Source organism: Nelusetta ayraudi, unplaced genomic scaffold (assembly GCF_046127955.1).
Source record: "Nelusetta ayraudi isolate G7.1 ecotype Tasmania unplaced genomic scaffold, CSIRO-AGI_Nayr_v1 ptg000004l, whole genome shotgun sequence".
NCBI classification, from domain to species: domain Eukaryota; kingdom Metazoa; phylum Chordata; class Actinopteri; order Tetraodontiformes; family Monacanthidae; genus Nelusetta; species Nelusetta ayraudi.
Window position 1 is genome coordinate 784,437 of NW_027466054.1, and position 69,751 is coordinate 854,187.

Genomic DNA, 69,751 nt, shown 5'->3' on the forward strand with positions numbered 1-69,751 from the left:
GTACAGCCCTAATGGAAGAACCAGGAAAGTCCTTGACCACATCCTCATTTCTAGCCAGTGGAAATCCAGTATCACCAACTGCCGTGTGTACCGTGGAGACCAATTGGGCAACACAGATCACCACTTACTTATCGCCCAGTTGAGATTGAAACTCAAGGCCACCACTCCCAAATGGGTTCAACCCCAGCTGAGAGCATCCCATCTCCTTTCACAATTAAATATCGTTGCCAGGCTCCGGAGTACAGCAATCTATGTGACAATCTATGAACAAACTGAGAAAAAATATAGAATATAAAAAATATGAGATATCTGGAGGTAGAATAAAAATAAATTGAGTAAAATATAAATAGTATAGACTCTATAAACAGCGACGAGGTGGTTGAATATAAACAGTATTAACAGAATAAACAGTGTCCAGGTGGTGGGGTATGTAGGCAGTATCGTATAGACAGTATAGAGAGTATAAATAGTATAAAAGCGATGAAGTGGTGTGGACTGTATGGTCAGAGAAAAATGTTAAATAAATGTATAGAATAGAGCACTTGCAGGTGTCATCAGTGTAATTAGTGGCAGCAGGGAGGTGGGGGGTTAATTGGTGTTTAGCAGTCTGATGGCCAGGGGGAAGTAACTATGAATCTGGCTGTTCTGCAGTGGATGCTGCAGAACCTTGTGCCAGATGGCAGACGGGAGAAGAGTCCATGGTTGGGGTGGGTGGGGTCAGACCGATTCCGGTGGGCTCTGGAAAGTCATCGGCTATCTGCAGTGTCTTTGATGGCAGGAAGCGGGGTCCTGATGTTCTTCTCCGCTGTCCTCACCACCCTCTGCAGAGGCTTCCAGTCCGCAGTTCTGCAGCTATCACAACAGTGATGTGCACCCCCAAGAACTTGGTGCTACTCACAACTTCCACAGCTGTGTCATTGATGAGGAGGGGTGTGTGGCTACCCCTACCATCACCTCTGTGTTTGCATGTTCCATCTCCAACAGATATGGTACCCCAACAGAAGAACAACTCACTGACTGGAACCTCCTCGTTGCTTCAGTAAACGAGGCAGCTCGGTCGTCCTCGGCCCACACCTGGGAGCCCCTGGATATCCCCTAGCACACTGGAAATCATCAACCGAAGAGCTGCACATCTTAAGGGCGATTTAACTGAATATCGCCGTCTTAATCACATCTGCAACACCGTGATCCAAGAAGACCGAGAGAGATTCTGGCAAAGCAGAACATCTGGAAGCAGCTGTTAAAAACAACGATATCCACGTTTACCATACCCTGCGACAAGTGAAAACTGGCTGTTACCAGAGGACACACCTGGTCAAAGACACACATGGCAGTACACTCAACACAGAGGAAGACTGTCTCAACAGATGGAAGGAGCACTTCAGCGATCTTCTGCATAACCTCCTACCTCAAACAGACCCCACTCTCACCCTGGCAGCCGAAAACACGAGTGCGAACCCCAACTGCAATATCAACCTCGTCACCAAAGAAGAGGTCATACAGGCTCCGTCAAAACTTCATAATGGCAAGGCCCCCGTTATCTGCAAAATCACAGCAGAAATGCTGAAAACAGGCAGTGATCACACCATTGACTGGCTTACTCACATTAGTAACAAGGTCTGGATAACTGAGCACCCCCCCTGAGGACTAGATCTGAGGGGTGATCCTTCCCTTCTGGAAGCACAAGAGTGACGAACTGGTGTGCAGCAACTACAGAGGAATTATGCACCTCTCCATCCCACGAAAGATGTTCACCCACATCCTCCTCTCCCGGGCCCTACCAGCCATCAGAAGTAAAAGGCGCCCCCAACAGACGGGCTTCATGCCAAACCGCTCCACTAAAGACCAGATTTCGGCCCTTCATCTCATCATTGAGAAGTCCCAAGAATTCCGCCAAGACAGAGTCTATTGTTGGATCGCCTTATTTTCTAGTGTCGTGCTGACGATCCGTGTGTTTAATGAAGAGTTTTAGGAGAAGAATGCTGATTTTATCTTTACGACGCAAATTCAGAATACAAGTATACAGAGCTCTGGGTCGAGTTCAAGCCTAATATCAACAAGTGGTATCAGGTCCTGAAGTCTGACTGACTCTTTGTCCCCTGGTCAGTCTTTTTAGATAGAGAAGATCCAGTTGTTCTTGCTGGCGCGCTCAGATAACATCCTCCTCTGATTGGCTCTCTGGTCTCCTCATCCCAGTCTCATTGGATGTTGCTGCTGCCTTTGTTCGCAGATGTAGGCTGAGGTCCAAGGTATAGATGCTTGGTAGAGAGATGCTGGATCCTCTCTCGGCCAGGTACTGTGGGTCACCTAAGGTCACTGTTTTACGATGGGTGCATTCCTATCTCTTCTCTTAGGTATCATGTTACTCTGCACAGAAGTAACATGATATACAGTATGTTAAGCATAGATTGCCCATCTTTAAGAATACATTGACTATAATTATGCATATTTATATCAGTGTCTATATAATTAGGCACAAGCATCAATTTTAAAGGTAATATTATCTTCATGACCTGGAGGCTGTGGCTGTGTCTCAATTCAGGGTCTGCATCCTTCGGAGCCTGCATTTGAAAGGAAGTTGCGTCATAGCACTGCGAGAAGGCCTGTCCCAATTACCGAAAATCCAAAGGACACTCCAAATGCGTACTCGGAATGCGCAATACTTCTAGCCGATTCCAAGAATACACCGCTACTATCCTTCGCGTCCTTCGGTATCCCAGGATGCTTTACGTGCTGCTGCAAAGCATCGTTGGGATCCTGGGAAGTCAGCCTCTGGGTCAAGAGTACCTTGCTGCAGAGAAGATGGCCGACATGGGCGCCGCCATACATCCAATCCATGCCAGAGGTCGATGCTTGAAGTTAGTTGTTGTTGTTTTTGTTTTTTTTACCAAACTTATAATAAGAATTGTGCAATACAATTCAACATAGCAACAAAAACTATTGCCAGGGGGTTACATACATAAAGGTATTTTTTACAGTTTGCATTATTTAAAAAAATCATTGAAGAGAGCACAAGATTCAGGATCTTGATACCTTCAGACTTTTGGGAATTGGGAAAAGCCTTCGCGCAGTGCTATGACGCAACTTCCTTTCAAATGCATGCTTCCAAGGATGCAGACCCTGAAATGAGACACAGCTTAAGTGGGCCGCACTCATTCGATGAAGGTGAAGTCAGCGAGTTGAGGAGTCGACACACAAACACACAACTTTATTAATTCAGCGTGTAAAAGACTAAATGCATTTTAAATACTATAATTATCTATGTTTTAATCAGAATATTAAAACTTCTGGTCGTCATGCTCCTACAAAACCAGGATGTTGACGTCTTTCAGCGAGACCTGATACCAGTCTGATGTGTGTGCGTGCGAGCGTGTGTGTGAAGCTGATATTAAAGTGGTGGTGGTGGTGCTGCTGCTGCTGGTGATGTCTGAGTGTCTCCTCCACTTAGCAGCATCACAGCTCAGCCAGCAGGAGGTCCATCCATTTGTCCGTCAATCCGTCCTATCAGAGAACAGGACAGCGCAGTGGGAGTGTCCGGCGTGACGGGGATGAAAAGAAGCACACATGGAGGCACAAGTGTTCATGAAATATCAGAGTAGTAACAACTGCGTCATTTTTCTGATCAAGTTTATGTGTTTGTAGAGCTCTGGACCTCCCGATTGTCCATAGTCAAAAAGTCAATAAATCAATGAGTCCATGAGTCAATAAGTTAATGAGTCAATGAGTCAATGAGTCAATAAATCAATGAGTCAGTGAGGCAGTGTTCTTCTGCACCTTCACTTCCTTCACTTCCCAAAGTTACCCTCAGCTACTCCTGAGTCTCTCTCTGTCCATGACTCCTTCAGGCCAACACACACACACACACACACACACACACACACACACACACACACACACACACACACACACACACACATCCTTCTTCACAGTGTGTGCATGTGGTCCTCTGGCTGCAGCTCCAGCAGAGAGCGCCGGTCCGCTGCCCCCTGCTGGTTGCTGTGGGCGGCACCTGTTCCCTGAACGGGCGCCAGGTCTGCCAGGTCCTGCTCCCGGCCCCGCCCCCAGCCCTGCCCCCACTCTGCACCCAGGTGGGTGCTGATCTGGGAGGAGCTGAGGCTGTTCATGTAACCTCGGACCTGGGCCTGGTAGTTCTCCAGGGACGTCTTCCTGAAGCTGCAGGAAGTGGAGACATCACACACCTGATGCTGAGGGGGAGCGGGTAGCAGAAAGGAGGAGGGGAGATGGTGGGGAAAGGGAAGGGAGGGTGAGAGGGGAATCAGGGGTAGTTGAGACTCACGTCCTGAGTAGCAGGGAGGACAGCAGCACGGACAGCGAGGAGGCGGCCATTGCAGCAGAGCCCATCCAGGGCTGCAGCACCAGGCCCAGTGGCAGGAACACACCTGCAACCAGGGGGCGACACAGAGTCAAAGAGACCACCATGACTGCTAGACTGTATATTATATTGGAGCTCATCAGATTATATGGCTTATTAAAATATACTGTGCCATTGCATTATTACTATTATTTTTATTTTACTGATATTATTATTAGCATTGCTGTTGTTATTATTACCATATATTATTATGGGATTGTTTCATGTTCTGCATTCCGTTCTTTGGAACTAAATATATTATATCTTAACACGATTAAGACTTCCTGACAACCCTGCAACCTGCGCTGTTACCCTGTGACCCTGTGACTCCTCTCACCTGCAGCCAGGGGGATCCCCAGCAGGTTGTAGACAAGAGCGAAAAGGAAGTTGATCCGGATCCTGCGGACAGTCTGGTGAGAGAGCTCAATGCTGGCCACCACGTCCAGGAGGTCGTTCTGCGCCAGACACACACACACACACACACAAATACACACAGGTGAGATCATTATTCCCATTTCTTTATATCATTTTAATTCATATATTTTTTTCTCTAGCCCACCCACATGCGCCCACACACCGCTCCTACCGAAACCCCACTCACCCGTATGAGCACGATGTCGGCGGCCTCGATGGCCACGTCGGTGCCGGTGCCGATGGCGATGCCCAGGTCGGCGCAGGCAAGAGCGGGCGAGTCGTTGACCCCATCGCCCACCATGGCCACCCGGAGACCACCAGCTTGCAGCTGCTGCACCCAGGACACCTTGTGGGAGGGGAGCACCTCAGCAAACACCTTCCTGATGCCCACCTAGAGTAGAGAGACACACACACACTCACACACACACACACACGCAGGGACATGGACACATACACACACACACACACACACACACACTCTTCAGTCAACCAGAAATGACACACGATAGTATTCTAGGGTGTGTGTATATGTGTGTGTGTGTGTGTGTGTGTGTGTGTGTGGGTGGGTGGGTGGATCAGGTGACCCCCACCCTGCTCCCCACCTGGGCAGCGACGGCCTTGGCAGTGCGATGGTTGTCCCCGGTGATGAGCGCCACTTGCAGGCCCATCCTGCTCAGGGTCTGAACTGCCAGCGCCGCCTCTGGCTTCACCACATCAGCCACCGCCAGCATGGCGCTCAGCTCGCCTGGGGAGTTGGGGTGTGAAGGAGTTTTCACATTATGTACTTTAAGTCAAAGTATGGATACTTGTGTTGAAGTAGTGATGCAACATTTGTGGATAAAATAATCACCTTCTAAAATATGATCCACTTTTATAATAAACTACATAGCAGCAGAGCTCAAATAGCTCCGCTTCAAGCTATAATAGTAATAATGAAAACTAAGTGAGTGACTTTGAATGAATTTGTATCTTTGAAACATTTTTAACAGTTATTTAGACATATAAAGTTTTGTTTTGGCGACACGGTGGCGCAGTGGTTAGCGCTGCCGCCTCACAGCAAGAAGGTCGTGGGTTCGATTCCGGGGCCCGGACCTGGGACCTTTCTGTGTGGAGTTTGCATGTTCTCCCTGTGCCAGGTGGGTTCTCTCCGGGTTCTCCGGCTTCCTCCCACACTCCAAAATAAAACATGCATGTGAGGTCAATTGAACATTCTAAATTGTCCGTAGGTGTGCATGTGCTTGTGAATGGTTATTTGTCTCTATGTGGCCCTGCGATGAACTGGCCACTTGTCCAGGGTGTCACCCTGCCTTCGCCCTAAGACAGCTGGGATAGGCTCCAGCAGACCCCCATGACCCTGACCTCGGGACTAAGCGGGTATGGAAAATGGATGGATGGAAGTTTTGTTTTGTATATTTTTTCTTTTTCAGTGGGGCAAAAGAGTATTTGGCAGCCACCGATTCTACAAGCTGTCCCACTTAAAAAGATGAGAGAGGTCTGTAATGTTCATCATAGGTAAACTTCTATCTGTCTGTGAGAGACATAATGTAAAAAAAAAAGTCCATTAAATCACATTGTATGATTTTCAAATAATTGTTTTGTATAATCGTGCAGAATATAAGTATTTAGCTCTTACAAACAAGCAAGAATTCTGGTCCTCACAGACCTGTTACTTCTTCATTAAGAAGCTCTTCTATCCTACACCCGATACCTGTATCAATGGCATCTGTATGAACTCAACTGCAACCTCTCCACCATGGCCAAGACCAAAGAGCTGTCTAAGGGCACCAGGGACAAGATTGTACATCTGCACAAGACTGGGATGAGCCAATCTACAATAGGCAAGCAGTTTAGTGAGAAGAGATCAACTGTTGGAGCAATTATTAGAAAATGGAATAAATACAAGATCACTGACAATCTCCCTAGACCTGGGGCTCCATGCAAGATCTCACCTCGTGGGGTACAAATGATCTTGAGAACGGTGAGGAAACAGCCCAGCCCAAGAACTAGTCAATGACCTGAGGTAGCTGGGTCCACACTAGCAAAGGTTACTATTAGAAACGCACTACATTGTCATGGATTAAAATCCTGCAATGCTTGAAAGGTCCCCCTGCTTAAGCCAGTACATGTCCAGGCCCATCTAAAGTTGCCCAGCAACAGCCCCAAAACATCACAACTCTGGCACTTATAAAGAATGAAAAAAAGAATAAATGAAATGAAAGATCTGAATGGAAGAATGGGCCAAAAGACCAGCAACAACGTGTGCAAACCTGGTAAAGACCTACTGGAAACAACTGACCTCTGTCATTGCCAACCAGGGTTACATTACAAAGTATTGAGGTGAACTGTTGTTGTTGATCAAATACTTATTTTCTGCACCATAATACAAATAAATTCTTTACAAATCATACAACGTGATTTTCTGGCTTTTTTCACGTTCTGTCTCTCACAGTTAAAGTGTACCTATAATGAACATGACAGACCTCTCTGAATTGTTTAAGTGGGACAACTTGCAGAATCGGTGGCTGCCAAATACTTTTTAGTCCCACTGTATATATATATATATATTTTTTATTTCTTTTTTAATTCTTCTCTTTGCATTGTACAATGTATAAGGATAAATGTAGGATATGTAATGTAGGATCAATAAAGGCATTCTTTTTCATCAACACAAAAGTAAATTGCATGTTTTTCCAATGTAAGGAGTAGAAAGTAAACATATTTGTGAACAAATTTAGGGAGACAAAGTAAAAGTTGTCAGAAAAATAATACCCCTAAGCAAAGTACAGATACCTGAAAAACCTGCTCAAGTACAGTAACAAAGTATTTGTTCTGTGTTGTGTGTGACGGTCGAGGCTCTCTCACCGTCTATGGCCACCAAGATGGCCGTCTGACCTTTGACCTCGTGGCTGCTCATGGCAGCGTCCAGGTCAGCCGGGACCTCGAGGCCGTTCCTCCTCATCCACTCCCGGTTCCCAATCAACACAGAGGAGGTGGGTGGGGCCTCTGTGGGGGAAAGGAAGTGACATCATCCCTTATGCTACTGTCCCGACCTACTACCTGACCAGGTGAGTGGACCTGCCTGGGGGTGGGGCCTCCAAGACTCCTCCCACCTCCAACAGGCTGCTCTCCTCTGTGGTCGCCCCCGGCAGCAGGAAGGGGTCACCACCAGGGGGCAGCAGCAGGTGGTCCACGCTGGAGACCCTGCAGCTAATCCCACAGCCCGGGACTGCCTGGAAGTCCTGACACAGGCCCAGCACGTCCACACCCAGCTCCTGGTGGTCACAGGGGGAAGTACTGGTATCTGTGCTTTACTTGGGTATTTATTTTCCTGACCACTTTGGATTTTCTACTTTCTGTTTCTTACGTTGCAAATACATTCTGGTTACTTTTGTGTTGAAACACTTTTACAAGATACAAATTCTGTTCAAACTAATTCACTTGTGATCATCCCTGATGTTGTAGCTCTAAGCTAGCTATGTGGAGTTCAGTAGTTTAATATAAAACTGGGTCATATTGTACGGGGAGGTTATTTCAGAGGTCAGTACGTTTTCAGTTCAAAGAAAAATAAACATGTAGAAAATAACAACAAATTGGCTGGTGTTATTAACTGTGTCAACAGCCCATCAGTGGCTGGCCGTGTATTTCACGCCTAGGCCATTAGTGACGGCGTCATATTTAGTCCACCCTACGGCTTGAGAATCCTGAGAGAATCACACTTAGACATTACATCACCTTCATATAGGTCATATAGTTGAGCAAAACGTCGTTTCCGGAGCACTTAAATCATGATGAAGACTAAGTAACGAAGGCCACTGATACTGCCAAAACTTACAAAAAAGGCAGATTTTAAGACATTCCACCAAAAGAGAAGTCCACCAAAACTACACTAGTCCAAACGTGTCCAATAAACTGCGCACTGTTTCGTATGACAGACCAACGAGAAGATAACAAAACAAACTATTGAACTATTAAATTATTAAACAATTGAACATGTTGGGGAAGCTGTGCGCTCAACCAATCACAGAATGCGTACGTATGGCAACGCAATTCGAGATCTGATTGGCTATCGCAACTAACTGAAGTCCATTCACTTACAGTGGACAGTAGCCTGCTATGCCAGTTCTGTTTACCAAAGGCAGATTTCATGGCACCTGGCAACACAAACTAGCTGAAAATATGATTGGATAAAAACTGTACCGTTATATACAAAAATGGCAGCAACGCAACCAAGTGGATGTTATATGATGTGAAAAGAACAGACTATGAAGAATAACTTGATGATCATATTTAAGGAAAAATTCACTTTTCCAAGTAGGCCAGCAGAGAAGGCCTAGCTGGCCCTGACGGCCCGTCACTCCATCCCATAATATATCACTGGTCAGAACTGTACAGATTACAGTTTGGTTGAGCTGCAGTAGTATTGAGAGTAGCAAAATGACCAAGCTCATCAAGATCTCCGACCTCTGACCTCTGGTCACTTCAGTCCAGATTATTCTGTCACAACCTTTTCATTTTTGCAAATATCATGCAAGTATCTGTACTTTTACCTGAGTACGGGATGTAAATACTTTTGCACCCCCAGCTGGCAGACTCATAGGTCACAACAGGGTCAAAGGTCACCACAGGGTAAAAGGTCAAAGTGGTCAGTACCTGCCTGCAGTGGCGGGCCACGGCCAGCCCCAGCGGGTGCTCGCTACAGGCCTCAGCCGAGCCCACCAGAGCCAGTATCCTCCTCAGAGGGGCCCGGATCCCCCACAACACCAGGACTCGGGTCACCCGGGGGACACCCTGAGTCAGGGTGCCTGTCTTGTCAAACAGCACCGCCTTGATCTGACCGACACACAACCGCCAGCCATTAGTGTCTATTGCATTGATTAACTGATTGATTTTATTGATCTATTTATTTCACTGATATATATATATATATATACATATATATATATATATATATATATTTTTTTTTTTTTTTTCCTTGAAACGGTCAATTATTTAGATAAAATAAATTTGACAGTTCATTTACATCATAGGAAGTATTTTCTCCTGGCCAGTCATAAACTTCATCATCATTTTGTACATTTTTTTTTTCATGGAAAAACGAATGAAAAGATTTTACAGAAACATAATGGAGGTATTACCATTCATGTCCACCAGGCACACTTGTGTGTGTGTGTGTGTGTGTGTGTGTGTGTGTGTGTGTGTGTGTGTGTGTTTGTGTGACCTTGTGGGCCATCTCCAGCGGCTCCCCCCCCTTGATGAGGAGGCCGTTCTGGGCGCCGACCCCAGTGGCCACCATGACGGCCGTGGGCGTGGCCAAGCCCAGCGCGCAGGGGCAGGCGATGGACAGAACGGTGAGGCAGGACTGGAAGGAGAACCGGACTACCACCTCGGCCTTGGAGAGGGAGGGGCTGTAGCCCTGTAGGAGGCCCAGGGGGTGAGGAGTGGGGAGGAGGGGGTGGAGTGGGGAAGGAGGTGAAGGCGGGGGGGGCGGGGGGGGGAGCGGGGAGTGGGGGGGAGTAAGAAGAAGAAGATGGTAGTGGAAGAGGAGGAGCCACAGTGAGAGATGGCGGCCCCTGATTGGTCCCTGATGGACGCCCTGGCTTGGCCGAGGGCGGTCCTACCCACCAGGAAGTGCTCCTCCACCAGCTGGTAGTGCAGGAAGCCGACGAGCAGCCAGCCAAGCAGCGTGAGCAACGACGTCAAGACGATAAAGGGCACGAAGTAGCTGCTGAGTCGGTCAGCCAGCTGTTGAATGGGAGCCTGGACATCAGGGGGCGACACCATCACTCACACACACATCATCACCTTTCTCATTGTCAGCACTGCTCACTGGTCTCTTTTTTTATCTTTTTTATCTTTTCTATTTAGCTAACATATTTGTTATTTTCCAAATGTTACTGTTTTTTCTTCAATAAAACTTTCGTGATCACACTTTTTTTTCCATTTAGTTACACTTATTTAAATTAGACTCATTTTTATATATCTACACTAGAAGCTGTTATTACCATTCACATTCACATTTACATTTACTAGCTCCTGAGCGGCCGGTGGCCACCAGGCAGCACCACTGCTCACCTTGGAGGTCTGAGCCCCCTCCACAAGCCGGACAATGTGAGCCAGCGTGGTGTCGGCGCCCACCAGCGTGGCCTCCACCAGCAGGGCCCCGGGGCCATTGATGGAGCCACACATCACCTGGCTGCCCACCTGCTTCCTGACAGGCATCGGCTCACCTGGGGGAGAGAGAGGGCCTGAGGAACTGGGTCTGGGTCAGTACCAGGTTAGGACCGGAGGGATTGGACCAGGACCAGGACTAAGACCAAGACCAAGACTTGAGGGACTGGGTAAGGACCATGACCAGGACCAATACTAAAACCAAGATAGGACGTGAGGGACTGGGTCAGGTCCAGAACCATGACCAGGCCAGGACCTGAGGGTCAGTACTAGGACCAGGCCAGGACCTGAGGGACTGCATCAGGACCAGTAACAGACCAGGACCAGACTCAGGACCAGACTGAGGACCAGGCTGAGGGGGTCAGCAGATGAAGCCCCTCCCTCACCTGTGATAAGTGACTCGTCGGCCGTCGAGCTTCCCGCCAGTACTTTCCCATCCACCGGGAACTTCCCCCCTGGAGCCACTCGGACCACGTCCCCCCGCTGGACCAGCTGGACCACCACCTGCTCCTCACTCACACACACACACACACACACACGTGGTGAGTCCCAGCAGCACCGCCCTGCTGGAAGAGTGTGGACGGAGCCTGGTCCACCTGGTAATGCTGAGGTCCGGTCCCAGGGTGACCAAGGTGGCCTCGGTGGCCTGCAGGGACATGAGACTGGCCAGAGCCTCCGAGGTCTTCCTCTGGACCATCATGAGGAGAGCAGGTGAATGCGGAGACCAGGTGAATGTGGTGAGCAGAGCCTCCACTCATAACAACAACAACAACAACAACAACAACAACAACAACTTTGGACCTGAGATTGTTTTATGAGGTCAATGTTCAAAGCGATGTTCAAGGCAACTGTGTGTGTCTGAGTCATATGAAACTGAATCATCTGAAACTGTCATAACTGAATAATTTGCACCCCCCTCCCTCCCTTCCTTTCTCCACCTCACCCCCACATCCCCCACTCCACCCCCTCCTCTCCCCAACACACACATACACACACACACTCCCCTCACTTTGGCCAGGTTCTCCAGCCAGCGGCCCAGGGCAAGGAAGACGAAGAGCATGGGCGGCGTGTCGAAGAAGGTGATGGGGCTGTGAGTAGCGCTCTCTGCCACGGCCACCAGCAACACCACGCAGGAGTACAGGTAGGAGATGGACGTGGCTAGCACGATTAGCACGTCCATGTTAGCCGTGCGGTGTCGCAGCGAGCGGTACGCTTGCACGTAGAAGTATCGGCCCCCAAACACCTGCAACCAGAGCCAGACAAGTCTTTGAGTCACTGAGTCTGTCTAACAATGAACACAACTTGTTTGGTGATAAAGGTTTTTTTTTGTTTTTTTGTTTTTTTTTACAGTTAAATGCATTTAAATTGTTGGATAGGGTCAATTTCAAAACTGCTCAAATCATCTTTAAAGCAAGAAATAATTTACTTCCGGGGAATATTCAGAAGGTGTTTTTTTTTACAGAGAGGGGGTTACAATTTAAGATTGGAAACTTCGTATTCACATTACAACAAAAAGTCTGTGCATCACAATCTGTGGGGTCAATTTATGGAATGATCTGGATCTGAAACTCAAGCAAATCAATAGCATTGTACAGTTCAAAAGGATGTATAAAAGGGACATTCTTAGCTGTAATCAAGTGGAGGAAGAGGGTTGTTAATTGCATTCATGTTATTATTAATATTTTGTTATTATTATTATTATTATAATTATTATTAATAAGTTATTTTAGTGATTAGATCAGAAATAGTAATTCATATATTAGTGGTTTATATGGGTTACATATAGTTATGTGGGTAATATACATGTATATATTTAAATACATACATATGGGCTGAAATATGTGCCACCAGAAACTGAATTTGAATCATTTATATTTGAATTTGAATAGCTAAATGCAAATAATTGAATTAAAAATTTGAATTTGAATCACATAATTTGAAATTATATTGTTAAATTTGAATCATTGCATTGAAAAACTGTGTTTAAATAGCAAAATTTGAAATTGAAATTCAATAAAAAATTGATTGTCACTGAAAATCCAACTGTCTAGACATCTTCACATTCAGTTCTCACAATTCAAGTTCAGTTCTCAAAATTCAAATTCGCTCCTCAAAATTCATTTTCAATTTACTGTGACAGACATCCGGGTGCTTGGAGGATGAAGGGGAAGAGCAATCGAGCTCAGATACACAGGACTCCTCTTCGGCCAATCAGCACTTACTTTTGTACACTTACGTTGATGGACAGGTGTCGTGCCAAGGCAGTTATCCCCGATAGAATTTGTATCCCCTGGCCGCGGGAGCGCGCACACACTTCTATGTTTCGGTTTCAACGAAGTACATGCGCAATATGTAATTCATTGTTTCAGTGTTGGTTTTATCAACAACGTTATGCTACGGACACATGAGACATCTATCAAGAATGTTTCATTCTGCTCTTTCTGACGTGTTGTTGAAGTGTATATATTAGTTTAGTCAATGACGTTACGCTACGGACACAGACAGTTTTCCAGAATGTTTTTATTCCGCTGTCCTCTACGTGGTGTTGAAACTTATATGTGTTCAATCAACGACGCTTTACTACGTACAAATTAGACATTAATCAAGAAAGTTTTTATTACTCTGTCCCCTACGTGGTGTTGAAGCTTATATTAGGCTATTCAGTGTACTGCATTGGCAATGTCGTGTCTATTTCCTCCAATGTTATAATGTACCACGTAGGCTAGACGATTACTTACACTGTGAAATCACCATCAAAATATTGTTGGAAATGATTCTGAATTTCCTCTCCAAAAATAATCATAAAACATTTCATCATATACCCGCTTGTATTTATTGTGTTTTTCACTGCACAAAACCATAAAGGCACTTAGACCAGGTGTGACTATGTCTAGTCACACTGGACAATATGGAGAAGATTCTTCTCTCCTAGCTGAAGTTACAGGGGAGATACTTATTATATCAGACTGTACAGACGGGTTGCCATAATAAGTATCCCCCCCTCCTAAACAAACAGATGTTGCACTATCAACTTGTGCTTTATTTTGTAAGTATTTCAGGTCATGACTAGTCACACTGGTCAATATGGAGAAGATTCCTCTCTCTTAGCTGAAGTTACAGCTAAGCTAAGTTGTGGTACATTATAGCATTGGAGGAAATAGACACGACATTGCCAATGCAGTACACTGAATAGCCTAATATAAGCTTCAACACCACGTAGGGGACAGAGTAATAAAAACTTTCTTGATTAATGTCTAATTTGTACGTAGTAAAGCGTCGTTGATTGAACACATATAAGTTTCAACACTTCGTAGAGTGGACTTGCAGCTGAACAGGATCATCAGGCTCCAATCTGCAGGAGCAGTTCTGAGTGGAGCTGAGTGCAGCGCCACCTGCAGGCGGGTTCCTTACCTGCACAGGTGTGCAGAGCAAGAAGAAGGCCAGGTTGAGGATGGAGAGGCCTGGCACCAGGTTCTGCTCCTCCGGCATGGAGCCCCCGTGCTGAGAGTCCATCACCATCATGTAGATCATGAGGCCCATGACGGGGAGGCCAAAGACCAGGCTAAGCAGGAAGGAGTTCCTCCACCTGGAGGAGCAGAAGATCCAGCCTCTCATTCTAGTCACCTTCATCCCTCAACAACATCAGTCAGCGAGGATTCTGAACTGAAAACCAAATACTTGCTGTTGAATCTCCTCAGAGTGGTCCAGGTTGTTCTTCAGGCCCGTCTGCTCCAGGGTGGCCTGGAAGCCCAGAGCCTGGAGGAGCAGCAGACACACGATAAGGGCCAAGATGTAGAGGAGGAGGAGGAGGATGAAGCAGAAGCTGGCTGCTACTTGGATGATCCTGATGATGTCTCGAGGTCCGACGTCTCCAGGGTCAAACTGGACCTGGGCCTTTTTGGTAGCCAGGGCGACCGAGGCCTTCAGGACCCCTCTGGTGGCCAGCAGCCTCGTCTCAATGTTGTGGACGCAGGAGGAGCAGGTCATCCCGGAGATCTGATGGTGCAGAGGGGGAGTGGGTAGAGTCTCTACCGCTGACCACCGACCATTTAAAGCAGAGCACGGACTCACAGTCAGGTCCAGCTTGCCGGGCTCCAGCGCCTGGTCCTCCATCAGCTCGGCGGTGAAGCCCAGATCTTCCAGCAGCTGAGGTACGGCAGCGGCGGTCAGGACCTCTGGGTCGAACTTGACCTCGGCCCTGCCGGCCATGAGGGACACCAGCACTGACAGGATCCCTGGAGGACCAGCATCCTGGTGTCATAATGGAGGTAGACCTGAGCAAGTCCAGGTTCTGCTGGGACTCACCTGGCTGCTTCAGGAGGTTCCTCTCGATGGAGGCCACGCAGGAGGAGCAGGTCATCCCCCGCACACTGACCAGGCACCGCTGGCCTCCAGCCTGCTGGACCTGCTGGACCTGCTGCCTGGTCCTTTTGGACCAGAACAATGTCCCTCCTGGAAGGTCCGTTGGTCCAGGAGCTGCAGGTGGGGGCTTCTCATGTTCTTCATGGGTTTGACATCCGTCTGGAAACTCTGGAGGAAGAAGAAACTGGATCATCTGAAAGTAAATCATCTGAAACTGTCTGAATCATCTGAAACTTTGTTAGACGCGATCAGCGGGAGGAGCAAAAGTGAAAGCTAAAAGCTAGTTGCAGCTAATCTAGTCCAACCCTTTGCATTCTTGTCATTCTTCTGCTGCTACTTGAACGTCCGGCCAGTGTTGGTCCACTGAAGTGGGACTGGATATAGAGTGAAGATGATTAATTAGTGGAGGAGTGGGAGGACCTGGTCCTGGACCAAAGGGGGCGTTGTTAATCTGCTAACTCCACAACAAGTACCTTGCTAAGGAGGACAGAGCTGTTCAAGGACTCGCTGGAGGACTTGCTGGGCAGGTTTCCAGGGCGACCAGCAGGTGGCGCCGGCAGTCACCCTGGTCACCCTGGACACCCCGAGCACCCCCCGTAGCAGCAGCTGTTCCCAACAGGCGATGCTAACCTGTTAGTGACGCGTGGAAGCCCACGTCCTCCACCACCGCCTTCAGCTGCTCTGGCCCTGTCAGGCTGGGGTCAAAGGTCACCGTGGCCGTCCCCTCACTCAGCGACACCAAAGCAGAGCGCAGGCCACCCACCCGGACCAGTCGCTCCTCCACTGCCTGCACGCACGAGGTGCAGGTCATCCCCCGGATCCAGATGGTGGCACTGTGAGAGGACCCGGGGTCCCAGGTGGGTGAGGGGTCCTGGGTGGCCCAGGGGGGGTCCCGCCAGATGTCCAGCTCTGGCCCGGGTGGGTCGTCATCCAGCACCATGGCACCGAAGCCCATGTCTTTGATCTGGTCCCTGAGCTCCTGCTGCGTGACCACCAGGGGGTGGTGCAGGACCAGGGCTGCAGCGTCCCGCAGGGACACCTGGACCCTGGAGACCCCCTGCAGGGAGCCCAGCAGGTCCTGGATGGACTGGACACAGGACTGGCAGCGCATCCCCTCCACCTGGACCCGGACCCCACACTCCACACCGAGGCCCATCATCTGCAGCTCCAGCATCACCTGTCTGGGGGAGACCAGAGCAGGGTCATATTCCACCGTCAGGAAGCCAGTGGGGGTCACAGCACTGCAGGTCACAACCCCGGTCAGGCTGCAGACCCTACTGGGGACCTGCTGGACATGCTGAAGCTGCTGGGGGGAAGCCAGCAGCCTGAAGGTAGTGCTGCTGGAGCCGCTGGGGGTCGAGTCCAGGTCGCTGTTGTAGGCCAGGTTGGTGAAGCCATGTGACCCGGAGTGGGTGGATTCCTGAGAACAGAGCAGCAGTAGGGTGAGACAGGTGGGCGGGACTAGTCAGAGTCCTGCACATCACATACCGCTCACGCCCCTCGTTAATCCGCCAATGTGACTCGGCTTAGAGTTGAGAGTCCTCAGAGGACACAAAGATGTCTGCCGTTGCCACGGCAACCCAGAACACCGTCTGCTACTGCCTTCACCCAGACTGGAGGACCAGCACCATGTCCGGGACCAGACCAGGACCATGAAAAACCTGGACCCGGGCCACATCTCCTGGTCACAACCAGGTCCCGGGCCAGAGCCAGGGACCAGGTCCAGGAACAGTTCCAGTTCCAGGTCCAGGACCAGGTCCAGGGACCATGAAATTATACCTGTTATTATATAGGTCATTGGTTTCCTTTAGATTACTGGTCGTCCTCATTAAATCATAACTCTGTGACCATTTAAGACAATTCCAAGCGCCTGAAACAAACGGTAAGCAGAAAACCTTTTCCAAGTTTAAATTTCTGCACATTGGACACACCAAAATAAATTGAAAAAGATTATTTTCTAAACGCTAAAAGCATAATTAATTATTGCCATCGTATGATAGTCTGATGTTTACTGAAATGGTCACATGTAATGTAAAAAACACATAGTCTCACGTGAGGGAAAATTAATAAGTGTCCCACTTAGTTTGAATTGGCTGAAATAAAAGACATATTCATTCATTCATTCATTTTCCATACCCGCTTAGTCCCGAGCTCAGGGTCACGGGGGTCTGCTGGAGCCTATCCCAGCTGTCTTAGGGCGAAGGCAGGGGACACCCTGGACAAGTCACCAGTTCATCGCAGGGCCACATAGAGACAAACAACCATTCACACTCACATGCACACCTACGGACAATTTAGAGTGTTCAATTGACCTCACATGCATGTTTTATTTTGGAGTGTGGGAGGAAGCCGGAGAACCCAGAGAGAACCCACGCAGACACAGGGAGAACATGCAAACTCCACACAGAAAGGTCCCAGGTCCGGGCCCCGGAATCGAACCCACGACCTTCTTGCTGTGAGGCGGCAGCGCTAACCACTGCGCCACCGTATTGTCTTCTAAATTGTCTTCTAAACATTGTATTCTAAACTATAAAATGACATTTTGATACCAGGCCTAGCCTGACGCCAGGGGAAGAGTAATTTCCCCGATATCAAGCTAGGCGATGCTAGGGACGCTCGATGCCAAGCAACGGCTTGTTGCTGGGACATGAAAGATTTTTTTCCAATGCCAGGAGAAGAGTAATTGTCCCGATGCCGCAAAAAGGTGATGCCAGGGAGGCCTGATGCCAAGCAAAGGCTTGATGATGGGAGAAGATAGAGTTGTCCCGATGCCGTATGAGACAATGCCACAATAGGTGTAGACTGCTGTTGAGTGGGAGTGTAGAATTATCGCAATTGATTATAAAGATAAAATCCTCATGAAGAAGTTTAGAAGAAGCCTTTATTAATTCCATTATTAATCCCACATTGGGGAAATGTTACTTTGTTTGTTATTTTTCAAAGTATCTTTCTTTCTTTCCTTCTTTCTTTCTTTCTTTTTGCTTGTTTCAAGTTTATTTGTCATACAAATGTGGGGTAGTTTCCTGTTTGATTGATATTTTACTGTGCAAGTTGCAGTGTATGGCACAGTAAACACTGATTGAGAATTCCTGCACTGACACAGATCTCAAATAGTTATGTCAACAAGGGGTTCGGAATGGATTAAAAGGGGATATTCTAGTTAAGGTGTTACAGAAGTGGGTGAATTAAAATGAGTGAATAGATTGGGAAGACCCTCAGTGATCAAGCACAAAGAATAATAGACTCTGAGTAGTTGCTTCTTGATCGCATCCTCACTTGGGCACTGTGCCGTTCAACCTCACTGAACAACACATGCGTGTTGTTTTGATAGTGTGTGAATAAAATGTCACAGAGGACTGTGGATAAGTGGAAGGATTTTAAGTCTTGAGCAGATCACAGCAAAACAGCAGGAGGCAGGAAGAATGCAAAGAGGGGAGGCAGAAAAATCTGTGAAAAAGGCAGAAAAGTTCTTGGACAACTGGCAATGTTTTTAGGAGAAGTAAAATTCTCCATCCAATCTCCGTCCTCTGCAACTGATACATCACATGCCAGTAAAGACATTGACTCCTCCGCAGACTCGGCAATCTGAACAATAAAAAAATGATACAACACAATCAGAAAGAACACCTGACGAAACTTCCACTCCCTCCCCTCCTCCCTAATGCAGAGGCACAAGCTAAGCTGACAGCAGCACTCATTTCTCCAGTGAGGATTTAGAAGAAGTGCAAAGAATGTTGGGGATCAAGCATACGTTTGGTGCAGTTTACCATCCAACATCCCAGGGACTAGTTGAAAGGGCCAATTGTACTATAAAAGGATTGGCTATAGTCTGTGCAGACACACAATTTACTTGGGTTGAAGCCCTCCCCATATTGCTATTTAACCTGAGATCCACCCCAAAGGCAACAATTATTGTCAGCCCACATGATATTCAGACAGGAAGAAAAATGCCCTGTCCATTCACTACAGTGCCAACAGACACATCACCTGTATTATTACAGTATGAGGATTTGAGTGAGTATGTTAACTAACTGAATAACACTGTGATGTCTCTCAACAGGTCATGGAAACTCGCCACAGAATAGGACCACAACACATTTCCTGTTCAATAAACTCAATTTATCCTCCCCTCAGTGGAAGGGACCTTACAAGGTAGCAGAAGCTACATCTCATTGTGTAAAGGTGTTGGTGTGATCACAACTGACCCGACTGACCGAACGGACCTGACCAAAGACCAAATTGACCTACCTGACCAGGAGGCGAATGATCAGCTGGCTGCAGACACTGATGCCACTCCTCCTGAAAATGACTGACCCCCTCAGAAGACTGGGTTGTAGCCCAGCAGGGGCATTATAATTACTTCACACAACATGAGCCGAGACGCACTTACTGGTGCACACAAACAACTGGCTGCAACATCGCTAATGACATATCAAAATAGATTAGCTCTAGATTTCCCACTCGCAGAGCATGGTAGTGTCTGTTCTCTCTTTGGACCAGATTGGTGTGAGTATCTACCAAATGACACAAGTCCTGATGGGTGCTTCGCCGCTGCCCTTAATCGTCCGACAGCCATGTCTGAAGAGTTGGCAGAACACTCAGGCATTGAAAACCCATTCATGACCTGGGTAGGTAAGACTTTTGGTCAATGGGAAGCCTTGGTTACCCCTGTATTCATCTCCATTGTGGCTCCTCTTTATCAAGTTCTTCTGTGTTTGTTAGCTGTGAATTACACACCAACATCGGGGCTCACACTGATGCAGATCCTGCGTGAGCTCTGTCACCCGAGTCCAGCAGTGCTTTACTTTACCTGTGACCAAAATAAATACTACATCTGTAAGCTGAAAATGTTTCCGGTTTGTTCCTGGGCTTCCAACTAAAAACAAGCCACCGGAGGAAGTGGTGTGTGTTTGTGTGAGACAACAGTGATGTTCAAAGTGCAACACACACCATAAAGTCCAGAGTGATAACTTGATTTCTATCAGCAGGAAGCAGGAAGCGACAGACAATAAACCTCAACTGATTTTTCTAAAAGTCAACAACAGGAAGTGATGTGGGTTTTGACAGGTGGCGGCGACGGCGAGGAAGTGGTGGAACCGCCACACTATTGACCATCTGACTCCAGGTCTGTGACGTCACAGACGCAGCGGGACGTCAGGGAAGCGGTGATTTGCAGTGACACCGTCCCACCGCCAGAAGGCGCTGAACATCACAGCCACGGTGCTCCGGTATCTTTATTGTCCCGCTAGTGGAGGACCAACTGCAGATCAGACACTTTGAGACACTTCAAAAAGATCAAAGATGTTCAATCAATCTGAATGGCTATAATATCAGTCCAGTTCAGAGTCACTCAACAACAACAACAAGCTGCTGGTGATAAAGATGACAGAGTTCCTCAGTCCGGCTCCTGCTGAATCGACTCAATAAGTAACTGACTCACTCTGCTCAGACCTTCTGTTGAACTCCCTCCCTGATTGGCTAATCTGGTTCTGGTTCTGGACTGGATGTGTCTCCTACCTGGTTCTCCGGAGGTCCGGAACCTGTGGTTCCTATCCCGCCGCGGTCCCGCATGGAGATCCGGTCCCAGGCGGACCGGACTGGACCGCCCCCCGAGTTCGGCAACATGGTTTTGGGCTCCGACACCGTCCGCTTGCACTGTGCTGGAAGAAAAGGAGCGGGCAAAAGTCCGCGCGCTCCCGCTCCTCCGCGAGATAAGGGGAGCGCGCGGCGGCCCTGTGAGGGATGGAGGTCACATGCGGGCCAGTTTTTTCCCAGGAAGTGACAACAGGGACGCGACGGCGCCCCCTGGTGGTTGGCTGCGGAACCGCAAGCAGGCACCGCCCACACACACACACACACACACACAATATCCAATGACTGTCGCACCTGTCAACAGGTGTCAGGGCGTAGGCTCATGCACTCTCCCATGCTAAGCTAATTAACGGTTACCTCCACACCAAGGTGTGAAAACGGAGTTTCTCTCTGCGTGTCAGCTGCTCTCGACACAAACACACAGAGGTTTCCAGTCATACATAAACGGACCCACGTCCCATCAGGACGACTACACAAACCAACACTGACAGAGGTGAGGCTCTTCTTCTCTCACAGCTGCATACCACCATCTGAGAGCCTGCCTCCCTCGGCTCCTGATTGGCTCATAGAGCTATTGATCAGGAGTAACTCCACCTCCTCCACACTAATTAGATGGTCTTGGAAAAAACACAACAAAAACATGTGGAACTCTTTTTATTTCTCACTTCGTCCTTCATAACTGTCCGTTCTCTTTGTTCAAATCATTTCATCTTGAAAGCTGCACATAGAAAAAAAAAACAAACACAAACTCATATTTACAAAATACATTTTATTGTTATCGTCGTCACAGCACCGAGGGACAATAAAGAGGAAAAAAAAGACTTCATTTAAAAGGAGGAAGAAGTTCAGCTCAGCTTCGTTCTCCTCAAACTAGTGATGACAGAAACCTGCAGCACTTCCGATAAGGAAGCGGAGTGAAGAGGCTGCATAGGAAACTAGAAGGCACATCACCTGACCCACGTGACCCCGCCTGACACTCCCGTGACCCTTGAGGAGTCGGAGGAACTCTGTCAACACAAGTGGTCTCTGCTGGATCCAAACTCTCACCTGCTGCACCACAACTGGTGATACAGTGTGGTGTAAAGTTCCTCTGTTAAAATGCAACAAGCTTTCCTCCAATCAGATGTGAGGCGGACAGGCCAACAGGAAGTGACTTCACTGGGGTGGAGGGGCTCCTGGACGTGGTGTCAGCGCTGGCGGTCCCAGCGCCAGATGGAGGCGTCGTCACACACTGCGATAAGGATGCTGCTGTCACGGCTGAAGCTGGTCTGGCGGATGGCGGAGGTGCAACGGGGCAGCGTCAGCGTGGTGCACCTGGAGGAACAGCAGTGACATTAGTCAGAGGCAATGTAGGGGCACAGCAGGAGCAGCAGCACCTGCATCTTAACATACGTGTCATGATAACATATGCCGTACTTTTATCATGACACTGATTCTGCCCTTCCATTACGTCAACCAAATAATTCCCTAAACCAGCGCTTTTCAAAGTGGGTGCCACCAGGGGGTGCTAGGGGATCACAGAAAATAAGAAAATAAAGGGGAAGTAAGTAGGTAAACAAAAAAAATAAGACAAAATTGAATTTAATCATCTCAATTACTATTATAAAATATAATCTAATAGTTTCTTGAAAGGCTCCCTCACAAATAAAATGTATTATCTTGTAGTGTCTTATTATTCATCTAAAAGTTGGAAAGCCCTGGTCAGTAGCGAAGCGAGTAAAGGTCCAAGTGGTCAGTGTCCTCCAGCTGAAGAGGTGGAAGCAGCCATGACTCACTTGGCCTTGTGAGGATCCTCCACCTCCAGGTCCCACACATAGAGCTTCCCAACCTGGTTCCCCAGAGCCAGCATCTGTGGAGAAGCACCAGGAGAAGAGGCAACCAGGATCATCAGCAGCTCCACCATCACCAGCAGCTCCAGGAAGTGAGGTCACCCACCTTCTGCCAGAAGTCCATGGAGAAACGCATGTACCAGATGTCACACTGGCTATAGTCGAAGCGTCCCAGGATGGTCACATTGGACTCGTTGGCCTTGATGTGGTCCACCTCGTCCTCCATCTTGCCTGGCTTCCAGCACACGATGGCGTTCTCGCAGGACTGGGGAGGAGCAGCGAGGAGGAGCAGTGTGAGTGTGGTGGAGGTTCCTGACTGGAGATGGTGGAGGAGCTCACTGACTGACCTTGGACAGGATGAGGTCCCCCAGCCAGCGGACACAGTCCACGTAGTTCCTGTGGATGTCCCTGGTGGAGAAGTCTGGGAAATGGATCTTCTGGGAGACAAATGGCCTGGAGGAGAGGAGGAAGTTAGGAGGAGGGGTAGTGAGGAAAGGACGAGGAGAAGGAGGTGCCCGGGTCGCTGACGCCCCCGCCCCACCGGTTGGTCTTGGATGGGTTGTACTGGTAGGAACCCCTGATGGCCTTCAGCATCCTGTCCGAGTCAATCCTCCACAGCTTCAGGGAGTGGTCCATCCCACACGACATGATCTTCTCCCCCAGCAGGTCAAAGTCCTGCCACATACACAAACACACCACAGTGAGAGGGTGCAGAGCTTGGGTCAGAGGTCAAAGGTCAGCCAACAGACTCACGGCGCTCAGGACTTCGTCACGGTGGCCCTCCACACCGCCGAAGATGGCCACCAGAGTGTCGGTCTGGATGTTCCACAGCCGGAGGGCGTGATCTGCACACACACACACACACACACACACACACACACACACACACACACACACACACACACACACACACACACACACACACACACACACACACACACACACACACACACACACACACACACACACACACACACACGATTAGGTGAGCAGCTGGAGTGAGAGTGAGTGAGTGTGTGTGTGCGTGTGTCTCACCCTTGCTGACGGAGAGCAGCAGGTTGGGGTCTCTGGGGTGGAACTTGAGCTCGTTGATGGCGTTGCCGTGGCCCACGTAGTGCTAGAACACAGGGGGTTGGCATGATGGTTGACCTGTGACCTGACCAACATGGCCAGAGTGGGTGAGGCTCAGCTCTCCCTCCCTCACCTTTATGCACTGCATGGTGATGTGGTTGATGACCCGGATGATGCCACGGGAACCGGCCACGGCCAGCAGGGGGTGACTGGTGCTGCCGTCGTAGGTCCACGCACATGTGTAGAAGTTCTCGTCGGCCTGCGGCGGGTGGCGGAGTCAAGGGAACAACTGACCGAGGGGGACGTTGTCATCACGGTGGGATACCACAAGAGGCCGTTTACATATCAGAAGCAACATCTAGTTTGGGTTCCTGAGACCCTAGAGGTACCAAAGAACCTGAAGGTCTGAAGGAGCACTACTGCAGGGAAACACTGGACCGTCTCATTTGATCCAGTCCAGAATTAGTCTGGGTCTAGTCTGGTCTAGGTCTAGAATTAGTATGTGTCCAGGATTAGTCTAGGTCTCGTCTAGTCTGGGTTTAGGATTAGTCTGGATCTAATCTAGTCTAGTCCTGGCTCCCCCTGTTGGAGGGTGCCGGTGCAACATTAGCCTGGGTCTAGTCTAGTCTAGTCCAGGGGCCTCCTGTACAAAAGATACATACGCACAAAAATCCGGCGTACACCCGTTTACTTTCTGATGTACGAAAAAAAATTTGACTGTGAAAATGCGCGGTGCTTCACGTCAAGTCTTCAACTTGCGTACGTACATTTCGACGCTTGTTGGTCCGTTGCCGACATTTACTGGTTATGTCAGGAAAGGATTTCTGAAGTGGTTTCCAATTGGCTTTGACGAACAACACATTCATTTGTATCGATCAGTACCAAAGCATGCGTGCACAGAGGTGTAGAAAAGCTAACAACCTGGGGTCGGCCCGGGCGTACTTTAAAAACTGTCAGGGCCACCAGAACGTTCCAACCACTGGGCCAACTTCAGAACTGCTTCGAGGCCACCCAGTGGAATGCCTTTCACCACGAGGACCTGGCCATATTCACAGAGACTGTACTGGATTACATCAAGTTCTGCATTGGAAACGTCAATGTGGGTAAGACCATCCGAGCACATCCAAACCAGAAACCTTGGATGACGAGTCAGGTCCGCCTGCTCCTACGGGCCCATGACTCAGCCTTCAAGTCTGGCGACAGAGTCCTCTACAGTGCTTCTCGCGCCGACCTGAGGAGAGGCATCAAGGAGGCCAAAACTGTCTACAAAAGGACAGTGGAGGACCATCTCCGCAGCAACAACCCCCGACAGGTGTGGCAGGGCATCCAGACCCTCACCAATTACAGGGGCGGTGCCGTGACATCAAGAGACCCAGATGCAGAGCTAGCAGAAGAACTCAACAGCTTCTTCACACACTTTAAAGGTCCAACACGGCCCCCTACCACACCGCTGCAGGCCCCTGCAGTTTCCGTCACCCCCACACTCACTCGAGAAGTTCAAGAGGTCACACGTGTACTTCGGTCAGGTCGGGCCTGATAGCAGGTGAGAATGAGGCAGCCTATCGGGATGAGGTCCTTCGACTGGAAAAGTGGTGTTCAGCGAACAACCTGATACTGAACACTACCAAGACCAAGGAGCTCATCCTGGATTTCAGGAAAAACAGAGCTGCCCCTTTACCCCTGTTCATCAACGGCAAATGTGTAGAGAGGGTGGAGTCCTTCAAATATCTTGGTGTCCACATGGCAGCAGACCTCTCTTGGACTGAGAACACTGCGGCAGTGGTGAAGAAGGCCCAGCAGCGGCTCCACTTTCTGAGGGTGCTCAGAAGGGAGAACATATACACCCAGCTGCTGGTGACCGTCTACCGCTCCAGTATAGAGTCTGCTGACCTATGCCATCACGGTGTGGTACTCCAGCTGCACTGTGGCAGAGAAGAACAAGATGCAGAGGGTAGTAAGGACAGCATAGAGGATCATCGGCTGCCCTCTGCCCTCTCTTCTGGACATATACAACTCCCGATGCCTCAGCAGAGCTCAGAACATCGTAAAGGACGCTTCTCTTTCATATTGTTTGCACAAGGGAGTTGCCACGCAATTTCATTGCATCTTTCTGCTCCAGTGACAATAAAGGCTATTCTGATTCTGATTCTGAAATCGTCTCGATAACTAATGCCAACACGTTAGGTGATCCTTATCAAAGGATTATTTTCGCCGGCATTCTGATGTGGCATTTATAGGATGATCCATGTTGGTGACGTGTAGAATGACTGGACCTGGGTGGCCGTGGCTTCCTCTGGAAGACGTGGCTTACAACGCTGCAGACTGACGGAGCGCAGCAGAGGACGGAGATATGATGAAGCCCATTAATGAACTCTGTCTGTGGAGAGACTTCATTTTTCAGAGTTTGTACTCAGTTTCAAAGTGTTTCCAGCTTATAGTCAATGAAGTTTTTCTTTTTCATGCTGAGATCGATTGCAGAATGAATGAAGAATTTCAATCTGCGACGTTAATTTTGATCTGTATACATATGTACATGGAGGCGGACTGAGGGAGGAGCGGGGCTCAGGCTCATGCGCGATCAATTCCACGATGTTCAACAGAAAAGTGCATTGATTTGTCAGTTTGCAACATTTTGAACAGCCGGATTTTTTTGGTCCAACATAGTTTGCTGGAGTTTACGTACGTCAGGTTTTAGGATGAACACCACATTCGTTTTTGTACATAAGGCCCCAGGTCTGGCCGCTGGCTCCCCCTGCTGGAGGGTGTGGGTGCAGGATTAGCTTGTGTGTAGTCTAGACTAGGGTTGTCACAAGAACCAATACTTCCGGTACCGGTTTGATACCAACACTAAAAAAAATATTTGATGCTCACTTTTTTCTGGTACCGTCAGAACCGAATATGCAACTTTTCCATCGGCGAGCTGTGTCGATTCTTGGTGCGACTGATGGTGGCAGTATACGCGTGTGAGCAGCGCAGGGCAGTTAGCGCCGAAGAAGAAAACTGAAGAGGCGCGTTTGGAAATATTTTCCACTCGCAACTTGTTTAGAAAGTGCAAGGTAAGTGAGTTTCCGTTTACTATTACTGTATACCATGTTACGTTAACCCGAATATGCCTACATTCCCACACTCGGGCCTGAGAGCCAGCTGGGACGCAGCCGCACGGGGCTGCTACGTCTCTCAGTCGCTCCCTCATGCTAATAGAGGTTTAACATAATGTAAACGATACTGCCTGCGTCAATATACATAAAGTGACATGATCACATCACTGTGATCCAGACCAGGAGAAGCAGGAGGAAAGTCACACACAAACATAGCCAAAAATCACTGATACAGTTATGGTTGTTGGAAACTGGTATTAGAGGTTTTAGTTAAGTTACACCACTGTTGTTTTGTTATTTATTTCCATGTTTATAAGAGCAATATTGTTTGAGGCCACTGCTGTTCTTTTTTGAATGTATAGTTACCCTTTGGCAGTTGGCAGCTGGTATTGCAAGAAGCACAACGATGTTTGAAACAGTTTCCAATAAAGTAGTGAATTTAAAAGTACATGGGTTCTGTTTTTGTTTTGTTTTTTTAATCATGGTATCAAATTACTGTCGAGAATCATGGAAATTCACAGGTATTGGTACCAACTACTGAAATTCTGGTATTGTGACAACCCTAGTCTAGACTAATGTAGCCTAGTCCTGGCTCCCTTTGCTAGAGGGCGACGGTGCAGCTTGAGAAAGGATACGTCTGCGTCCACATAGGACTGCAGGAGACGGATCTCCCCCTGGGAGTGGCACTCATACAGCGTCACCTGCAGGACAGGTAGGACCACCATTCAGGTGAGAGGGTGCACATTTGTGTGTGTGTGTGTGTGTGTGTGTGAGTGTGTCCCACCCGGTTGCTGCCCACGGTGGCGAACACCAGAGGGTCGCCCTCTTTACTGTGCCAGTTGAACTGGACCCCGAACAGCGGCTGGCCATGGTCCTCCTGTGCACACAAGCATGCGCATGCACGCACACGCACACACGCACACACACGCAGACACACACACACAGCAGAGTGATGATGTCATTAGCTAAGGATTAGGACTCAAATTATTTTGGGACTAGAATTAGTCTAGGTCTGGTTAAATCTAGCTCTAGGATTACCTGGGGTCTAGGATCAGTCTAGTGCTGTGTCTCAATTCAGGGTCTGCACCCTTGAGACCGAGTGTCCTCCGTCTGAAGGAAGCGTTCTTCGAGGACCCAGCCTAGAAGGACGGACCAAACCCCGCCTCCCTCGGTAACCACCCGGGACGGTCTAGTGACGTTTTTATAGTATCAAGCTAACCATTGGTGCGCCATCTAACGATGCCGTTGGATGATCAAATAAGTAAAATCCTACGTTAAAAACTGGATACTTTGTGAAACTTCCATATTTAGATTTATATGTCGTGTCTTTGCCAGTACATGCCGCTAATTTCAGCTGACTTTCCAGGATCCTACGATGCTTTATAGCAGCACACAAAGCATCATGGGATACATAAGTACGCGAAGGATAGTAGCGGTGCATCCTTGGAATCGGCTAAAACGAGTGCGTATTTCCGAGTAAGCATTTTCCTAAGCCCCCTTGGGAATTGGGACAAGCCTTCGCACAGTGCTACGACGCAACTTCCTTTCAAAATGCGTACTTCAAGGATGCAGACCCTGAATTGAGACACAGCACACGTCTAGTCTAGCCTGGATCTGGTCTAGGATTAGGATTAGACCTGGGTCTAGTCTAGGTCTAGGATTAGCTGGTTCTGGTGTACTCACCCTCAGGCTGTTGACACACCTGAAGGAGTATCTGCACTTCTTGGACTTCCACTTGCCCTTCCCCCAGCTCTTCCTGCCAGGGGCGCTGGCCGTGTTGGTGGGCGTGTCGGGCCGCTCCGTGTTGGTGCCACTTTCCACGCTCACCGCATCGTCCTGCGACACCATGACATACAGGGGTCAAGTTAGCTTGCTTTTGGCTGCTACTCCACAACATGTCAACAGCTTCAGATGAACGAGTCAAGGAAGCATGCCCAGAGGATCATGGGTAACCCAAACTTTATTGACAAGGCACAGCAGGTTGCCTACAAAACGCAACACACTCACTCACTCACTCACTCTCTCTCTCTCTCTCTCTCTCTCTCTCTCTCTCTCTCTCTCTCTCTCTCTCTCTCTCTCTCTCTCTCTGTTAGTCTGCTGCTGTGGGTTCAACGGTGAGTCTGGACGGTTGTGACGTCATCAGTCGTCAGCGTGGGACGTAAACCTGTCGGCTGTCAATTACCTCACTGAAAACGAAAAACTGCTTTATGAAAATATCAATCAAATCCACCTACGGGGCTGCAGGTTGCCAGATTCTGGTGCTAATGCTAACCAGCTTCCCCACGTGAAGGGACTGAGACCGGGGTGCGACGCGGTCGGTCTGCGCGTCCACAGTGTTTAACGGTGTGCGTGTAAGCCCACGCGGCGCGCCCTGGACGCGCTCGTGTCACCGAAGGCTAATCACCGCCAGCTGTTTGAAGGCAGCCGTTCAACAAAGCTGCTAGCCAGCAAGGCTAGCTTCCTGGCTGCCCTAGCCAAAGATGCTAACCGCTCCAGAGGGCCACCTCGGGTGATTTCCGGAGGGGGAACCGACACCGCGGGGCTACTTACGTTCTCGTCTCCCGACAAATCCGGGTTGCTGTTCTCGTCGCTGCTCAGTTTCTGCTTCTTGGTCGGAATTTCTTTTCCCGCTTGAGACGGAGACTCGGACATGGTCCTGTTTTCCCTCATTTTGGCTCAAACTCCGCCTCTTCCGCCGTGCGCCGGAAGTACTGCCGGGTATCGTAGTTTGATGGATACGCGTTTCAAAAGCAGAGGCATTAACCCCTCATACACAAATACTTTTTCATATTAAAAAAAAAAAAAAAATCATTCAAAATTTGATTTTTGTCTTTATTTTGATGTATAGTCAATAAAATCGTTTTGTGAGAAAAGGGCTTTATGAAAATTCAATGTGTTTTGCTATTTTGATTTAAAAAAAAAACTAATATTTCTTGTTTTAAATGTGCCTTAACGGTTGCAGTAATTTTCAAAATATAATCAGTGTTCAGTAACATCGTTCTTCTGCTCGTTCATAAAAGTGACAACCACCATCACCTACGTTGTGACGAGTTTCCTGTTTGCATGTTGCTTTCTGTAGCAGCTGTAGAGACCCGCTTAGCAGTGCCTTGAACACGACGACACACATTTGAATGTATTTAATAAAAAAAGCATTTGCAGCCAAAATCTTCACGTCTCAGAACAGAGTCCAACAGGAGCTTCAAGCCACCAGTATCACGTCTGCAGCATCTGCAGCATCTGACGCCTCTTCGCTCTCCTCCTCCTCCTCTTCCTCTGACTCCATCCTCTCCTCCTCCTCCGCCCCCCTCTTGATGCCGTGCTGTTTGGCTAGCGCCACAGCGTAGCGGATGTTGTACATGTTGAAGTCACACCTGGGCACAGAGGACATAGACAGGTAGGGGTTAACAACAGGGGGCGTCCGAGGTGGGCGGGGTTAGCGGGGGGCTCACTTACAGTTTGGACAGGTTGTCGGCGTGTCTCTGGATGCTCTTCAGCAGCGACTGCAGCGTGGGCAGGATGGCCAGCGACCTGCGCGCCAGACAAACATCATCCCTATTAAAGCGGCCACTGACACGCCCTGGACGGCGGCGGCGGCAGCACCTACCTGTTCTTCAGTTTGTGGCCGTGCTTTAGCAGCAGCTGCTGGGCCCAGCCCAGGTAGAACTGCAGGTGGGCCGAGCGCTCCAAGCTGGAGGCCACAAAGCCCAGCAGCTTCTCCACGTAGACGTCCGGCAGCGAGCTGCACACCACTGCCACTGGGACAGACAGCACAGGGTTAGGTGACCTTGAGTAACCCCAACCCCATGACCACCACAGAAAGAGGTCGTGACCTACCCTGTTCCTGGGGCACTGCCTCCAGCACCTCCTGCTTGAGGGCCTCCTCATTGAGCCTGAAAGCCAGAACCACGGCGGCCGCCCACTCCCGCAGCCGCAGTTGCCGCCGCACGCTGTGCGGTGTGACCTCTAGGTCAAGGTCGTAAGGGTCAAACACCATGGCACTGTCCAGGGAGTAGAGCAGCAGGCCCTCAGTGGTGGTGGCCGACCAGCTGCAACCTGCCAGAGGAGGAGGGGGGGGGACCTCATCAAGGTCAATGTTCAATAGGGGTGAGAATCGAGAAGCGGTTCCGACTGAGAACCGGTTCCAATTGGTCGATGCCATCGGAACCGTACACCCCTAACGTTATCGATTCTTAACGATCCTTTCATTCCCCGGCATGACGCGTTGCGTCACACGCGTCGTACACCAAAAGCGTCTGTGGCGGAGCCGCGTGGTAACCACTCCGTACCTTTTATGTCACATCGCGTTGCGGTAGTCAGGGACACTGCGACGCGCATCTCCTTAGTCAGGAGGAAACATGGAGCGAACTAAGAGATCGAAAGCATGGCTCCAGTTCGGAAAAAGAGATCAGACCACTGCCGTGTGGAATCAGTGCAACGTCGTCGTCTCACGTAGAGGTGCAAATACCTCAAATATGCAAACACATCTGTCGACCCAGCATGGAATTAAATTCCAGGAGTATGGAGTGTTCGATAGGCTACGTGCTAGTGCTAATGCTGCTAACGTTGCTGCTGTTGCGGCTGAAAGCTCGACTGTGATCTCCGTCGCGACCGTAAACATCCACGCTAAATATATCCTGCACTTGGCACACTGTCACCCTGATGTTTATTATGTGTACTCTGCCAAATTTACAGTAAGAGTATTTTCAAAATGTCATCTAGGCATACATACCTATTTTTCTAAAGAGGACTTTTATATGTATATATATATATATATATATATATATATATATACATATATATATGTATATATATATATATATATATATATATATATATATATATATATATATATATATATACATATATATATACATATATATATATATATATATATATATATATATATATATATATATATTTTTTTTTTTTAGGAAAAACAGTGTTCAACCATTGACTGACATTTGGTTTAAGCTTACAAGAAACTTTTAAATCACTGTTTAAGCGAATTACGTTCATGTTCATGCCGACATTTTGTAAAAAAAATAAATAAATTGTTGCTTTTGGTGCTGAAGATTGTGTAGAGGTACTTTTTCCCCTTCAAAAAACTACTTGGGAATTGTTAAGAGAATCGATAAGGAATTGGATGGATAAGCAGAATCGACAATGGCATCGATATTGATAAAATCTTATCAATTCCCACCCCTAATGTTCCACTTAAAAATGAGCATTTTGATTATTTTTTTCCACTTAAATTTCAAATCGATAAATCCTGGAATATAACCTCAGAACGTCTCTCGTCATGTTCATGCTACAACAACATTTCAAAGTATTTCATCAACAGGATTTGAAAATGAAAGTTTCCTGCTGCAGTTCCATCACCTACCAGTAGGGGAGAAGGTGAGCGAGCTGACTTTGATCTCTGGTTTGACGTGACGGGAGCTCATGTCACCTGCAAGGGGATCAGAGAGGTCAATCCCAGGAGGTCATAGTTCTGTGGAGAAGCTCCCTCCTGAAGCCCCTGCTACCTCTGCGAACTCCTGGCAGGCTGATGTTCACACCATCTCCATCTCCAGCTCCCTCATCCACCAGAGCCAGACTGCCGAATTCGGTCATCTTCCGTCGGTCCAGAAACTCCTAACAGGAAGTGGCAGTGGGAGTCAGTCAGTGAACTGCGGCTGCTGCTGGATAGATGGAGCAGGGGAGGACGAGGAGCTCCCACCTCCATGCCGTCAAAGGACAGGTTGCAGGAGATCTCAAACTTCTTCATCAGCATCTGTTCCTTCAGGTTGTAGATGCACACAAATCTGGACTGACCTCCAGCCAGGAGCGACTCCCCGTCTGCCGAGTAGCACAACGAGGTGAAGGACCTGCAGGGAGTCCACACCAAGCCATCAGGACCTCCTCCATCAGAACCACACCCAGCAGGACCACCCCCTCCAGGACCACCGCCTTCACAACCACCCCCATCAGGACCACCTCCACCAGGACAGGCCCCATCTAGCCCCGCTCCTACAGCTCTTCTTCACTTCTGCAGGGACTGAGGTGAAGTTCACTCACTTGGCCTTGGCCAGCTGCTTGGCGGTGACCTTGTCGGTGTCCTTGCGGCCAGCCTCAAGGTCGTGGCGGCCGCTGATGGTGCCGGTCTGTGTGGCCAACTGGGGGTCCCAGATGGAGATCTCTCCGTTCAGGGTGGCCACAGCCAGCTGGTGGCCGTCGGGTCGGTAGCTTAGCGACAGGGCTAGGGGTGTAGGAGACAACATCATCATCATCATCATCATCGTCATCAGGCCACTACGGCCACCTAGTGGCCGAGTAATTAGGTGCAGTTGCAGCATCTCCAGTATACAGAACAAAAAACAAAGCCAGCAGCAAATCAGAAGAAGACTTGGACAGGCAGACGATACTACAGAGAGCTACTGCAACGCTGCCACCAGGGAGCAGCGTCCTGCTGAGAGTTGGTCTCACCGTCGGCGGGGAGCAGCAGCGTCTCCTTAGCTCTCCAGCTGTCCATCATGTCCCACAGCCGGACGGTCCGGTCCCAGGACGAGCTGGCTAGAACCGCCTGCACCGGGCTGAAGCTCAGGCAGCTGACCGGCCCCTCGTGGCCCCCTAGGACCTTCAGGGTCACAGGTCACAGGTCAGGGGTCACAGGCTGAGAGGAGGAAGGGTCTGGGGGGTCAGGTGGGGGTCATACCTCGAGCAGACGTCCTGTCTGCATGGACCACAGGAAGATCTCAAAGGAGTCCTGAGCTCCGGCGCTCACCAGCTCCCCGCTGCCATCTACAGCCAAAGAGGAGAACTGCACCGGCCGAGGAGACGTGAATGTCCGGAAGTTTCTGTACCTGTAGGACCGAGAAGGAGACACAGGTTCAACAGCAGCTCCTTCTTCTCCTCCGTCACCCTCCTTCTCCTCCACCAGGCTCCTCCCCTTCCTCCACCAGGCTCCTCCCCTCCTCTCTCGAGCCCCTCCCCACACACCTGTGCAGGTCGAAGGCCCGCACTGTCCCATCCAGGGAGGCGCTGACGATAACGAAGCCACTGGAGGTGAAGGTGACCTTGGAGACGCTGCTGCTGTGCTCACTGAAGGTCACGAAGCAGAGGCCACTTGTGGCATTCCACACCTTCACCTGCGCGCGCACACACACACACACACACACACACACACACACACACACACACACACACACACACACACACACACACACACACACACACACACACACACACACACACAGGTTGGTCCGCCTCTCCAGCCCGCTGGTCATGTGACTGTGGTCATGTAACCCACCTTGCCATCGTCGCCCCCCGTCACAATGTGCTGGCCATCGGGGGAGAAGGCCAGCGAGGCCATGTTGTTGAAGTGACCCTGCTGCTTGAAGACAAACGACTCACTTTGCCACTCCCACACCAGCAGCTGGCCCATCGCTACAGGAGAGAAACACTTTTAGACCCCCGCAGGACACTACTGATACTGCAGCAGCAGTAACAGCAGCAGCAAACCCCAATTCACACCAGAAGTATCTGCAGTGCGTTCACACAGCGTTCGCATCGATGCGTGGAAAACGCTCCGTACCACCTCACAAAGGACGCGTTTCTGAGCAGTGGCGTCTCGCGCAGCAGCTCAACTGGTTCACGCAAGGATTGCAGGATCATGTGACAACCCAGGCAGTTCTGCATGTACTTAAAGAAAACAACAGTGAAACAAAACTCTTTTGCCCGTCACAACAGTGTCTCTAAGTATCCATGTGTGTAAAAAAGAAAAATAATAATAAGCGGAACTGCTGGTATCACGCAAAATGCAGGCATTTAAAGTATACATGCACTTTGTTAATCATAGTTTCAGATTTAAAGTGAAACCTGCTTTATTGCTTGATGGTCAAACTGAACAGCGTTAAAGAAAAGTAAAATCCAGCACATAGAAAAACAAAATCCAGCACATTGTATATTATATTGAAAATCAACTGGATCCGCCGTGTTTTCACATCATTGACTTCCTACCTGAACGACTCTACCTGATGCGATTGACGCAGTAGCCACGCGTCAAGCGTCAAAAAATAAACAGCGGCGTTCTTTACCAGGGCGTCGTGTTTTTACACTTCTGGGACGCTTTTGAAACGTGGCTGGTCTGCGCCTGGTGTGAACCTGCACACTGACTATAATGAACACGTTCTGCTGTGGAGCCGCAAAAAACGCTCGGCTTACGCTTCTGGTGTGAAATGGGGGTAACAGCAGCAGTAGTTACAGTAACAACAGCAGCAGCAGCAGCAGCAGCAGCAGAAGGTCCAAACCTGAGCAGCCGAAGCTGATCCAGTCTCCAGAGGGGTTGATGGCCACAGAGGAGATGCTGCGGTCTGACAGGCTGAGAGGACAAGGAAGGAGGTGAGACGGTGGCCATGGTCAGTCCAGCCGATGATGTCACTTCCTGTGCAGACTCACCTGAGCGAGTGGACCAGGTGGAAGTGGGGCAGCTCGTGCAGGTGGAAGACTCCCGAGGAGAAGGTGGTGACCAGCAGGTGGGACGGCTTGTGGTAGGCTGCAGCCGTCAGGTTCGTGAAGTCGCCCTCCTTGTTGAAGAAGTGCCTACAGGAGCAACAGCAGCAGGATGACACCTGATTAGTCCAACTGGAGGACAACCACCAACCTCCACCACCACCAGGACAAGAGCCCTCACAACACAGCTGATTAAAGATACTGAAATAATGGTGATGATGATGATAAAGATATTGTAATGCAATGATGATGATGTTTAAGAAAGTGATGAAGATGAAAATGATGTTGTAATTAAAGGATGATGATGGTGACAAAGGTAATAACAACACTAAGAGAAGTCATGTCTTACTTGGTGACCAGCCTGTATCGAACGTTCTTGCTCTTCTTGTCTTGATGTCCTCCGACCTTCCCTCTGATCACTTCCCCCTGCCCCTCCTCCTCCTCCACCTCCTCCATCTCCTGGTCCACTTCCTGTTTGGCAGTGCTGCCAGCTTTTCTCTTCAGCACCAGACCGTCCAGCTCGGTGTCACTGTTCCACACACACAGCGCCCCATCCTGGCTCACCGTGTAAAGCTGCACGCACGCACAAAAGGCAACTTCATGATAAGGAACAAAATGCTGTGGGTGCTGAGACTCCACCAATTGAGAACCACTGCATTAAAAGACACTGTGACACGTAGCTCCACACCGCCCCAAACCACTCACGTCGAGGCTGTCCTTCTCGAAGAAGCAGCCCACCACCACGTCCTTGTGGCCCCCAAGAGAGTAGTAGATGAGGTTCTCCCAACGCTGGGCTCCAAACACCCAGGTGGACATGTCCCTGCTGCCCACCGCAAAGCACCTGCAGGAGAGCACAGCCAGGACTCAGCGCACGCACACGCACACACAAACACACACACACAGAGGGACAGGGAACAGAGGTGATGGTGGAGGGGGGTGTGGCCCACCTGGAGTCGTCGGTCCAGTCCACGCAGGTGGTCTGGTCGTACGGGCCATAGTAGCTCTTGTCCAGCACCAAAGCGTTGAACTCACGCTGCCTTCCAGGGGCGTGGTACAGCAGCGCCACGTTCTCCTTGATCACCACCAGCTTCCTGTCACATCACACGGCACGCAGGTTGAATCAATCAATCAACATGTATTTGTACCAGAGTTATAATAGTTTTAATAGGATTTTTCATTTGTTTAGTTTTATTTAGTTTTGACTTATTTCCCTACAATTCAGGTTTGCCAGTTTTTATTATTATTTTTTTATATTTACAAAAAAGCTTAGTTTTTGTTTAGTTTTTGTTGTTTTATACTTTGGGTTATTTGTCTGGTGCAGGATTCAAAAAAGTCAGAGTGACTATTGCACAATAGTATTCAACAAAAGATAGAAGTTTTAAAAAATGAGGGTGAATTATAACTTCTCAAACTTCTTCACTTCTCAAATATCGCTGTGTTCGTCTGCTATACAATATATTTAACTGAGATTGCTGATCCGAACAACCAATGATTTATAAAGGAAAATCTTGAAAATCATCAGGGGTGCCCAAACTTTTTCACACCACTGTAGTTTATCGTTTTTGTCTTGTAATTTTAGTTCTTATCTATTTCAGTTAACAAAATTGTTTGCATGAATTTTAGTTTTCGTTATTTTGTTTGTTTTCGTTTATGATTATAACCCTGATTTGTACAGCGCTACATCCCTTCCAAAGGCGTCTCAAAGCCTAATTGTACAATCAGAGGAAAACCAAGTGACCCTCCAGACCAACAGGGGGGTGATAGTGGCCAGGAAAAACTCCCCAGTGGGAAGAAACCTGGAGCAGATCCAGACTCCACAGTGCGCTCTTCTGCTTTGACCTTTAGTTTGGGATGAAAAGGAGACAACACACAGCGGTACATCCGTCTGCAGGAAGCACCTCCCATCCACCGCCGCCTAAAGAGGAAGTGAGGTGTATTTACACCTACCTGCCGTCAGGCGAGAAGCGGACGCTGCTGACCGGCTTGTGGAAGTGGAAGTGATGGAGGACAGCTCGCGTTCGAAGGCTGACAAGCAGGGCGCTGCCATCTACGACGACAAACACACGATTTTGAAGAAAATCTCGAGGACGATGTAAGTTTTCTTTGTCCAACTCATCCTGATGCTGGAAAAAATTCATTTCACATTCACAAGAAAAACTGGGCAGATTATAAACACACACGCACGCAACCTTGGAACCCAGCGCAAAGGTAAGTTGCTCTCAGACAGCCGCATTATGCAGCATTATGTCCAACATCCAACCTCAGACCAAATTAAGCAGCTCTTCACCTTCGTCCACCACCACAGCCAGGTTCCCATCAGGAGACAGACCCACACAGGTGATGTTCTTGCTGGTGGAGATGGGGAGGGTCTCGGAAGTGTTGCTGGAAGACACACATCGACACACGCATCAACACACACTCGGTTCTAGTTGAGCTCCAGAGAGAGAAAAACCAAGGCAGATGATCTTCTTGACTGACTTCTTGAGGTCGAACACCGAGACTCGGTTCCCCACCGGGCTGATGACGGAGTTCCCATCGCTGGAGAAGTTGAGGTTCCCCTGGCGGTAGACCGCCCCCAGCAGGTTGGAGAACTGAGGAAGATGAGGAGCAGCAGCAGCATGTTGCGTCAGTAGAACGAACACAAACATCCAGTCATGAAATCACAGTGTGTAGTCGGTGTCTGAACACGCACCAACATACTCTACCCACCTGGGTTTGTGTGCTAGTTAGCTAGTGGGTTAGTTAGTTGGGTGGTTAGTGCGACCCACGCTCAGGGCAGCAGCAGCAGTAGAAGCTAACTCTCTGAGACTCTCAGACTCACCCGATAAGCGAACTTCATTTTGCGGGACTTCCGCCGACCGCCGGAGGTTTATTTCCTGCTTCTCTGCTTCGGGACTTTGTGTGTTTTTCCGTGAACAGAACTCGGGTTCGAGTGTTCACATGCTTCTCCCTCGGTTGCCAGGCGCACGTGTCGTCGGAGTTGTGTTGACACTTGTCACTTCCGGTCGGGCCGTGCCAGGCATGGCTTGGAGCTCAAAGCGCCGCGCCCTCTGGTGGCCCGGAGGACCATCAATCAAGCTGAAATGTTGACAACAGGCAAACGAGTTCCGACAGAAAAGTGGAATAAAACTACTGGCGATGTTTTCCGGCTTGACCGGAAGTAAAGCCGACTGGCAGTGTGTTTGAAATATCACAGTGTCGACGCGGACGCTCTGTTAATTTCTACCAGCTTGATAAACATGGTCCATAAATGTGAAATAGCAGCATCACCACTGACTGACCACTGTGCAATATCACTGTCTATCAGGGGGGATGGGTTTAAACCTATTGCCAATGTCCAATGGAAGTTTAATAGTAGTCTTCTCGAACAGGAGGAGTTTTGTAATGAAGTCAAAAATATGGTAAAAGAAATTGTTGACCTGGATTTGTCACCTTTAATGAAATGGGAGTGGTTTAAATTTAAAATAAGGGAAATTGCCATTAATGCTAGTAAATTGATTTCTAGACAGAAAAAACAAAAACAATTGGCATTAGACGAGCAACCTAAATTACAGAACCTACAAAACCAACTAGATCAGGGGTGTCCAAACTACGGCCCGTGGGCCAACTGCGGCCCGCAGTCCATTTTTAATTGGCCCGAAAGAAATTTTATAAATAGAATAGAATATGGCCCGCACTTCAACTTTTGCCTGAGTGTATTGCACTTCTTAGTTTTAACACCAGGGGAAGCTGCTCCCACTGAGTGCAATGCCGTTCCCACTTTAAGTGAGTAAAAAATATATTCCACAGTACCCGTGTGTTAATAAGCATGCATGTGCAGGTACACACGCGACAAATATCAATAATGCGCATCAATTCTGTCACTACCCTGCTTTTGCGCACCACTTTCTTAGATGCGTTTTTCTTGTTAGCACACAGAGTGCACACCGCTGTGCACAGCGTACACACTGCACACGCTTGAGGTACCAAAACGGCACCCCCTACAACCGTGTAGCGGCCAGTGGGGACGCTCTACACCCGTACCATGGGGACGCCCCCAAAGTCAGCTGATCTCATCTGATGCAGATTTGCTCCTTGATCAAGTGACATTTGTCCGGATTTTTGACACGAGTGGCGTCGGATCAGCACCGCAGCTGGATGGCCCGGTTTACACACCCAGCGCAGCTGATACTCAGCAGAACAATTTACTAAAATTATTTGCACTCCTGTTATTAAGTCCAGTTCAGTCTGTTAATGTTGACAACCGTTTCAAACGAACGTTAATAGATGTGTTGCTAACAACAAGCTTGAAATTTACCCGGCCCATTTTCCCCTTTATTGTTTTTTCTCTGGACTGTAAATCTTCTGTCTAAGAAGAAATCTGGCTGCGGTTCTGAGAATGCGCTACCAGAGCCTTTTTTCTGAATAAATCAATAAAGATCCATTTATGGAAAGCTGTGATGGAGGCAGTTTAGTCTTTAATTATATTCAACAATATAACATATTTGACCACTTTTAATTGATTTTTCTAAGATTGTAATTCATTGTTTGATAAATTTAGGGGTTTTGGAAAAAAAAATTGATGAGAGCTTTGTGCAACATATGGAAGATGACCTTAAAACTTGACATAGCAATTATTTTTTTGGGAAGATATTAGAGAGCTGCTTTATCATGCCTTTTTGGAATGTCTCTCAACTGGGCACTTATCTTCTACCTTGAAACAAGGTATTAGTACCCTAATACCAAAACCCAACAAGGATAAACTCCTTCTTGACAACTGGAGGCCAATAACTTTGTTGTGTATTGACTGCAAATTATTAGCTCATATTTACTCTATTAGACTAGATATGGGTTTAAAAAACATAATTGACGAGTGTCAATCAGCTTTTGTTAAGGGTAGAAACATACATAATCATACTCGACTAATTCTTGATTTATTGGACAATAGTGACTATATCAAAACTAACAGTTATGCTCTTTTTCTAGATTTTTTTCAAGGCTTTTGATACTGTTGAGCACCCCTTTTTGTCGAGAACTCTACACTTTATGGGATTTTGGGGTCAATTTCTGTAATATTGTTGAAATGTTATACACTGACATCAGCAGTTCTGTCTCTCTGAATCCTGGGAGAACACCTGGATTCACAGTGTTGCGTGGTATTCGTCAGGGCTGCCCTATTTCACCGAAGCTCTTTATAATGGCAACACAATTGCTAGCTTTACTTATTAATAATTCAAGTGATATTCAAGGAATTACAATTTTCAACAAAGAATTTGAATTAAGTCAGTTTGCAGATGACACAGCTATCTTTTTAAAAGATAAATCAATGGTGACTGAATCTCTGAATACTATTTCAGTTTTCTCCAAAGCATCCGGATTATCTCTGAACATCAAAAAATGCGAGCTACTCCCTATACACACATGCGATGAATCCTCCATTGCATCAATTGAAGTTAAATCTGAAGTTAAGTACTTAGGGTTAACTCTATCAAAAAATGTAATTAGAAGGGAAGACATTAACATTTCTAATTCTATTGTAAATGTGAAGAAATCACTTAGTCATTGGTTGACTAGAGACCTTACTATTTTTTGGCAGAGTCACTTTATCTAAAGCAGAAGGTATATCCAAATTGATTTATCCTTGCCACTCCTTATATATCTCTTCAAATAATATTAAAAAAGCCAACACAGTCATTTTTCAGTTCCAATAGAAGAATAAAACTCATTACGTCAGAAGATCTCAACTTGTTAAGGAATATGATAAAGGTGGTGTTAAAGCTCCAGAGTTTGAATCTATCTTTGGTACATTTAGAGTAAAATGGATAAAAGCCTGTTTGTCACAACCAAGCTCCATGTGGTTTCACATTCCGAGATCCCTGTTTAAAGAGTTAGGAGCTCTAGATTTCATTTTAAAATGTGATTTTGATGTAAACAGAATTCCTGTTCAGCTGTCCAATTTTCACAAACAAATCCTTCACTTTTGGAAAATGATCCTTGCCCACAACTTTTCTCCTCACAACTCAACCTTATGGAACAATAGAGTAATTACAGTAAACAGAAAATCGATATTTAAAAGTCATTGGTTTGATAGAGGCATTTTATTTATAACTGACTTAATGTGGCCCTGCGATGAACTGGCGACTTGTCCAGGGTGTCCCCTGCCTTCGCCCTAAGACAGCTGGGATAGGCTCCAGCAGACCCCCGTGACCCTGAGCTCAGGACTTAGCGGGTATGGAAAATGAATGAATGAATGAATGAATGATGATGACTTAATGGATAGTAAAGGAACCCTTCTCAATTACACAGAGTTTATTAGAACATATAATTTGCATTGTTCTCGGAGAGATTTTAGCAAAATTTGCAGTTTGATTCCTCTTCCTCTAATATACATGATTCAAAATGCTATAGTGTATAATGATGCCTCATCTGTGTTACCAAATCTCTTAATCGAAGGATGTGTTCTGACTGATAAAAAATGTGGGAATACACAATAATGCTATTAAATCCAGATTATTCCATGATTACCATAAAAAGATAATTTGGCGTGATTCTAGTCAAGTAATTGCAACCACAGTAAACAAAGCACATTATAAATACATAAAATGGCCTATCTTACCCAAAGTTAAAGAAACACACTTTAAAATCATAAACAACATATACCCTGTGTATTAATGACATTCCACACTTTGAGCTAAGTCACATTATTTTCTTTATGGATAACCTACAGCTCCGTTTCTGATCTCATAAATGTCATCTTATTATTGGGTAAATACCATTTTCATTGTGCAAAATAGAGAAACTGTAAGCCCTCCTTTTCTGGATTTATAAACGAATTTAAGTTGTTTTTCTCTTGCCTTAAAAAATGTAAAAATAACAATAATGCTTGTAAAATAAGTGTGGACTTTACTTGCCATTTGTTGTTTTAATTCTGAAATACCTTCTCTTTTGCTTCAGTACGTGAATATGCTTGCCTGATTGAATTTATTATTTATATGTACCTTGAGATGTCTGAAAATTATTGTGGAGCATCCTGGGGAGGTGTACTAGCAGCCTGCAGTGGAATCATAGAGTGAAAACTCAGAATTTTTCAGAAATAATCATCAGAAATCCAGTTCAGTACAACCATAAAATGGCAATTTTTGGATGAGCTTTACTTTGAAATTCTCCATCAGAATTTTATGAATCGGGTGTGGAGCATCCTGGGGAGGTGCACTACCAGCGTGAAGATGGAATCATTGCGTGGAAACTAGGAATTTTTCAGAAATATTCATCTGAATTCCAGTACAGCAAAACCACAAAGTGTCAATTTTTGGACCCAGCCGGTCACGCACCCCGGGGGCACCGGACTGCACAGGGCCCATCCAGGGTGAGAAAGATGCTGTATCTCGCTCCCATCGGCAGGTCGACCCACTGTGTGTAGAAGTGTATGTGTGTATATGTGCACTTGCGTGTGTATTTGACTATGGTGCAATTAAAATGGAGGGGTATTAAGGCCCTGGGGCAACCACGCTGCTGCTGAGCAGGGCGGCGGCCGCAGCGCACAAACCCCTCCCCAGGCCCTGAGTGTTTATGATGCAATTAAAATTGGAGAGGGTCTCGGATGGGATGGTGTAGCAGGCCAATGGAGACCCTCATCCAAAGCCCTAAAGATAATGTCAGTGGGCCCCCCCCCACCACCCCCAAGGCCGCATATATAGGATGAAGCAGACATGTGGTCTAAGGCCCTGTTTGCACTTGGTCATTTCATGCTTTTTTTGCTGATCAGATTACGAAAAACACATGAAGTAACCAAGTGCAAACAGTCCAAATTCGTTTTGACATCCGATCACCAAAACCACCTCGGGAGGTGGTTTTGGTAGTCGCATCGCATAAAAACGCATTCGTCACGGACGTGCGAACAGAATGCGACTTCAGTCCACATTAACGACCGCCTACTCCACTCACCTCTCCCGTGTACGTACTTGGTCGGCGCCCCAACTCCCTGCGTCGTCATTATAAAGTTACAAACAAGAAGCGAAAACAAATCATTTTTGTTAGACTCGTTTATTATGAGGGTAATAAATTTCACTCCGCATTAGCGTATTTTGATGCGATCACAAATGGCACGCTCGAGACGCATGTTTAATGGCTAAGTGCGAACAGATGCTGCAAGATCTGTTCTCGTGATCCAATCACCCAAAACAGTTACAAGTGACCAAGTGAAAACAGGGCCTAAGAGTAAGTTCCTATATTGTGCAATGTGCAGGTGTTGTTTTGTTTTCCAGTTTATAAGGATTGTTTTCTTAGCGATAGATAAGGAGGTGATCAGCATGCGAGATTCTGCCTTTTCTGAAGTGATATTAGTGAGGTCCCCTAAGAGACAGAAAGAAGGGGTGGCTATAATGGTGTAACCAACCTGTGCTGATAGATCATTGCATACCATGCGCCAGAATTTATTTTATTAGTGTGAGCAGGTCTGAGAGGCGGTCAGGAACATTTGAATCATCCGGTGTAGTGGATCCTGTGGAGTACTTTAAATTATATTGATTGTAGGTTAGGCTGTTTTATCATTAAAAAGGTGTTCAGGCAAATTTTCCTCCAGAAATTAGAGTGAGGCTGGAGAGACAGGTCTCTTTCCCACTTATCGATTGGGATAGATGTAGTGCAATCTGTATTTGTAAGGATTTTACATATCTTGGAGAGTAGTTTAGGAAGTGAGAATTTAAGAACCGACTGTACAGCCAGGGGGACCTCCATGTGTGCTTGTTCAAGTTTAAGTTTGAATCTTCCCTTAATTATGGACTTAATTTGCATGTGTGACAGTGGTGGTCCTGTCACTATGCCTCCAATTGATCATGTGCCCTGGCTACTTGGCCAAGGGGTTATCATTTTGGCTGAATGGTTAAGCACGCATGGCTATTACCCGGGAGTCTGGGGTTCAAAGCCCGTCTGGGCCCTCTGTGCCTTGCCACACATGTATTCTAAGTAACTACTATTGATTCCAAACTGTGTCACAAGATCTTGAAATGGTCTAAAATTATTATTCTCTCTTATGTGCTTTACGTGAGTTATACCTTTATCTGCCCAATGTGTGAAGTTTAGTACTTTTGTTTTGTAGTATACCAGGATTGTTCCAGATGGGCATACGATCGCACGGGAGAAGGGAAGAACCTGTGATTTTCAGAAATTCCATCCAAACTGTCAGAGTGACTTAAATTAACATTTTTCATGCAACTGTGGTGCTTTGGTGTGCTGATAAATGGCAAGTCGGCTAACTGAATATCACCACAACAGCTTGTTCTATGACATGCCAAGATATATCATGTGGGCTAGGTCTGAACCACTTATGAATATACTTTATTCTGTTGGCAATATAGTGATAAAGGTTTGGTAGTTCTAGTCCCCCAGCATCTTTTGCTTTATGAAGCGTCTTCAGACTGTTTCGGGATGGGTTGTTTTTCCATAGAAACATTGTGATGTTTGAATTTAGAGTTTTAAACCACTGAGCAGGGGGGGTTGATGTGGAGTCATCGAGAAAAGGTAGTTTAACTTAGGTAAAACCATCATTTTTACTGGTGCAACTTTTTCTAAAAGAGATATGGGTAGGTTTCTCCATCGAATTAGTCGGGAGCGACGGGTCTTTGTCAGGCTTGAGCACAAGGCTAAATCAGAATTCATGTTTGAAGAAAGAAGTCCAGTGTGGAGGATCTCTCTAGCCATTCTATTATAGGTAGGACCAATAGTTGGCCAAAGTGCCTTATAAAATTCTACTGGGAAGCCATCAGGTCCTGGGGCTTTATTTACTGGCATTTGTGCCAAGGCTTCTTCAAACTCTGCCTGAGTGAGATCTGCGTCCATTGTAGTAGCCTTTTCCTGATTCAATTTAGGGAGCACAATACTATTAAGAAAACTATCTATAGAGGCTTCTGAAGGGTTATTATCGGAGGAATATAATTGTTTGTAGAAATCTCTGAAGCATTGGTTAATTTCTTCTGGATCATGGGTTAGTTTGCCATCCAGGTTTTTGATGGAGGAGATTGTTGCTCTTTCTCTGTTTGACTTTAGTTGGTTCGCTAAAAATTTACTAGAGTTATTATTGCGTTCAAAATTCTCTCGGCGTAATCTTTGCATTTGGAACTTGTTTTTTTTTATCTGTCAGTTTGGCTAATTCCGTTTTTAGTTTGCATAACTCTTTCCACACGTCTTCTTCCTGTTGGATGGCATATGAAGATTCTAATGTTTTAATATTATTAACTAATTCAGACTCCAAAGCTAGTTCCTTTTCTTTATTGTGGCATGAATAAGATATTATTTTGCCTGGCATTACTGCTTTAGCTGTTTCCCAGAGAACATGTACAGGAGTTTCATGCAAGTCGTTAATTTGTAGGAATATTGTCCACTGCCTGTTAAAGTATTTTATAAATCTGAGTCTATGAGTAATGACGTGTTCAGCCTCCAATTCCAGATCGGTGCTCTTGGTGCCTTTGTAGAGATGCAGATAGAGGCAGGTGCATGATCACTAATAGTGATGGAGTGGATCTGTGCTTCTGGGATGTCTGCCAAGAGTGAGTTGCTGGTGATAAACTAGTCCAAGTGTGAGTATGAGTGGTGAACAGAAGAGAAAAAGGTGTACTCTCTGTGAGTTGGGTGGTTTGAACGCCAAGGGTCTGATAAACCAAAATCGCTCATATACTGTTTTAATGTGTCTGCAGCTAATGAGTGGCGTTGGCTAGCTGAGGTGTTTGATCTATCTATTCTAGCACTAGACTGAATTCACCTCCTACTATGAGTGTTGTGTTTACATGTGCAGAGAGTGACAAGAAGAAGGCATGATAGAAGGAGGGCTCGTCCACGTTTGGGCCATAAATACTAGCAATACAGTAATCTTTATTGTCAATGTTAGTGTTAATTATTATATATCTTCCATTAGGGTCAGATATTGTACTATTTATAATGAACTTAAGTCTCTTATTGATCAAGATAGCGACACCTCTCTGTTTCGAGTTATAACTCGCCGAGTAGATGTTTGGGAAAAAGGTCGATTTTAGATTTTGTGCTGTAGTGTTTGTTAAGTGAGTTTCCTGTAGTAGGGCAATGTCGGCTTCAAGAAAATTCAAATGGTTGAGAATTTTTTATCCCTGGTGCCTATACCCCGCACATTCCAAGTGATAAACTTAAGGGAGGACATGTTTGCTATATAGACCTAGAGTGGTGTGTGTGTGTGTGTGTGTGTGTGTGCGTGCGTGCGTGAGCGCGTACAACTGCATATGTAAACAAACATAGCTGCGATCTGTCACGGTGAACATTGTTACCAGAGAGAAAAGAAGAGAGGAAAAGACATGAGTGCAGCTTGAGGGGAGGGATGTTAAGGGGGGAGAATCAGTTCGATGCAGTAAAGTCATAATTAAGATGAAATGGCACTTGCGTGTTTATGATTGACAGCTATATAGGCATAAGCTGCGTTAATAGGATATTACCTGTTGTCTTGTAAGCCAGTGGAGAGGAGGGTTAGTACAACCACGGAGTTGACTCGTGATCATGATATAGCTGACCGTTGACAACCAGCTTGTCCACTGCAACAGCCACTCTAGAGCCTTCGTCAAGGAACCTTTTACGGATCGGGAAGAGGACTCTTCGTCGATCCAGAATCTCCTTTGGGAATTGATCGTTAACTCCAAAGTCGGTTCCGCGAAGTTCCCGGCCTCGGCTCTTTACCAGCACTTTTTGCTTGAAATGTTCAAAATTTACCACGATGGGTCTCGGCCGGCGGCTGTCAGGTTTCTTCCCTCCAAGACGATGTACCCGCTGGAAGGTGATGTTCTTGACGGTCTCCGTAGAAAGCTTCAGGTTCTTTGTTAGGAAGTCCCCTACCGTCCTCTCCGGGTCTTCCTCCGCCTTTTCGGGGATCCCTGAGAACACCAGGTTGTCCCTCATGCTGCGTGCCTGGAGGTCTAGGACTGTTTCCTTTAAATATTTATTGTCTTTAGAGAGTTGGCTCATTCCCTCAGTGAGAGATTTAACCGACCCTCGCAGCTCCTTATTTTCTGCGGCTAGGGAGACAACCTGTTGCTGGCTGAATTCCAGCGACTCGCGCATCGCCTGGAATTCCTTGTGGAGTATTTCCATTAAGTTTAATCTGGCATCAACGCTGGAGAGCCTTTGTTCGATCGACAGTGCGTTTACATGGCACTAGAGAAAATCGAATTATTGCCTTAGTCCGATTATGATCGGAGTTTGAGAACTCCGATTGGAATCGGACAACTCCGATTGAGACACCCAGATAATGCGATTGGAATTTGAATTTCTCTGCCACGTATACGCCTTAATCGGACTATTAACTGGACAATGCGAGTGCGCACGCGCCACGCCTCCCTCTCGCGACTCATGACCGCACAACTACGTCGTCTAACAAAACAGACGGCGCGAAACAACCTGGCAAACGCAAATAAGAATGTTGACATTTGGAGAGAGGATGAGACCGGGGCGATGCTTTCTCTTCTAAAAGAAATGGACATATTAAAATAACGTCCAACGGAGACCTTTTTAAAAAGGTAGTGCAGCAAATGCAGGGCTCCGGCTTTGCGCACCCTGAACAACTACGTATTCCTTCGTATTTATATTTCTACCTTTTCGTTCACATTTTTGTAAGTTAGAAGAATTTTAACTTTGTAAATAAAAGCACACCAAAGATATGTTTTCCTGATTTGTTTTTATTTTGGTAATTTCGCTGTTATTCTGCTGGAAACGGCGTGCAGCAGCACGAGCTTCCTCCACGGACGGCACTTTAATGAGCGTGTGTATAACTGAAGACACCGTTCCTTTGCAAAACCTGTACACAAACTCTCCCACCAGTCTGTGCTCCGAACCCGCATCCAACAAGAACGACAGTTTGGGGTCCGTAGCGACGGCACAAAGCGTAGCATCGAAGACATTGTGTTGTTGTAGCCCTCCAACAGCAGACGACGTTCTTGTCTGCCTTTTAAAATCACCATGAGCACAAGAAATAGGGTACACCTTATCTGCAAAGTGAGTAACACGTACATTATGAACTATCGTTCCATATCATAATGATTTAATATGTCAACCGAAAGCAGCTGACCGGCTGAAAAGACTCACTCCACCCCCTAGTGTTGGGAGGAGGACACGTTCCCGTCAATAATTCCAATTTCTCAGCTGCATGTATACGGGGACCAAGGTGAGAACTCCGATTGGACGGGAAAACCGAATTATTGCTTAGTCCGATTAAGCTCTGCATGTAAACGCACTGACTAATATGCCAATCGAAGAGTTACCGTGCGGTGAAATCGCTCCGGGGAGTCTTTGGGACCGCTTCGCTTGGAAGACGGCATTGGCGTCTTACACCTTACACCTGTCGGCATCTCCAAATAACCATCGCTTTCCTTACCGAACAGCTGCTGGGCCGCCGTCAGTAGATCGTCAAAAATTCACACACATAGACGTTACTAGCGATTTTAATGTAAGTAAAGAAAACATGATAGCCGAGGGAAACCAGTTGTCTCAGGCAGCCCAAATCAAAATGTTATCTCTGTGAGTCTCGGTAGCTCACAGAGGTAGACAGCTGATAGATAGCTCTCACTATGGGCGTGTTTTCATTACCTCGCCTCGCCACGGTACGGTGCACTGGCCGCTACACGGTTTTAGGGGGTGCTGTTTTGGTACCTCTATCTTTGAGGGGCCAAGCGAGACGAAGCGAGTTTAGTGGTGACGTAGTGACAAGCAGGGCACTGATTGGCTCAGTGTCCTCGTCGATGTTCCCTATCGGAGCGGACATCGCCGCCAACTGCTTCTTCGCAGCGCTTCATGTCAGGCACATTTGACCGTGAATACAAGTAGTATACTACTATTGATGTTGTACGAATACATTTATATGTGTATACATTTTTTGAACGCATTTTTTTTGTCTTTTGGGGAGGAGCTGGCAAACCAGGCATGCATAGAAGAGCATGTTTGTTGTGTTAGATTTGGGCTTCGACAGTAAAATCGCCAGTAATATTTTGTGTACATTTGTCAATTTCTGACCAATCTATTGATGGTGGCGCAGCACATTTGGAGCTGTTTAGGGAGGGAACCTAGTTAAACTGAAGACCAGTGCGGACACTGGTGTTGTATCACGCTCCAGTTGTTTTATTGTGTGACAAAAGAGGTTACCCGGAAGTTAACATGCTGAAAAGACTCATATCGCCTCCTAGTGTGGAGGAGGTGGACGCCGACAAAGAGCAGAGGGCTATGGAAGCAAATAGTTACCATAATCCAAATTAAAATGCAATAGCAGAAATGCTTTTTCATTTTAAGAACGAAGCAGCATTATTTCACTCATAATTAAAATCGTTAATAAATCAATCAATCTGCATTTTCATTTTCTTATTCAAGACTGCTCATTCTTGTACTTAATTCAAATGAAAAAGAAAGACATTTGAGATTTCATTTTCAAAACACGCGTGATCGAGAGCTGCCGTCACAGATACGGACGTAAACGAGGTTGCCCTAGCCAACCTGTTGTCAGTTATGCACCAGCACAACCTCAAAGCAGACGGGCAGCTTTCAACATCCCATTCGAGGCCATTGAAGGTTATTTGTTACATGGGTTCAAAGTGAAGGAGATAACGGAGCTGTTCGGCGTCGGCCACCAGTCCATCCGTCGCAGGATGCGAAGAAGCTTCGTTCTTAAAATGAAAATGCATTTCTGCTACTGCATTTTAATTTGGGTTATGGTAACTATTTGCTTCTATAGAGGGCGACCAGGTGACTACAGAAATAATCAAACTCATGAATGAGTCTCGTCTCATCAGATTGATTGATGGCAGGCAGGTGGGCGGCTACCAGGCAGTAGTTTCCTCTGCTGACTTGAAGCAATATTGCCAATAAATATGTTGATATATTTGACCTGATCGTCAGTTTTGACCCAGGAGCAGAGAGCCCTGCTGTTGCTTCTTCTTCGCTGATTTGATTGCTGCAGAAAAAAAATTCAGTCATCAAAGTGAATGTTACACCTGCAGAACGCGGTGATTCTTCGGGTCCAGCCCAAAAACCCAGTGACCCACAGAGTGCCTGAATAAAATCACTTATGTTTAGATGTACTGAAGTTTAACTTCAGCTAAATGCAAGCATATATTATTTTTACGTTATTATATGAATTTACTTTTTTGTACTCAACAAAATCATCTTCTGAACAAGTTTACATTTCATAAAGGTGCAATAAAACTCTTATTTATATGTCAGCATTATGTGCATAACTGGAAATAATCCAACTGTTCATAACATGTAAATATCTTGTTTTTCATTCTTAAATATTTTACTTAATTTTTATTTCTTTTAAATTTATGTAAATTTTCGCTATCTTTGCACTAATTTGTGTTGCTGTAATTATGCACATTTGTCCAACGTGGGACTAATGAAGGTGTTCTATTCTATTTAATCAATTGTGCACTTAAAAAAAAATCAGGTTCACTTATTTTCCCTCTGATGGTCCTGATTGCAGGTGGTCATACTTACTAACTGAAGATTTAAAGATGAAAAGAGTTGCGAGTGTTTCTACACAGGGCACAGGTTTAATCAACAGGACAGAAGAATAAACAACGGATTTGAAAAATGAAACACAGACGCTGTACCACTCTGTTTACAGGCCGAGAGGCGATGGGTGAAAAGGCAACAGTGCAGAGATGGTTCCCGTAGGCTGCAGGCCAGCAGCGGACGCCAGCAGACATGTAGATAAACATCTTTTCAATTTCTACCCATAAAGCAAATGAGCTCATTTTAAGAAATCATTGAAGATAAATCATCCTCGTCCTGCATTTAGTTGTTTTCATTTATTTATTTAGAAAAAACACATTTTAAGTAGGAAAATGTAACTTTCACACCAATGATAACATACTGTAGAAATTCAAGACGTTATTTGTTTTAATTATTATCATACAATGTAAATAAAAAACTGTCTTCCTACAAACAGGTAATCTAAAGTTTCCCAACAACAGACACTTTGTTATTTAAGACACGAGGAGGTAAAAAGATTAAAGATAAAAGACAAAAGACTTTCACAGCCTGGAGAGGAAACACAGGAAATAGCCTGTGAGGTCAAAGGTCACACGTCAGGTTCAAATTAACTCCAGACTGTGTTTGGTCCTCGGCTGTCACCTGAGCACACAGCACACAGAGTCGGCTGGTGTGTGTGTGTGTGTGTATGTGTGTGTGTGTGTGTGTGTGTTTGTGTGTGTGTGTCTATGTGGCTCCACCCCCGTAGCTGTTCTCGATGCACAGCACCACCAGGGCGGCGCTGCAGCTGCTGCTGCTCTGTTGCAGGAGGCTGCGGCTGAGCAGTGTGGAGGCAGCACCGCCGGCCGAGCGCTCGCGCCATGCCTCGCAGAACGACTGCAGGTGGCGCCGGCCGCCTTTGCTCGAGCCGTGCCACAACATCTTCTCAGGCCTGGGGGGGAGAGGATGTAGAAAAGAAGAAAGAAATCAGGGTGACTCTGCTCCTTTCTGCAGTTAGCCACATTAGCCACATCATCAGCTACGTTAGTCACGTTACTCAGCCTTGTTAGCCACATCATCAGCTACTTTGGGGGCGTTCTCATAGCCTCGCCTCGCCTCACCACGGTACGGTTGTAGAGCGCTCGGAACAAACCGAGTTGCTCCTGCGTGAGGCGCGTTAAGTTAGGGAATCCGAGGAGTCTTGAGACGAGAGGAAATACGGATTGGTCGAGAGGACGTGGCTCTTCGCTGCGAGGAAGCCTCGAACACCGCGGCATAAAGTGGTCCTTGGCTCGCTAGGGCAGCTGTTTCAAATAAGGAGGCGTGTTTACTGTCTGTTTGTTTTTAAATAGATGCTATTTCCCATTGTATCTATCTCGTGTTTACTTTTGGTGAAGATATAAAGGTTGAACTACACATTTACTCTCCCAGAAAACGAAACCAGAAATTATAAATGTTGCCTGCATAAATGATCAACTGTGACTTCAGTGAGGAAAACTGTTCTTTCTTGAACAGAAAAGCAACCACAGACCGAGCAGCAGGTATGAAACAACTTCTACTGTGTCCATCGCTGTGCTGTCGTGTATTGCACAGAAATGATGCCGTCGAACACATTGTCCCGCTTTACCACGTCGACTCCGCCCACGGTCTCGTGAACCGGGGGCCAATGAGGACACAATCGAACCGTGGCAAGGCGAGGCGAGGCGAGGCGAGGCGCGGCGAGGCTATGAGAACACGCCCTTAGTCACGTCAGTCAGCCTCATTAGCCACATTAGCCACGTCATCTGCTACGTTAGTTAAGCCCGGGGACACATGACTCACCAGGTGTCGTCAGCCAGGACGTCCTTGCCCTGGAAGGAGTAGATGGACACGCCCTCCTTCATTGAGTCCTCGTTGAAGATGGAGTCCCAGCTGTCGAATAGGACCTCATCCTGATGGAGGAAACAAGAAGTGGACTCCATTAGCTCCGTTAGTTGTCATGCTTGGCCGCAGGGTGAGACTGTAAGGGCGGAGCTGCGGACCTTCAGGTTGAGGATGGGCAGCCGGTCCCGGTCGGCCCGCCGCACGATGCTGTGTAGGTCCTGCAGCCTGGAGGACAGGAAGGCCCTGAAAGTTCCCTGCAGTCCCACAGCCTGAGCCTGGCTGAAGCACAGGAAGTCAGCACCGCGTATCCCTCGCATGGCGCCTGACTGGGGCGTGTTTAGGGCCACGAGGTGGAGCTGAGGGAGAGGAGAAGGAGGAGGGGTCAAGACAGGAAGTTAAAGGGGTCAGGACAGGAACAAAAGAGGGTTCAGGACAGGAAGCAATAGGGTCAGGACAGGAAGTGGGAGGAGAAGTAGGAGGGGTCAGGACAGGAAATAATTGGGTCGGAACAGGAAGTGGGAGTGGTCAGGACAGGAAGTGGGAGGATGGGACATGACAGAAAGTGGCAGGGGTCAGGACAGGTAGTAAAAGGGTCTGGACAGGAATTGGGAGGGGTCAGGTCCTACCCCTGGTCCAGCAGTGTGGCGGTGGGTGGGGCTCTCTGGAGAAGGAGGAGTCCGAGGTGGTGTGATGCTGTAGTGAGGGTACAGGGGGCGCCCCTGGGTGGTGTACCGGGGATCTGGCTGGTACCGGGGATCGGGCCGGTTCCTGGAGTCCGGCTGGTACCGGGGATCTGGCTGGTATCGGGGGTCATGTGACAATGTGTCGCCGTGTGATTGGTGCTCAACATCAGGAGACTCCTTCACCACCACCTCGTTACCCTGCAGCACCACAGACAGGAAGTTGGCCTCCAAACAGGAAGTGATACAAGGGAAAAGGGGAAGGAAGTGGGTGGGTACTCACATCCTGGCTGGGCAACGGGATGTAGGAGCCGAGCTGCAAACAGAGGGCTAAAGTCAGAACAGCAGAGTGACTGGAGAGTGAGACTAGAGAGAGAGGCTGGATAGTGTTAAGGTCCTTACACACCGGGCCAAAGGAGAAGCGACGTGAAAAGGCGATTTCTTTTCTATACACACCAAGCGCAACGCGAATATGCGTCTGAAATTCGCTAAGCAACTGAAGCTCTTTCTGTCGCGCCGAAGGAGAAACAATGGAGACGACTACATCCTCAAGTGAAGATGTCCTGGTGATGGTTGAATCAAAAAAGAAAAAGAATAGAAGTATTTGGGTTCACCTAATATTGTTCTTGAGAGAGGTGTTGCAGCCGTTAAATGAATGACCTTTGGATGTTTTTATCATTTAGAAAGCTTTTCGGAACAGATTTAAACCAAAGAATAAAAGATATGATTTTTTTTTGGTGACCGAGAAGTTTGGTTTTATGTGCATAAAACGAAACAACACTTTCTACACCACGGCTTGAAAGAAAAAAAAAAAGACATAAGAGCAGATGGGTGAGTTTAACACGACCATCCAGGTGCTTAAATTGGACCCAGTGAAATTTGGCCAGTACTTCAGAATGTCCGTCAGACATTTGGAGTTCCGTCAACCGGCTGTGCGTTTGCAGAGGGAGAGAGAATTATCGACGTGTTGATGTGACGTCATCGACCATCCAACATCATTTTTGATTGGTCAGAAGTCCAGTATTCGCCTTTTCGCCTGCGAATAATTCGACACAGGAGCGAAAAAATATCTGTAGCTTTTTCGCTCCGTGAACATTCGCTGCCGGTGTGTACGGTTCCATTGACTTCAATTGGTTTTAAAAAACACGTGATTATTCGCCTAGTGAATTCGCTCCTGGTGTGTAAGGACCTTCATAGTGAGACTGGACAGTGACAGAGTGAGACAGGAGAGTGAAGCTGGAGAGTGATAGAGTGAGACTGAGAGTAATAGGGTGAGACTGAGAGTGATAGAGTGAAACTTGAAAGTGATAGAGTGAGACTGAGAGTAATAGGGTGAGACTGAGAGTGATAGAGTGAAACTTGAGAGTGATAGAGTGAGACTGGAGAATGAAGCTGGAGGGTGATCAAGTGAGAATGGAGAGTGATAGCATGAGACTGGACAGTTAGACTAAAGCAGGTGTAGCAGCAAACTTTTGGTTGGTGGGCCACAATGGATTCTAAAATTTGACAGAGGGGCTGGAGCAGCAGCGGATGGCTGTAGTTTGCCCATGCTTGAGAGTAATCGAATGAGAATGGAGAGTGATGGAGTGAGACTGAGAGTAATAGGGTGAGACTGAGAGTGATAGAGTGAAACTTGAGAGTGATAGAGTGAGACTGGAGAATGAAGCTGGAGGGTGATCAAGTGAGAATGGAGAGTGATAGCATGAGACTGGACAGTTAGACTAAAGCAGGTGTAGCAGCAAACTTTTGGTTGGTAGGCCACAATGGGTTCTAAAATTTGACAGAGGGGCTGGAGCAGCAGCGGATGGCTGTAGTTTGCCCATGCCTGGACCAGAGAATGATAGCGTGAGACTTGAGAGTAATCGAATGAGAATGGGGAGTGATGGAGTGATACTGAGAGTGACAGAGAGAGACTGCAGAGTGAAGCTGGAGAGTAATAGAGTGAAACAGAGTGATAGAGGGGACTCCGTTTTTCTGCTGGGGGACTTCAACGCACATGTGAGCAGCGACAGTGAGACGTGGAGAGGTGTGATTGAGAGGAACGGCCTCCCTGATCTGAACCCGAATGGTGTTCTGTTGCTGGACTTCTGTGCTATTCACAGTTTGTCCATAACGAACACTGTGTTCGAGCACAGGGGTGTCCACCGGTGCACTTGGCAACAGGATGCCCTGGGACGGAGGTCGATGATTGACTTTGTTGTCGTGTCATCTGGCCTCCGTCCATGTGTTTTGGGTGAAGAGAGGGGTGGAGCTGTCAACTTATCACTACCTGGTGGTGAGCTGGATCCGCTGGCGGGGGAGGAGACTGGACAGACTCGGCAGGCCCAAAACGTATTGTGAGGGTCTGTTGGGAAGGTCTGGTTGAGCCCTCTGTCAGTGCGGTCTGCAACTCCCACCTCCGGGGGACTGTCGTGGCTGACACGTCTCTGTAACATCGCTTGGCGGTTGGGGAAAGTGCCTCTGGACTGGCAGACTGGGGTGGTGGTTCCTCTTTTTAAGAAGGGGGACCGGAGGTTGTGCTCTAATTATAGAGGGATCAGCCTTCCCAGTAAAGTCTATTCCAGGGTGCTGGAGAGGAGGATACGGCCGATAGTCGAACCTCGGATTCAGGAGGAACAGTGCGGGTTGCGTCCAGGTCGTGGAACACTGGACCAGCTCCATACTCTCCGCTGGGTGCTCGAGGGTTCATGGGAGTTCGCCCAACCAGTCTACATGCGCTTTGTGGATTTGGAGAAAACGTTCGACTGCGTAGATCATTTATTACTATACGTCACCAACCCAACTACATCTATCCCTGAAATCCTCAGAATTTTACAAGAATTTGGAAACATTTCTGGATACAAACTTAATCTCAATAAAATCTACCATTTAGATTGTCCACCGAGTCCTTCACATATCTGGGTGTAAAGGTCACCAAGTCATATTACACCCTATTTAAATGTAATTTCACTCCCTTACTTGAACAGTGCAAACAAGATATTAAAAGGTGGTCTATCCTGCCTCTCTCTCTCGTTGGGAGAACAAATTCTGTAAAGATGAATATTCTACCTAAGTTTCAATACTTGTTCCAGGCGTTACCTGTGTTCATACTCAATCATTTTTCAAGAAATATAATCAAATTATTTCCTCCTTCATATGGAATAATACATCTGCTCGTATAAGAAAAGAATTTATGGAAAGACAAAAAGATATAGGTGGACTTTCACTTCCCAATCTGTTCACATATTATTGGGCTGCAAATCTTAATGCTATTTCTTTATGGTTAAAAGACAGGAATGAGAAGATCCCTGCATGGCTCCAGATCTAAAAGAGTACTAGCAGGCCACATTCACTCTCGGCATTACTTTGTGCACCATTACCGCCACTAGTTAATAATATTAAAGATAATATAATTGTAACTCAATCCTTGCGTATAATAAATCAATTCAAAAAATGTCTGGGTGTTCAGAATATCTCTCTTCACTCACTCATAATCATCTTTTTCAACCGTCTTTATTGGACAATGGCTTTAAAATTTGGTATGATAAGGGTATTCATAGTATTGAAAACCTTTATATTGAGAATATCTTTGCCAGCTTTGAACAGCTATCCAAAAAATTCGGACTGACCAAGAGTTATTTTTGGCGATATTCGCAAATTAGGGATTTTACTCGAAAAAAGTTAGCTAATTTCCCTTCTATCCCCCCCTTCTTGATGTCTAGGTTCCATATTAAAAGTTAACATGCTAAATAAGAGGAGAATATCATATATTTATTTACGCATTATGGATAGTCGCAACCACTCCATTGCACATATTCGGGAACAATGGGAAAAAGACCTGGGGGCTCCTCTGTCTTACAAAGAATGGGATATGGCTCTTACCAAGGTACACTCTTCTTCTATATAATCAAGACTTGCTTTAATACAGTTCAAAGTGCTACATAGTTTACACTTTTCGAAGGCTAAATTAGCAAAGATATTTCCCAATGTGGACCCATCATGTGACAGTTGTAAACAGGCCCCAGCTACTTCCTACCATATGTTCTGGTCTTGTCCAAAACTTGTACCTATCTGGTCATCCTTTTGTGAAGTTATCTCTAATGCCTATGCCTATAATATCTCACCTTCTCTTTTGGTTGCTATTTTTGGATGGTATTCCGATCCAATGGGATGTGTCCCCCCTGATCATCTGCAGAGAGTCATTGTCTTTTCTTCTTTATTAGCCAGACGCTTGATTCTACTTCAAACTTTGAGAGTGAGACTGGAGAATGAGGCCGGAGAGTGATGGAGTGAGACTGAGAGTGACAGAGTGAGCCTGGAGAGTGAGTGAGACTGATGGAGTTAGCCTAGAAAAAGATAGAGTGAGACTGAGAGTGACGACGTGACACTGGAGAGTGTTAGACTGATCGAGTGAGAATCATGGGATATGTAGAAAATGTAATTTCATTTCAATTGAAAATGAAGAGTCAGACAGAGTGCCTACGTGGACTTGGCGAACTCCATCTCGGACCCTCAGGTAGAGATCTGTCTGATCAATGACGTACACCAGCGCCCCCTCTGGGTAGCGGCGGGCTGTGGCCGTCATGCTGTCATATGACCTCAGCAGTGTCACCTGCAGACAGTCAAGAACAACAGAGCCACCAAGTGGATACTAAAATCTGCTTTTTCAATACGTTAATTATTGATCCATCTTCTATGAGTTCAAATCATTAAATTAAAATCAGGAAGTTCTGTGTTTTTTGTTTTTTTTTAACTTTTTTAAAAGTCTGTAATTGCAACATGTGTATCTGCCCTCTAGTGGTAGAGGTTACAGGACTTAAGGTGCTACCAGGTGTTCTTACCCCTGACGAATGCCCAGGTAGTCCTGGTGCTCCGGGGGGTCCTGGTGATCCCGGGACACTGAAGGCTGTCAATCAAAAGGGATAGGGTCACATGAGCACTGGACTTTAAATACTCATCCTTTCTTACGGTTCAAACTCACTGCGTCCATCCGCATTGTCACCGACACCAGAGGTTCCTGGGGGTCCCGGTGGCCCCGGGGGTCCTGGTCGACCATTGTAGCCCTGCCCTGGCTGCCCGGGAGGCCCCTGGGGGCCAGGTGGGCCCACGATGGATTCTCCTCTGGGGCCCTGGTGGGACAGAGACAGGAAGCTGTGAGGTCGCCGATCGTTAGCGGGCGTGCTAGCAGTTAGCATGGTCTTACAGGAGGTCCAGGCTGTCCGACGGAGCTGTAGCGCGGGTCATAGTATCCTCCACCCGGTTCTCCCTTCTCCCCCTTCACACCTGGACTTCCTGCTTCACCCTTCATCTCATTCTGGACACATCAGCAGACCAAACTACCACCAAACTGCAACGACCATGAGCTACCACCAACTACAGGCCTTGACAATGGTGAGACCCACCTTCAGGCTGAAGAAGTCAGTTGACCCAAAACCTGCAGGGAAACAAATTTAATACACAGGTGTCAAATATTGAGCTTTCAGCAGGTGGCCACTAAGGGAGTACCTGGGATGTCCAGCGCGCCGGCTGGCCCGGGGTCGCCCTTCTCCCCCTTCACAACTGCAGCGACAGGAAACACACCTGTCAGCACACCTGGCACAGGTGTGTTAGCCATGCTAACACTTGCTAACTAGCTTTCCTGAGGAATGACGTACCTTGATGATACGTAGAGTAATGGCCGTAGCCCTGAAACAACAACAACAGTAAGACAGTGAACACCTGGTCCCGACTGACACCTGGTTACTGTGAAAACCCACACTATCCACTGTGTTAAGCCCACTCACCCCACTTGAGGGAGCTGCAGGCCCGGGTGGTCCAGGAGGCCCAGGAGGACCTGGTGGACCCTGAGGAACAGGAGGTAAAATTCCTTGAGGATGACACTGGACTCTGAAGTAATTGAGACAAAGGTGGTGGGCAGGACTTACTGGGGGGGCTTGTCCAAAGCCACTTCCTGGATCTCCTCGCTCTCCTTTGACCCCGTTCAGACCCGGCCGACCCTGGAAACGTCAGGAGACATGATAAAATCATGGGAATCAAGGGAGGACTAACAGGAGGTAACAACAGAGTCTGAGCACTCACATGTCGTCCTGGCAGGCCGATCTCCCCCTTCGGTCCTGAAGGACCAAACGCACCCTGAACAGAAAATACTTTGATTTCATTATGTTTCTGTCTGAGTAGCAAAGATGTGGCTAATAGGAAGTCGGTTCTCACCGGCGGTCCAACAAGTCCTGGAGGGCCGGGGTCACCCTGGAGGTCATGACACAACAACAGCAACATTAGAGTTTGAATGACAACAAACTGCCCAGAATGAGGTTGAAACGTTGTGGCTCTGCCTACCGGAGCTCCGCCCAGCCCACCGATATACTGAGGTTTCCCATCAGGCCCCAGGATGAGGCCGGGCTCTCCCTTCTGTCCCTGAACACACCAGCAGCAGCATGACACAAACATTTAGCAGCATGAAAACAACCATCCTTACACCTTCAAAATCATCTTCAGTCACGATCAATCGATCCCCCATCACCTGCTTCAGCGGCATTTTAAACTGTAAATCAGGGTTGTCACAAGAACCGATACTTCCAGTACCGATACGGACACGAAAAAAAAAATTCTATACTTGCTTTTTTCTGGCACCGTCAGAACCAAATATGCAACTTTTCTGTCGGCGAGCTCGGCAGAACTGATGGGGACAGTATACGCGTGTGAGCAGCGCAGAGCAGTCAGCGCTGAAGAAGAAAACCTAAGAGGCGCGCGTGGAAATATTTTGATTTCAGACGAAAGGAGGAAAAAACGTCAAACCTGGCTAAACACTTCAAAGGTAGGCGCCCCGACTTGTTTAGAAAATCTAAGGTGATTGAGTTTCTGTTTGCTATCACTGTGTGTCACGTTATGCCCGAATATGCCTACGTTCCGTCATCCACGCAGGCATCAACTCTGTTTCTCAGTCGCTCCCTCGTGCTAATAAATAATAGAGGTTTAACGTAATGTAACGATACTGCCTGGACATTCTCTTACTTTGTTATTTAAAGTAAAAGTTTTGTTTCCTTTACAGTATCAGTGTGATCACATCCAAAAATCACTGACGCCGTTATGGTTGTTAGAAGCTGGTAATAGAGGTTTTAGTTAAGCGAGATCAGGCTCCACACCACTGTTGTTTTGTTATTTATTTCCATATTTATAAGAAGACCAATATTGTTTGAGGCCACTGCTGTTCTTTTTTGAATGTATAGTTACCCTTTGGCAGTTGGCAGCTGGTATTGCAAGAAGCACAACAATGTTTGAAACAGTTTCCAATAAAGTAGTGAATTTAAAAGTACATAGGTTCGGTTTTTTTGTTTTTTTTTAAATCATGGTACTGAATTAGTGTCGAGAATCTTGCACATTAACAGGTATTGGTATCGACTACTGAAATTCTGGTATCGTGACAACCCTACTGTAAACACTATTTTTTTTTATCTTTGATTTATTTGTCCCCCTGTCATTGTCAATCATGAGCCACCAAGTGGGGACAAGACTGAACTGATCATGTGATCTCACTTTGGGTGCCAATCCTGGAGGACCAGAGTCTCCTTTGTCTCCTTTGGCTCCTCTGGGGCCCTGAAAGGCAGGCAAGCAAGGTCGCACACACACAGACACCTAATCACACATCAGTTTGGAATATCTTTGTGTGTGTGTATGTGTGTGTTTGTGTGTGTGTGTGTGTGTGTGTGTGTGTGTGCGCGCGCGTGCGACACCCACAGGGAATCCAGCTCGTCCTGGAGGTCCTTGGCTGCCCTGCAAGCAAAGAAGCAGAAGAAGAAGAAGAAGAAGAAGAAGAGACAGATGGTGAATGAAACCAGTGAGGATGTGTGGTCACATGGTCACATGGTCAGGCGGGTGGAGGCACTCACCTCAGAGCCTTCATTGTAGAACACATCATTAAACTACACAAGACAAGTGAGTTAGTGAGGCAGTTAGTGCAAGCAGTGATTGACAGGCTGAGGGGCAGGGCTTAGTGATGACATCACAAACAAATCGAGGGACTTTGTCATGCTGATAAAAGCTGTGGGAAGGGCTTAGTGATGACATCACAGACTGAGGGAGGCATTGAGTGGAAGGTCACTGGAGGTCAGGGGTCAATAGGTGGGTAGACTGGGACTTACGTCGTTGGAGGGCTGGTAAATGATTCGTCCAGGAGGTCCAGGAGGTCCTGGAGGTCCTGGCTGACCACCGTCCCGTCCAGGAGGACCCTAAAACACCCGGTGGGATAGAGCCATCAACGTGAGGAGGTCAGTAGTTCTCCTGATCTCCTGGTGGAACCAGCTGGAGGTCCAGGCTGACCACTGAAACCTCCAGGACTTAATGGAAGTCCAGGCTGACCATCGTCCAGTCCAGGAGATTCCACTAGGGGAGCTCAGGATCACCCTGAGCTCCAGGAGGTTCCCCCAGGAGATCAAGAGACCTGATCACGAGGTGGTGATGGAGCTCCAGGTTCCAGCTGAAGGAACTCACCGGCTCTCCTCGCTCTCCTTGATTGCCCTTCACACCCTGAAAAATGGAGAAGAAACACGATTAAGCATCCAGAAGGTCCAATAGTGGCTGGACACAAACTCCCAGCATGCATCTTTCATCCTGACCGACTGTCCCGGGAAGCCATCGATGCCAGCGATGCCGGGCGGACCCCGGGGCCCTTCGGATCCCTTGGCTCCAGGAATCCCTGGCAGGCCAGACTTCCCCTGTCAATCAGCAGAGGTCAGTCAGAAGTCAATCAGAGGTCAATTATCAGGTCAATTAGAGGTCACTTACAGGCAGGCCAGCCAGTCCAGCTGGACCCTGAAGGACAGAAGACAGCGTTTAGTATTAGAGTCAGGCAGCCAGGGAGGAGGTCACATGACTGAGGGGGGTGGTACCTGTGGGCCAGGTGGGCCTTGGAGTCCAGGTAGTCTAGCGGCTCCGTCTCCGTTGTTGAAGTTTCCCTGCACAGAACCAAGTCCGGCAGGATCAGAACCATCTGATGGATCTGATGGTTTCTGGTTCACAAGCTGTTTCATCTCTACTTACAGAATCAAACCCGCCCCGGTACGGAGGTCCTGGTGGTCCTGGAGGTCCTGGAGGTCCAGCAGGGCCGATCGGACCTGGGAGTCCCGCCAGCCCACTCTGGCCCGGAGTACCGGTCCTCCCTGGGTCACCCTGAGCTCCCTAAGGAGACCAACAGACATTCAGACAGAGCAGAACACAGTTCAAGGACACGACATGCAGGAGAGAAGACAGGTTTCAGAGATTTCTGTTAGTAGGGACAAGAAAAGACATGACAGGAACCAGAGGAAACAGAGGAACTGCAGGAGAACCTAGACCCAGTACCTGACACCAGCATACACACCGTGGAGGACGGAGAAAAGTAAGAGAGGAGCCCCGTGAAAAAGTCTTGTGTCTGGAGGCGAGATAGACGGAGGAGAAGACCTTCTTCACCACATCTCAGAGACACCCAACAGCACTCAACCTCTGGAGGAACTCACCTTCTCCCTGACGGCTCCAGGAAGACTGAGCTCACCGTTGTCCCCCTAGTGGAGAAACAAGGAATACACAGCACAACCACACAACTCTCTCAGATCTTTCCAGGTTTCAGAGTAACTCACCTTTATCCCGAGGCCACCTGCTGGACCCGGAGCTCCAGGAGGACCTGGAGGTCCCTGAAACACAACCACCATTTCTTCTTATCTCTGGATACTCAACAACAACATCCTCCTGTGACTGGTCTTCAACCCTCACCGGTAGACCAGGAGCTCCGTCTGCTCCTGGAGATCCAGGAGGTCCAACAGCCACTGGTCCGTTGGGGCCTTGGAGCAAAGAGGTTCCAGGAAGGCCGGGAGGTCCAGGTGGGCCCGGGGAGCCTTGAGGGCCCTGGTACAGCAGCGATGGGGAGAGTTAGGAGTGGGTGTGGCTAAGGTGATGATCTGGTCATCTACTGAGAACCTGAACAGACCCTGATCTTTTCCAGATCCACCAGCCCAGAACCTTCCATGTCCAAGAATGTCTGAACAGAAGACAGGAAGTCAGTTTGTGTTGTCGGACGGAACCACAGACGAAGGTGCTGCAGGTGAGCACGCACCTGGCGGTCTCCAGCTCCAGTACCACTTGGACCCCTTGGACCAGGAGGACCAGGTGCACCTCTGGGCCCTGGTTGGCCCCCTCCTGGTTCCCCCTGGAATCAAACACAGTCGCTAGACTCTCTGAAGCAGTGCAGTGACGTCAAACCTGAGTGAGTTTTCAGGTGACTGACCTTCTGGCCTTTGGCTCCGCTGCCTCCTAGACTCCCTGGGACACCCTGAGGACCTGGAGGTCCCTGAAGAGCAGAGTAGAGTTCATATCTGGAGGTCCGACTAATCAGAGGGTTCAAACTGACTGAGTCTCACCTCCTTGCCGTCCTCTCCTGGATCCCCCTGGAACATGGAGCAGCCAATCAGAGAGCAGCATCAAACAACAAAGAGTACCAAGGTCTCAACAACTCACTGGTTCTCCAGGGGTTCCTGGAGGTCCTACTGGACCTGCCGGGCCTGGAACCTGCTGCACCACCGAGCCGTCTCCCAGCCGAACCACCTCAGCCGCAGGGCCAGGGGGCCCAGGGGGGCCCTGGGGCCCCGGGACGCCCAGTTCCCCCTTGTTGCCAGGGTAACCAAAGCCTGAGCTGCCCTGAGGGGGCGGAGCCAGGAAGTCCATCATCCAGTCAGATTGATGGTGTGAAAATAGAGCCAGACATACATTATTGTTGCTTTGTCTTCAAAGCAACAATAATGTATGTCTGGATTCAGAGTGAAAAATAATTCTCGGGGTGCTCAGCAGTGTGCAACCCGACGGCATCTCAGTCACAATATTGTCGTTAAGCCTGTTATTTTTGAGCATGTGTTTTTTAGTTATTGTTTTAGTATGTGTGTGGAAGATCTGTCAGTACTCCAGTCGCCAATCACGGTGACTTCTGTAAGATTTTTTGTGTGTGTTTGTTAACGCTGCTGCTGAATTTTGTCAGTTACACCAAAGGATATGACAGCAGCAGAGTTTCTGTAGCCGGGAGCTTCTCCTGTCCTTACAGACTTCTACAGCTGGCACTGTCCCAGCGAATATACCGATGCAGTTCCGAAGGCAGTCTAAGAAGTCGAGCCATCGGAAATGAGGGAGAAGAGATGGTTTACAACGGAGACTAAAAATTCTTCTGCTTGACAACCGCCGCAAACTACCGCTGCTTCCTTCTGTCTTGTTGTCAAATGTCCAATCTATTAGACACAAAATGGATAAAATGGAGATATATGCCAAGTTTAAAAGGGCAATAAAAGACACCTGCCTTCTTGTCTTCACTGAGGCATGGCTCGGTGGCACGGATCAGGACTCAGACCTGCTTTTAACTGGGTTTGGCAGCCCAATATGCACGGACCGGTCACCAGGGATCACCGGCAAGAGGCGAGGAGGAGGAGTCTGCTTCTATGTGAACCAGAGGTACTGCAACACCGTGGCCATCAGACAGAAGATATGTACGGCTGATGTGGAGTTACTATCCATTTCCCTCCGTCCTTTTTACCTGCCTCGCAAATTCCAACAGCTGTTCTACACGCTAGTGTACATACATTCCCACAAGCCGAACAGTCAGCTGTTTCTCAACTGATCAGGGACATCAAGTACAAACTGGACTCCCTGTGCCCTGAGGCACCAAAGTTTGTCTTAGGGATTTTAATCACTGCAATTTGAAAAAGACTTTGAGGACACATGATCAGTATGTCCCTTTTTACAAATTCCTTCCTTTGTCTCCCTTTGGTGCCTCCTATCACAGCAGCGTTTATCTAATGCCTGTATACAAACCAACTTTCAGATGTTTGGAGCAGGAGGAGAGAACAGTGAAAGTCTGGTCAGAGGACAGCATCTCCTCCCTCCAGGCATGTTTGAGTGCACAGACTGAAACTGCTTTTATGATGCGTGTGATGATGTAAATTAACTCTCTGACACTATCTCATCATACATCACATTCTGTGTGGACTTGATAATTCCCACTAAAAGTGATTGATTGATTGATTGATTAATGCTTTATTAATCCCGAAGGAAATTCAGCACTGTGCTCCACATACTCATTCATACATTCACAACAAGAAGGCAAAAGCAACCTGCAGCCGCAAACTCATGCGCTGTCAAAAAAAAGTGATCACCTACCCCAATAATAATCTCTGGGTGACTTGGTTGACTAAAGAACTTAAAGCCTTGATCAACAAGAAGAAAAGAACCTTCTATTCAGGGGACCCCCTGGAGAGGAGAGCGGTCTCCAAAGGAGTCAAGGAGGAAATAAGGAGGGCAAAAATAAAGTATAAAAATAAAATGGAAAGGGAGTACTGTAGTGGAGATATTAAAGTTGCCTCGAGAGGAATAAAACCCATGTTGTAAATTAACCAGCCATCTTGGGAGGCCAGGTAGCTCATCTGAATAAAGGGGGAGGAAGATGATAACCTAGCAAACAGTTTTAATTTTTTTTGAATAATATTTCTATGTTGCGGGAATCTCTGTCCCCACAGAATGATATTGTCTTATCGCAAGAAAGTGTCTTAAAGCTTCTTTTAAAAAACTGAATATAAGTAAGGTTGCTGGTCCTGACTCTATATGTGGTTGCACTTTGTGTGCACACTGTGCCGACCAGCTTAGTGAAGTGTTTACACTATTGTTTTACATGTGTGTTGAGAGTGGCCAGATACCGACCATGTGGAAGACATCCACCATAATTCCAATCCCTAAATCTAATAATCCAAAAGAACTCAATGAATTCCGGCCAGTTGCTTGAACGTCCCTTGTGATGAAAGTTCTTGAAAAAATATTGATGGAGGAAATTGTCTCCCTTATATGCGGCAAACTGAATCCACTACAATCTGCATATCATTCTGGGAGAGGTGTGGATGACACAAAGATGTTTATCCTAGACAGGATATATAAGCACCTGAAAAAAGCCAGTGCACATGGAAGGCTTTTATTTGTTGACTTTTCCTAAGCTTTTAATAAGATGCAGACTCATATTTTAATTGAACGTCTTGCTTATCAATTTATTTGCCTGATCAGATTTTACTGTTGCTCTTAAACTTTCTAACAGACAGGATTTAGTGTGTATTTGCGAATTATTATATGTCCATGTCCATCACACAGGTTCTCCACAGGGCTGTGTACTTTCTCTTTTGCTGTTTATCATGTATACTGACAGCTGCAAGTCCTCCCAAGGGCACAGCCACCATGTCAAATTTTCTGATGACACGTCCCTACTGTCACTCCTCTACAGGGCCCAATCAGACAATGATTTGTGCACAAACTTCTTTTGTGGAATGGTACGATGATAACTACCTGGACTTAAATGTGAAGAAAATCAAGGAGTTAATCATTGATTTTAGGAGGGATCGTCCTGAACTCATTGCGAATACTGTTCACAGAGAAAAAGGAAAGATTGTTTTATACATCTAAATGTTTTTAGGAACACTGTTTGACTCAAGACTCCAGTTCGACAAGAACACAGAGTCTATTGTGAAACGGGACCAAAAATGCATCCATCTACTGCGAAAGCTGAATGTTTCTAAGGGCATTTTATGAAACTTTTATCATGCTTTCATGGAAAGTTTGTTGACATTTTCGTTTATTTGTTGGTTTTATGGTCTATCTGTGAAGGAGAAGAACTGTCTCAGCAATATTGTCAATTAGTGTCCAAGATCACTGGAGGCCAGCTAACTGACTTGAACTCTATCTGGAAGAAACGGCTTGTCCAGAAAGCCAGACAATTCATGAGTCATCCTGACCACATCCTCAGTCAGGAGTTCTGTTTGATGCCCTCAGAGTGGCATTATCTTGCCCACCAAGGAGGACAAACAGATTTTCAAATTCTTGTATTCCTTCAGCCTTCATTCAGGCTTCTGAATGCTGAGACAGTTAAATGACGAACATAGGCCAGACATTGTGACCGAGAGCCGTATTGTGTATCTATTGCATATTTATTTATTATATTATCTTATTATGTGCTGCTAGCGCTGATTGCCCTTGCCAATCTGTGGTACTGAGAGAGTGGATGTTGCTTGTGTTGTTTGTTATCAGGTGCCCTTTAAGTTGTACTTGTGACTTGAGGCTGTAAACTGAATTGCCCTTTCAGTATTAATAAATCCGTTTGAATTGAATTTAACTGAATTCAATTAACTTGAAATAAAGAAAAAGAAAAGAAAAGAAGAGGCTGACCTTTGACCCTTTGTCTCCCTGAAACACAGATAGACAGACAAACAAGTCAGTTCTGGGTCAAACTAGCAGAAAATTCTTGGTCAATCTTGAATTGTGTCAACATCAACATATTAAAACGTAAAAATATTCAATAATAATAATAATAATAATAATGATAATAATAATGTGAACTGACCTTTTCACCTTTGGTTCCCTGCATGGACAGGTCAGAAGGTCAGAGGGTCAGAGGTGAAAGGTTAGGGTCTGCTGCAGAGACTGGGCTGCTGCTGATTGGCTGTCGGCTGCAGGCCTACCTGTGAGGCTCCTCCCGGTGAGAAGAACCCAGAACCGGAGGTGGAACCCAAGTCTCCCTTCGGTCCCGCGGGGCCTTGATCGCCCTTCATGCCTTTCTCTCCTCTGTCACCTTTCTCTCTCTTCACACCTGCAGCAGCAAGTTGAGTAACAGGAAGTTGAGATGTTTTTTTTTTTAATAATAGTAATAACGATAATAATAATAATAATAATAATAATAATAATAATAATAATAATAATAATGATAAAACAATGAAACACAGTCCAGACAAATACCACGTAATGGAATAAGGCGATCCATGGTAATGTATACTGAGTCATCATGCATTCTACAGGAGAGAGCCTGCACAATGTTCCAAGGATGACTGCGTTACGTGACGTAAAATATGCTACAAAAACAGGACAAGTGCATGTATTACACGACTTTGAAGAAATAATTTACTATCAGGCAGTGGTGAGGGCAACATGCGAGATCACATCCTGGTTTTAACATCAGCTGTAGCTAGGACAAGGTACTGTTCCCCTTTGCCTGCTCCTCATGGCACTCTCTGTCACGCAGTTTTCTTTTCAAGTCTTTGAATGGTTCAGGCTATGTTGTTAGTTAGCTGTGAGCTGCGTAGGCTCACAGCCTCGCATTGGGCGGAGGAAGAGAAATAGGAGGGTTGGGGAGACTGACAGCTGTGACCGCCAATCCCCGCGCCCTCTCGGGTACTATGGGACCCGACTATTCACTGGTAGAGCTCCAAGTATCGAGAAAAACTCTGAAATTTCCAACCCGGACCCGGACTCAGTTCTTGTGAAAGGGTCAAGGTCCTAGCCATGTTGGGTATAGGAACGTTCGATTCTGACCCGGACCCAATTTTTGTGAATGGACCCTAAAATCCAAGCCAGGTTGGCTCAGAATGTCTGATTCTGACCGGGCTCCAGACTAACTGCTTGAGAACTGACCTGTGAACTGAATCTGGTTTTCGGGGCTTCGGGTTTTCCCGAAAACCTCTACTACATTACACTACTACAGTCTCTGAATCGCTCACTTAATTTACTAGTTCTGCTGCCAGGATGTTTCCAAATAAAAGCTCAACAAAAGACATTCAGGCACTGCTGAGGTTTTTTTTGACCTGATCCTTTCGATGATGGCATCACGGGAGGTTCAGGGACCGGCCGCAACGGTGCCGTGGTGGTCTGGACAGGAAAAACAACCAGAATTAAAAAAAATATTATATTGAAAAATCAGTGAACAGACAGCGAACGCTCCTATTGTGAAAGACTGAATGATGCTGCTGTGCAACCACTAGGGTGCTGTTGCATGGGTTTATAAAGTGTTTTATAGGTGGCTAGTTAGCTTGGCTTAACTTAGTTTAGCCCCAGAGTGGACGAACCTTGACAGTTGTTCCCGTCTTGGTGCGGTCGACATCGCCGCTGCCATAGTCTCCGGAGGCCTAGGGGGGCGGAGCCGGGGCAATCAGAGCCAATCAGATTGTCGCTGTGCTTTTAGAAATTAAATAAAGAAATAAACAAACAAACAGCGACAAAGAAACAAAGACTCACATCGTCGTAGTCATCCTCATCATCACACAAATTTTCAGCTGCCTGAGTGTTTCCCAGCAGCCTCAGCTCGGAGATTGCCCCCTGGAGGGCAGGAGAAAGACACACACACACACACACACACACACACACACACACACACACACACACACACACACACACACACACACACACACACACACACACACACACACACACACACACACACAATTCAGTCATCCATAAATAACTTACATGATAAATTTTTCTGGAGCCTGTGTGTGTGTGTATGTGTGTGTGTGTGTGTGTGTGTGTGTGTATGTGTTTATCGGCACACACAATCAATAAGCACTCATACAC

At 47.2% G+C, this 69,751-nt stretch overlaps 4 protein-coding genes across 5 annotated transcripts in view; all 4 read right to left on the reverse strand.

Moving 5' to 3' along the window:
• Positions 1-3,734: 3,734 nt before the first annotated feature.
• atp7b (ATPase copper transporting beta) lies at positions 3,735-21,103 on the reverse strand. Its single transcript, XM_076042069.1, is given in 21 exon segments — positions 3,735-4,173; positions 4,298-4,400; positions 4,710-4,827; positions 4,974-5,177; positions 5,389-5,531; positions 7,649-7,817; positions 7,849-8,058; positions 9,437-9,616; positions 10,005-10,199; positions 10,409-10,543; positions 10,859-11,013; positions 11,341-11,468; positions 11,551-11,642; positions 11,964-12,197; positions 14,366-14,540; positions 14,637-14,710; positions 14,789-14,950; positions 15,026-15,189; positions 15,260-15,484; positions 15,947-16,736; positions 20,834-21,103. Coding segments are annotated over 21 exon segments (4,014 nt in total). The 5' UTR covers positions 20,942-21,103; the 3' UTR covers positions 3,735-3,923.
• Positions 21,104-21,657: 554 nt separating this feature from the next.
• Positions 21,658-29,613, reverse strand: eed (embryonic ectoderm development). Its single transcript, XM_076042094.1, has 12 exons — positions 29,457-29,613; positions 28,590-28,742; positions 27,691-27,783; positions 27,542-27,607; positions 23,942-24,067; positions 23,773-23,854; positions 23,491-23,582; positions 23,279-23,412; positions 23,085-23,190; positions 22,844-23,002; positions 22,684-22,757; positions 21,658-22,222 (listed from the first exon to the last, which is right to left on the reverse strand). The coding sequence occupies exons 1-12, from the start codon at positions 29,574-29,576 to the stop codon at positions 22,096-22,098; spliced, it is 1,332 nt and encodes a 443-aa protein (XP_075898209.1). The 5' UTR covers positions 29,577-29,613; the 3' UTR covers positions 21,658-22,095.
• A 415-nt stretch (positions 29,614-30,028) lies between these two features.
• On the reverse strand, positions 30,029-38,563 carry pwp2h (PWP2 small subunit processome component). The gene is made up of 21 exons (XM_076042082.1): positions 38,218-38,563; positions 37,875-37,987; positions 37,684-37,778; positions 37,344-37,443; positions 36,344-36,487; positions 36,102-36,237; positions 35,746-35,969; positions 35,343-35,486; positions 35,195-35,265; positions 34,195-34,331; positions 33,885-34,033; positions 33,601-33,748; positions 33,372-33,522; positions 32,964-33,144; positions 32,626-32,773; positions 32,432-32,540; positions 32,290-32,355; positions 30,741-30,959; positions 30,511-30,661; positions 30,360-30,434; positions 30,029-30,277 (listed from the first exon to the last, which is right to left on the reverse strand). Exons 1-21 carry the CDS (start codon positions 38,233-38,235, stop codon positions 30,106-30,108), a joined length of 2,751 nt encoding a protein of 916 aa, XP_075898197.1. The 5' UTR covers positions 38,236-38,563; the 3' UTR covers positions 30,029-30,105.
• A 12,340-nt stretch (positions 38,564-50,903) lies between these two features.
• The window catches only part of LOC142899165 (uncharacterized), a 25,795-nt gene continuing 6,947 nt past the window's right edge, over positions 50,904-69,751 (reverse strand). The window contains exons 3-43 of one of the 2 annotated variants that reach the window (XM_076042635.1): positions 69,416-69,496; positions 69,247-69,306; positions 68,986-69,049; positions 67,870-67,997; positions 67,752-67,769; positions 67,577-67,594; positions 63,851-64,030; positions 63,754-63,780; positions 63,621-63,683; positions 63,450-63,542; positions 63,324-63,374; positions 63,110-63,241; positions 62,977-63,030; positions 62,857-62,901; positions 62,721-62,771; positions 62,402-62,539; positions 62,251-62,316; positions 62,147-62,173; positions 61,978-62,076; positions 61,853-61,888; positions 61,504-61,590; positions 61,252-61,284; positions 61,100-61,135; positions 60,899-60,958; positions 59,702-59,779; positions 59,576-59,611; positions 59,444-59,497; positions 59,290-59,361; positions 59,149-59,208; positions 59,020-59,050; positions 58,871-58,924; positions 58,768-58,799; positions 58,569-58,679; positions 58,347-58,494; positions 58,207-58,271; positions 57,849-57,977; positions 53,670-53,702; positions 53,333-53,587; positions 52,865-53,062; positions 52,665-52,774; positions 50,904-51,795 (exon numbers count right to left, since the gene is read on the reverse strand). In XM_076042635.1, the coding sequence (XP_075898750.1) occupies positions 51,591-51,795; positions 52,665-52,774; positions 52,865-53,062; positions 53,333-53,587; positions 53,670-53,702; positions 57,849-57,977; positions 58,207-58,271; positions 58,347-58,494; positions 58,569-58,679; positions 58,768-58,799; positions 58,871-58,924; positions 59,020-59,050; positions 59,149-59,208; positions 59,290-59,361; positions 59,444-59,497; positions 59,576-59,611; positions 59,702-59,779; positions 60,899-60,958; positions 61,100-61,135; positions 61,252-61,284; positions 61,504-61,590; positions 61,853-61,888; positions 61,978-62,076; positions 62,147-62,173; positions 62,251-62,316; positions 62,402-62,539; positions 62,721-62,771; positions 62,857-62,901; positions 62,977-63,030; positions 63,110-63,241; positions 63,324-63,374; positions 63,450-63,542; positions 63,621-63,683; positions 63,754-63,780; positions 63,851-64,030; positions 67,577-67,594; positions 67,752-67,769; positions 67,870-67,997; positions 68,986-69,049; positions 69,247-69,306; positions 69,416-69,496 (3,318 nt within the window). In that variant the 3' untranslated portion in view covers positions 50,904-51,590. The remainder of the gene's footprint in view (positions 51,796-52,664; positions 52,775-52,864; positions 53,063-53,332; positions 53,588-53,669; positions 53,703-57,848; positions 57,978-58,206; positions 58,272-58,346; positions 58,495-58,568; positions 58,680-58,767; positions 58,800-58,870; positions 58,925-59,019; positions 59,051-59,148; positions 59,209-59,289; positions 59,362-59,443; positions 59,498-59,575; positions 59,612-59,701; positions 59,780-60,898; positions 60,959-61,099; positions 61,136-61,251; positions 61,285-61,503; positions 61,591-61,852; positions 61,889-61,977; positions 62,077-62,146; positions 62,174-62,250; positions 62,317-62,401; positions 62,540-62,720; positions 62,772-62,856; positions 62,902-62,976; positions 63,031-63,109; positions 63,242-63,323; positions 63,375-63,449; positions 63,543-63,620; positions 63,684-63,753; positions 63,781-63,850; positions 64,031-67,576; positions 67,595-67,751; positions 67,770-67,869; positions 67,998-68,985; positions 69,050-69,246; positions 69,307-69,415; positions 69,497-69,751) is intronic. The other variant, XM_076042644.1, reaches the window with a different exon arrangement.

Bases quoted from the DNA above. Each gene is read 5' to 3' on its own strand.
- pwp2h (XM_076042082.1), bottom strand. The intron at 32,774-32,963 runs GTGAGTGAACTT...GACTCCCTGCAG, and splicing joins AAGCAGCTGGCCAAGGCCAA to GTCCTTCACCTCGTTGTGCT. The intron at 32,356-32,431 runs GTAGCAGGGGCT...ATCCCCTTGCAG, and splicing joins CCTGCCAGGAGTTCGCAGAG to GTGACATGAGCTCCCGTCAC.
- eed (XM_076042094.1), bottom strand. From the start codon at position 29,576: ATGAGGGAAAACAGGACCATGTCCGAGTCTCCGTCTCAAGCGGGAAAA. The intron at 23,413-23,490 runs GTGAGTCTGTTG...TGTATGTGGCAG, and splicing joins GTGACGAAGTCCTGAGCGCC to GACTTTGACCTGCTGGGGGA. The intron at 22,223-22,683 runs GTGAGTCATGGC...CTGTTCCTCCAG, and splicing joins GAGGATCCTCACAAGGCCAA to GTGCACCACGCTGACGCTGC.